Consider the following 72,089-nt stretch of genomic DNA (forward strand, 5'->3'; position numbering starts at 1 on the left):
AAGAAATTCTATTGTTGAAATATTTATACTACCCAAAGCAATCTATAGATTTAATGCAATCCCTATTAAAATACCAATGACATATCTCACTAATCTAGAACAAATACTCCAAAAATTTATATAGAACCAAAAAAAGCACCAAAGAGCCATGGCAATCTTGAGAAAGAGGAATAAAGTTGGAGGGATCACAATAGCTAATATAAAACTATACTACAAGGCTACCGTAATCAAAACAACCTGGTACTGGCATAAGAACAGACATATAGATTAATGGAACAAAATACAGAGCCCAGAAATACAAGCATGACTGTGTGGTCAGTTAATATTTGACAAAGGGGACATAAGCATACAATGGAATAAAAATAGTCTCTTGAACAAATGGTGTTGGGAGAAATAGACTGGTCCATGCAAAAACTAGATCACCAACTTACACCATACACCAGAATAAAATCAAAATGGTAAAAGACTTATATATAAATTGTGATACCATAAAAGTTCCAGTGAAAAACATAGGCAGTAAAATTTCAGATGTCCCATGTAACAGTATTTTTGCCAATATTATCTCCTAGGGCAAGGGAAATAAAGGAAAGAATAAACAAATGGGACTACATCAAATTAAAAGGCTGGATGGCTGAAGAAACCATCATCAAAGTTAAAAGGGAACCAACTGTATAGGAGAACATATTTGCCAATAATACATTGGACAAGGGTTTGCTCTCCAAAAAAGATAAAGAATTCACATGACACAACACCAGGAACACAAAAAATCCAATTTAAAAATGGGCAAAGGACCTGAACAGACACTTCTCCAAGGTGGACATACACAGGGCCCATAGACATATTAAAAGATGCTCAACATCACTAGCCATCAGAGAAATGCAAATTAAAACCACAATGAGATATGACCTCATCCCTGTCAGAATGACTTTCATTAATAAATTAACAAACAAGTGCTGGCAAGGATGTGGAGAAAGGGAAAGTCTAGTATACTGTTGGTAGAAATGCAGACTGGTATAGTCGCTGTGGGAGCTGCTTTAAAAATTAAAAATGGAATATCCTTTAAAAATTTAAAAATGGAACTGCCTTTTTACCCAGTGATTCCACTGCTGGGTATATACCCTAAGAATCCAAAAACACAAATTCTAAAAATCTTATACACCCCTACGTTCATAGCTGTGCTATATGCAATAGCCAGGAAACAGCCTAAGTGTTTATCAGTAGGTGAGTGGATCAAAACACTGTGGTACATTTACACAATGGAATATTATGCTGCAGAATGAAATACGGAAATCCTCCCTTTTGCAACAGCCTGGATGGAACTGTAGAATTTTATGCCAGTTGGTGAAAGACAAATACTATATGATGTGGGGGTCCGCCAAGCTTTAAGGGGACCAAGGACAGAGTTCTCCACTGTGAAAATGGTGGACGAACTTGGTTTCTGGTCCCTGGAGCCGGCGGGTACCTTGACACTTTCCTAACCTTTTAGTTCCCAGCCTTGAAGGACACAACAAGGCTCTGGCACAGGTGTCATGTTCCCAGATGGTTATGAGAACTTCTTGCCCTTGGTAGCTTAAGGGAGTGCACGAACTTTGAAAAACAATATTGTTTCTAGTTCCCTGCAGTCTTGCTTTAGGCATTAACAGTTTGTATTTAAGACAGCTGTTGCTTGAATAAAGTTGCCATATGCCAGCAGAGCTATGGTCCTCTCCATTATTTTTTAAGTCTCTCGCCTCACCTCGTGATCACGTCTGCTGCAGCGGGCTGCGGCAATATGATCTCACTCACAAGAGAAATCTAATGGACAGACTGAGAGGTTACAGAGGGGAGGAAGGAGGGAGAAAATGGTGGACAGAAATTGAAGGGACTAGTCAAAGAATGTATACAAATGACTGGTGGACATGTACAATGGTGGGAATTCACTGTGGTAGTGGGGGTTGGGCTGGGTGGAAGAGGGCAAAGGGGGGAAAATCTGGACAACCGTAATAGAATAACAATAAAAAAATAAAGTAATCATAAAATATTTTTTAAAAAACAAATTCTTCCTCAGAGTTCTGGAGGCTAAAAGTCCTAGATCAAGGTCTGGAGAAGTTTGTTATTGGGTGAGGGTCTTCTTCCTGGTTTACAGACTCTTCACATGCTTTGTCCTCACATAACATTTCCCCTGAGCACACAGGGAGAGAGCTCTCTGGTGTCTCTTTTTCTAAGAACCCTAATCCTACAGCATCAGGGCCCCACTGTTATGACCTCATTTAACCTCAATTACCTCTTTAATCCAAATACAGCCCCATTAGGGGGTTAGGGCTTCATATGTGTATTAGGAATTCAGTTCATAATATCCCTCCCTGATCCCCCCAAATTATGTCTTTTGGATATACAAAATATACTCCTTACATCTCATAGCCCTAAAAGACTTAATTCATCCAGCATCAAATATAAAGTCTAAAGTTCAAAGTCTTATCTAAATATCATATAAATCAGATAGGGGTGAGACTCCAGGTATGATTCATCCAGAGGCAAAATTTCTCTTTATCTGGGAACCTATGAAACTACCCAGGTTATCTGCTTCCAAAACACAATTATGAGACAGGTATAGGATAGACATGTGCATTCCAAAAGGAGAAACTGAGGGAAAAAATAAAGCCTAGCAATGCAGATTTCCATTAGATCTTCCAGTTGCAGAATAGCCCTCCTTGGTTTGATGCTCTGCCCTCCAAGGCTCTGTGAGGGCAGCAGTACCTCTAAGGCACTGGGCAATAGCATCCTGGACTCTGAAATGAAAAGGCCTAAATCTTTGAAACTGAGGAGGAAGTAGCCTGTGCCCTCAGAGGACATGGCAGCCCTGTTGATCTGTGAATCATCTTTGGGGCCATTCTTGCCTTTCCTTCAGGGATGTTGGATGTTCACAGTGGGATAACTCTGTTGTCTGGTCCTGCAGATTCTAAGTCTGACAACTTTCTTTCATTTTGTTCTATGTCTTCTGTCCTTTTTAGTGCCAGCTGGCAGTGTTCCTGCTAGTATAATCTTATCTATTTCTGGCTTCTTTTGAGGTGGCTTTTTAAATTCACAGTTCACACCCACAGTAGTCTCCTTATCAAAAGGTTGTTCTGCCACACCTATAATGGACTCACTGAAACAAACTTCCTCATTTTTTGCAATATAGATAAATGGAAAATTTTCCAAATTTTCAAGTCTTAACAATGTCTTTGATTTACCTTAATTCTCTCACATTTTACCATAATAGTCAGGAGGACTCAGTCTACACTTTCAACATTTTGCTTAGAAATCTCCTCAGCTACATATCCAAGCTTATCACTCACAAGTTCTCCTTTCCATACAACACTGGGACACAATTCAACCATGTTTTTTGCCACTTTATACAAACAATTCCCTTTTAGAAGGAAGAAAGAAACCTCTGATGTCTCAGAGGTTCAAAGGCCATCAGGCAGGAAAGAATTCTCTCTAATCTGTGGAAAGTCAGCTTTTTTGTTCTATTTAGTCTTCATCTGATTGGACAAGGCCCTCCCACTAGGGCAATCTGCTTTACTCAGTTTACGGATTCAAATGTTGATCTAATCCAAACAAAAAAAATGCTCTCACAGAAACACCCAAAATATCTGGGCACTTCAGCAGACCACTCAAGTTAACACATAAAGTATATAAAATTAGCTATCACACTAGTGCTTGAAGGCAAAGAATGCTAAAATTGAAAAAAAAAAGTTGAGAGTAAAGCAAGAAAATTCACCAAATCCCTGTGTGTAATCTCTCTACTTTGTCCCTACTGCACCCAGCTAAAAAGGCTTTTCAGTGAACAAAGGCAAAGTGGGGTGGGAGGGGGATTATCTAAAAAAGATCATTTCCAAGGAAGAAATAGAAAATATTATATGAAATTATCATCCTAAGAAGCACCAAATCCAAATGATTTCACAATGACACTACAAATCTACAAAACACTGGATAATCTCAATGCTGAATGAATTATTCAAAAGTACTGAAAAAGAAGGATTTATTCGTAGCTATTTTTATTCTTTGTGAATCAATTGTAAATGGAATTGTTTTTCTTAATTTCCCTTTCCGTTAGTTCATTAGTGGTATATAAAAATTCCACTGATTTCTGGATATTAGTTTTGTATCCTGCTACTTTGATGGATTCATTTATCAGTTCTAGTAGTTTTGATACAGGGTGCAGCCAAGGGGGAGCCCAGAAAAGATTTGGAATGGTGTCCAGAACGCAAAGTGTACAGGAATATTGGAGGAAATATTAAGATATCCTCACTCCCCCCCCCAGGTGTCAGTTGGGGGAAGGGACGAATGGAGCAGGGCCATTGAGAGCTGTTTTGCATAGCAACCTCAGAGGTTAGTTTTGCATCTGGAGTGGTCATTTAACATATCTATAACCTTTAACTGGTTTCATAGATATGTTAAATAGCTGTGGGCAAGTTTTGGGCCAGGGAGAAGTGAGTGGCTGCTACCCAGGCTAGAATTGGGAGCTGCTTCTCTGAGAGAGGGTCTGCTTGAGAGCCATGTGGCTTTAGCAGAGTGGGGGCTAACCAGGCTGGAATTGGGAGCTGCTTCTCGGAGAGAGGGCCTGCTTGAGAGCCATGTGGCTTTAGCAGAGTGGCGGCTACCCAGGCTAGAATTGGGAGCTGCTTCTCGGAGAGAGTGCCTGCGAGAGAGCCATGTGGCTTTAGCAGAGTGAGGAACCCCCTCTTGGCCAGATGAGGGGGAGAGCCACGCTATTTAGAAAGATGTAGACCCCTGTAGCCATTAGGAGGGAGAGCCATGCAGTTTCAGCAGAGTGCAGACCCCCTCTTGGCCAGGTGGAAGAGAAAACCACACAACTTGACGCGGCTTTGGGAGAAGAGGCCCACACGGCTTTGGCGTGCTCCCTTTGGCTGAGTAGCCTGGAAAGCAGGAGAGACTTTGACTAGAACTTGGTACAAAGAACTCTTGCCAGTGGAAGGTGCCGCATGACTTTGGATTAATTGGAGATCCTGCCTGGACAGGCAGGCGACACAGCTCACGTGCCAGCGGCCTGGGAGAAAAACGGATGTGTGCTCTTTTCCTGATTTACGGTACCCGGAGTTGGGACAGTGGGAGAAGGGAGCGCTGTGTGTGTGTGTGTAGGTGTATATCCTTAAAGACTTGAATATTTTAAGGAAGGCATTAGGCCTAAATAGCATTAAATAAACATTTTGTTTCCTTTTCACAAATCTCTGGCATTGAGAGATGTGTTTCCAATTGGCGGCGGACAGAAGAGCCCTATAGATATTAGTGTATTGTCCTTGGGAGGGGCCCCTGTTTTCTGCAGCAGTTTTTGGCATCCCTCGGTGGGCCAAGTATTGCCCCCCCTCGGACCCTTTGTTCGGTAACAGTTTCTTGGTGGAATCTTTAGGGTTGTCTATGTGCAGTATCATGTCCTTCCAGTTTGGATTCCTCTTACTTCTTCTTGTCTGATTGCTGTGGCTAGGACTCACAATACTATGGTGAATAAGAGAGGTGAAGGTGGACATCCCTGATGTCCCTGATCTTAATAGAACATGTAGTTTTGCCTGTTGAGTATGATGCTGGCAGTGGCTTTGTCATATGTGGCCTTCATTATGTTTGAGTATGTTCCTTCTATTCCTACTTTGCTGAGATTTTTTATCATAAATGGGTGCTGGATTTTATCAAATTCTTTTTCTGTATCTATTGATATGATCATGTGGTTTTGACCCAGCAATTTCACTTCTGGGGATATATCTGAAGGAACCCAAAACACTAATTTGAAGAACATAAGCACCTCTGTGTTCACTGCAGTACTATTTACAATCATTAAGATATAGAAGCAGCCAAAGTATCCATCAGTAGATGAGTGGATAAGACAATTATGGGACATTTACACAATTCAATACTACTCGGCTGTAAAAAAGAAGAAAATTTTAACCTTTGTGACAATATGGATGGACCTGGAGAACATTATGCTAAGTGAAATAAGCCAGTTAGAGAAAGACAAATACCATACAATTTCACTCATGTATGGAATCTAATACACAAACTGAACCCACAAGCAAAATAGACACAGACTCATAGATAGAGAGCAGGATCACAACTCACAACTAAGGGGTGGGGGAGGGTAGAGGAGGAGGGATTGAGCAACAAGAAAAAAGACTCATGGACATGGACAATAGTGTGGTGATTGTGGAGAGGAAGGAGATATAAGGGGACTAAATGGTAATGGGAAAATGCAATTAAAAGATAAATAATAAATAAATTTTAAAAATGAAAAGGAAGGACAAATCCTAAACTCCTATTCTGAAGTAAATATTGTTAAACCAAATAAAGACTGTGCACAGAATAAAAACAAATACCAATATCACTAATGGATATAAATTAACACAGAATCCAACATTATTTTAAGAAAGTAATAAGCAATGACCCAGTGGGTCATGTTCCTAGAATATGTTGATTCAATATTATAGAATATATTAATATCATCCATCATATTAACAAATATAAAGGGGAAAACATGATTATCACCATATATGCTGACAAAATCTTTGACTAAATTTAATGCCCATTCATTATTAAAATATTCAAGAAAATATGAACTGAGAGATAGTTTTATAACATGATAACATTCCTATCTGTGTAGAGAGAGAGAAAGAGATAGAGATAGGAATAGAAATACTTATGTCCTAAAGCCAGAATCTTATTTAATGGGAAAACAGTACATCAGAAACAAAGCAATTACTTTATCTTCACTGCTATTCAACATTATACTAATCTATTGCCAACATGATTAGACAAGAGAAAGCAATTAATGGCATATGAATGAATAAAGAAGAACTATATTTGCAGATAATATTACACCTATAAACTCCCAGAGAATCAGTGATAAAACTAACTTAAATTGTAAAAAAATTCAGTAACATGTCAGAGTATAAAATTAATAGCCTTCATGTACATACACAATAAATGTTTAGAAGACATATTGTAGAGAAAACCTCATTTACAATGGCAACCAAAAAATACTTAGAATTATATTTAACAAGAAATATGAAAAACCTATATGATGACAACTTTAAGTCTTTCCTGAAAGATATAACAGTTGGTTTGAAAAAATGGATAGACAGCCCCTTTTGGGGTATGATAACAACATTGCAGAGTTGTCAGTTCTCCCTAATTTGATTTATAAATTCAATGCAATCTCAATAAACACAGCAAAGAGAGATTTCAAGTATTTAAACAAATTGATACTAAAGCTCACATAGAATAACAAGAATGCAAGGTTAGCCAGGAAAACAATGGAAAAGAGAAAATCTAAAAGAAAAAAAATACTCCTACCAAATATTAAAATATACTATAAAACCTCCACAGTAATTAAAACAGTATGATGCTGGCACTTAAATAGCCAAATAAATCAGTGGAACAGAATAGAAATCCAGAAATGAACCCCTAAAACAAAACAACCATTAACTTGAGAATAGATTAATAAGTAGTGGTAAATAGATAAAGTAAAATATTATACAGAAGGAAAATGAATGACCTACAGGTTCATCCACAACATGGATAAATCCCAGAAACCTAACAATGAATGAAAGAAAGTCCCAAAAGTTTACATACACGAGTCTTAATAAACTACAAAAATAAGTAGAAAAAACATATATTTTAGGCATATATCTTGTGTATGGCCAAACTTTTTAAAAAGGTAAGTGAAAAATAAACACAAAACTTAGCACAGTCAGGTTAGAGAAACAGAGAGACAAGGTAAGAGAGGAACATATAAATATATGTAAATTACTGCATATGTTTCAGTTATTGACTTGGGTAGCATATTCACTGATATTAATTGCATTATAAAAATAAATACATACTAAATAAATTAAATAAGAAATTATACTGGCTAGAGCAATAGTCACTTGGGAGATTGGACTAAATAATTATTTTAAATGTAGCAAAAAAGAATATAAAACAATAAGCTAATAAAAAATTTAAATATTTGGAGTAGACACCCAAAATTTGATGTTTCTCTAATGATATTTCTAGACACAAATAACAGAAATAATGGAAGAGAGGCAGTACTAGAAAAAATGGTAAATTATTTTTCAAAAATAGGAGAGAAAAAACAAGAATATTTAGGTCCACGGTGCTCACTAAGTGCTAAGAAGGAAAAAAAATATTAAATCTCACTCAAAATACTAGAAACACAAACATAATAAAAAAAGGAAAATCATAATTTCTACCAGAGAGAAAAAAACAATGAGTTTCATAAATAATCAGAATTAACATCAGATTCCTTATCATAAAATGCAAGAAAGCAGCAGAAAATTTTTAAATCCAAAAAGGAAATAACTTTGAACCTGGAATTTAATATACAAAAAGACTTGAGGGACTTCTGGCCTAGATGGAGGCATAGGTACATACACTCCACCTCTTCACACAACCAAAAAAAAGACAACAACAAATTGAAAAATAAAAAATAACCAGAGCTGTGAGAAAATCAAACTGTATGGAAATCTGACAACAAAGGAGTTAAAGAAGAAACATTCAGTCAGACTGGTCACAAGGGTGGAAACAGGCAGCTGGGGCAGAGGGGATGCTCAGAAAGGCAGCTGCTGAAGGACTGGGCATTCCCATGTTTATGTGAAGATAAACCTGGAGGAACAACTGGGGATCTGGATAGACAATGAAACCCAGTGTCCCACCACAGGAAAACAAAACCTCAGAACTTTTGGCTGTGAAAATATGTGGGGGTAGTAGTGATGGGAGAAACTCCCAGCCTCACAGGAGAGTTCATTGCAGACACCCAGAGTTTCCTAGAATGTAAACAAACCTATCCACCCAGGAATGAGCACGAGAAGGGCCCAATTTGCTTATGTATAGTGGGGGAAGTGACTGAAAGCCAGCTGAGATAGCCAAGCAAGCGGCATTGTTCTCTCTCGTACCCCTCCTCCACATACATTGCCACAACACAGCGATGTCAGTTGCCCCACCCTGGCCAATAACTAAGGGTCCACCACTTACAACATAACAGGCACACTGAGACAAAAAAATATGGCTAAAATGAAAGAATAGATCAAAGTTCCAAAAATAGAATTAAGTGATGAAGAGATAGTCAATCTGTCAGATGCAGAGTTCAAAACATTGGTAATTAGGACACTCATAGAAATGGTTGAGTATGGTTGAAAAATGGAGGAAAATGTGAAGGCTATGCAAAGCGAAATAAAGAAAAATATACAGGGAACCAACAGTGAAAGGAAGGAAATCGGGACTTCAATTAATGATTCGGAGCAGAAGGAAGAAAGAAACATTCAGTCAGAACAGAATGAAGAACAAGAATTTAGAAAAACAAGAAGAGGCTTAGGAACCTCTAGCACACGTTTAAATGTTCCAAAACATGAATCATAGGTGTGCCAGAAGGAGAAGAGGAAGAGAAAGAAATGGAAAACTTAGTTTAAAAAATAATGAAGGAAAACATCCCCAATCTAGTAAAGGAAGTAGACTTCCAGGAAGTGCAGGAAGCTCAGAGAGTCCCAAAGAAGTTGGACCCAAGGAGGAACACACCAAGGCACACCATAATTATATTACCCAGGACTAAAGACAAAGAGAGAATCTTAAAAGCAGCAAGAGAAAAGGAGACAGTTACCTACAAGGTAGTTCCCATAAGACTATCAGCTGATTTCTCAAAAGAAATCTTGCAGGCAAGAAGGGGTGGGAAAGAAGTATTTGAAGTCATGAAAGGCAAGGACCTACATCCAAGATGACTCTCTCCAGCAAAGCTATTATTTAGAATGGAAGGACAGATAAAGTGCTTCCCAGATAAGGTCAAGTTAAAGGAGTTCATCATCACCAAGCTCTTATTATAAGAAATGTTAAAGGTACTTATTTAAGAAAAAGATCAAAACTATGAACAGTAAAATGAAAACAAACAACTATCAATGACTGAACCTTTAAAAAACAAAACAAACAAACAAAAAAAAACTAAGCAAACAACCAGAACAGGAACAGAATCACAGAAATGGAGATCACTTGGAGGGTTATCAGCAGGGAGGGGGAAGGGGGAGAATGGGGGAAAGGTGCAGAGAATAAGATGTATAAATGGTAGGTACAAAACAGACAGTGGGAAGTTAATTGTATAGGAAATTGAGAAGCCAAAGAACTTATCTGTATGACCCATGGACATGAACTGAGGCAGGAATGCTGATGGGAGGGGGGTTGCAGGGTGGAGGGGAATAAGGGGGAGAAAAAATGGGACAACTTTAATAGCATAATCAATAAAATATATATTTATTAAAAAAGCTTTTTTTGCTAGATGAAACCTAAAATAGTAATAATAATAATAATATAAACAATAAGATTGAAGAGTAAAAGTAAGCTATTCAAGAGCAAAAGTAAAATAAAAGTATTTTAATATGTTTAAGCACTCAGAAATTTAACTACCTAAGACTCTCATGGAAGTAAACTTCTAAACAATTTATATCTGATTTAGTTTTTAGAAACAAAAAGAGATTAAATAAATTAATGTTTCTACAAAATGTACAAGAAAAGGAATAACAAAATAAACCCAAATAAAACAATGGAAGGAAATAAAAATAAAACCCTAAAATGATGATCAGCAAACAACAAAAAACAGAACTGACTAAACAAAATGAATAGGTGCCCATTTAAAGAATAATAACATATTTCTTTGACTATATTAAAAACATGAAATAATAACAATGTTCAAAATAAAACACAAGCAAATAAATGTAGCTACAAATAAAGATGGTTTTTAATTTATTAATTATAACAGAACATTTCAAAATTGCCAGTAAACTTGGAAACTTGTATAAAATGGATAATTTTCTAGAAAAAGATAAATTACCAAAGAGAAGTAGAAAACCTGAATAGACTAATTAGCACAAAATTAGCTGGTTTCTCTACTCCCAGAGGTCCACACCCTCCTTATTCCCTGGAACACCAAATGCATTCTCTAAGTTGGCAAAAACAAACAAAAATAAGACAAACACACACAAAAAAACTTGCCGATGTCTTTATGTTTAAGAATCTTAAGATAGAGCCTGAATTATCCAGGGTTTCCAGTTTAATCAACTGGGTATTCAAAAGCAGAGAATTTTTCCTGGCTAGAGGCAGAAAGACACAGTAGAACAGAAGGCCAGAGATATTGCAAGTGTGAAAAGGATTTGACACCCCATTGCTGGTTCTGAGATTCAGGGGGCCACATGCAAGGTGGCAGAGAAGTTCCCAGGAGCTAAGGGCTGCCCCTAGCTGACCACCAGCAAGGAACCCCCAAGAACTAAGTACAAGGCAGTCCTACAATCAAAGGAGCTGAATTCTAACAACAACCTGAATGAGCCTGGAGTCCAGCCTGCCATCGCCTTGAGTTCAGTCTTGTGAGATCCCAAGTAGAGAAACCAGCTAAGTCGCATTGTATCCAGACTTCTGACAGAAAATGTGAGATAAGAAACAAACAACAAAAAATGGGTGTTGTTTTAAGTCACTGACTTTGTGGTAATTTTTACAGCAATAGAACTAAACAACTAAACAACTAAAACAACTCACACAAACAATTAAAACAACAAATGTAAAGATACAATGACCTTACCCTACACACACAAAAAGAGTAACGCAAGTCTTCCCAAGGCCACCTCCTTGACTTGGAGTCCACATTCCCCAGTATCGAACTCACCAATACAAAGAACTTTCCATGAATATGTCAGCCATGTCCTTACTTTTATGTTTCAGCAAATTATGACGAAATGAAACCTTGTTTTGCTCTACTGGCTTGTCACCATATGGTAATGAATCTATGTTTGCTGTTATGGGCCAGATGGCACTGGGACACCAACTGCTTACAGTGTCATCCAAAACATAGAGGCAAGCACAAATTGAGGAATCCCTGATGTTAAAATTGGAGACAAGAAGTTCCATGACCAAATGAAGGCCCATGATTTTTTTATTTGAACTGACCATGGGCCTGTTTTAGGATTTCTGTCCAAATGTGAATCTGTGCCCTAAATTATACCACCACTACAGAGTACTGAAATCATCTTTACTATCTATGATGCCTCGACCGGCCGGTAAAAACAATTTAAAAGACTGAGGCTCTCAGCCATTTGTCATTAGGAATGCCCAATTATATTATGCAACTTCATTGGAAAGTTACACAACTTCCATAGCCCACATCTACAAGTTGATAAAAAGGTACAGGTTTCACCACATGACATTTTATATCAGTTTGCATCATGCCAGGTGTACGATTGGAAAGGCAGAGAAACTTCCTAGGAAATTCAAGCTATTCACCTATCATCAACACGCATTATTTGCCAGGAATATAATTTTTAAAGGTATGTATTATTACAGACTTTAGTCATCACATTGTCTTGGTGACATCATATGCAAACCATCCAGGAACATTTTTGAACTGGATGCTCTTCAGTTTGTCTGGAATAGGCCTGGCTATAAGGATGATATAAACAAACTAGTTCCTGGGGTGACTTATTAGAGGCTGCCAAGAATCTCTATGTGGCTCAATGATCAAGAACAGGAGCCAATCTTTCTGAATTGACTTTCAAGCCTTGACAGGCTTAATCAATAGAGTGCTGGAGGTTTATGAAAAAATCCAACACCTACTTGGAGAACTTTGCAGGATCCCTTCACTATTAGGAAACTGGGGTTCTGCCTCAGTACTGGAGGGTCCCAAGTCTGTCAATCTTGTCCAGAACACAAAAGTTCTAGTCTGAGATTTCTGCTTATTATTTGCTAATTCTGAATTAAACTCTCAAGAAAATTAACTACAGAGCCATTCTTCCTGAACTAAAGAACTAGAAGAAAAATCTCTATTAAGTTAGCTGGCATTAATTTTTTTCAGCAACACCTGTTGAAGGCTAAGAACCCATGTGAAGGTGACACATACACTCAGTTTTCAAATTAGAACGTGGAGTCACTTGGGATTTCTACACTCACAAGCACAGCACCAAGACAACCTAATAACAAAGCACAGACTGACTGGTTAGGGCTTGCTGTTACTTTGGGGGCCAGGGTTGTGTGTATGTTAAGAAATGCCACTGGTCAAAGTATGTGCTTTTATTACTTTTGAGTTCCTGCAGTGAGCTGATTAGCCAAGGGCAATTTTGCAGCAAGAAAATGATGAGTTGTTAAAGAACTCTTCTTTTATCACCATTCCTTAGCAAATTTGGAGAAGTACCTCCTGGAGTGATAAAACCGGAAAAACTTTATTCATTCTTTAAAAATATTTTTGAATGCTTACCATGCACCAGATGTTGTAAGAAAAAACTACAAAAGTAAGTTTACATTTACAAATAGTAGAATCTTGCAGCTCATAAATTCTGCACATGCCTTTATAACGAACAGTATTTACAGAAATGTCTCTATTTTTTTTATTGTTGTTCAAGTACAGCTGCATCCATTTTCACCCCACCATGCCCCACCTCCCACCCTTGAACCTACACCCTTTAACTTTGTCCATGTGTCTTTTATACATGTCTCTTGATGGCCCTTCCTCTATTATCCCTCTTCCCCCTCCTCTCTGGTTACTGTCAGTTTGTTCTTTATTTCAATGTCTCTGGTTGTATTTTGCTTGCTTGTTTGTTTCATTGACTAGGTTCCACTTACAGGTGAGATCATATGGTATTTCCCTTTCACCACCTGGCTCAGACAAGGGTTTGGTCTCTAAAATATATAAAGAACTCACACAACTCCATTCCAGGAAGACAAACAAGCTAATTAAAAAATGAGCAAAGAACTTGAGCACACTCTTCTCCAAGAAATATCTCTATTTTTTCCCCTTTTTTAATTTTTTTAACTTTTATATTGCTGTTCAAGAGGAGTTGTCTCTATCCCCCACCACTCCTCCTCCACCCAGCCATCCCCACCTCCCTCCCCTGATTCCATACCCGCCCTTGGTTTTGTCCATGTGTCCTTTATAGTTGTTTCTGAAAACCCTTCTCCCGTTTTCCTCTCATTATCCCCTCCCACCTATTCTCTGGTTACTGTCAGTTTGTTCTTAATTTCAATGTCTCTATTTTTTAACAAGTTTATATAATTACTTTCTTATAGACCAGTCCACATTTTTTATATTTCATATTTTTAAAAATTATACCACCCATCATCATTTCCACACGCTTTCAAAGTATGCAATGGTTTTATATTTTAGAATTATTTTTATAGCATACATTTTAAACAGGTTTATAGCAAAGAATAAAACAGATAATTTACCATATTTTGCTGGGTATAATGTGTACTTTTTGCCCCAAAATATGGTACATTTTTGAGGGAAAAATAGGGATGCACATGGGTATAACGAGTATACACCATGGGTATAATAATCCCATGCATAATGCACAGAAAAATGTGGGTGTGCCTTATACACGGGAGTATATCATGCACAGAAAAATACAGTAATCAGTATACTCTCGATCATACTATAGGCTAGATACTTTCCATGGAAATATTCTGTAGAATTTCTCTGTTCAATACTATAGTCACTAGTAGAATGTGGCTACTTAAATTTGAATCTTTAAAATTAAAAATTCAGTTTCTCAAAAAATAGATTTAGTTTTTCAGTTGTGCTAACCATATTTCAGGTGTTCAAGAGCCACCTCTGGCTAGTGGCTACCATATTGGACATCACAAAGCATTTCTTCATCACAGGAGGTTCTAATGGATATCACATTTATAGTCATCACTATAATTATCTTTATTCACCAAGGATGATGTTTTCTGGACTTCATATCTTAGTCTTTTTTGTACATTTGTAGACTGTAAAGGATTTCTGAGAACATACATGCCAATGTGTATTATTACCTGAAAAAAAAGTAGCTCTTAGAAAGTTTTAGGTGACGGAAAACTTTTGCTTTAGGGCTAGTGTTGTCAGCATAGTCAACCAGCCTGTGCTCGGATCCAGGGTGATCAATGGACATCCACTCACTCAGTTCCTGGACCGGCTGCTGAGGGTATACTGCTTCCACGACCACGGACTTGCACTGGCTCTTGCGGTTCCCTGTGCAGGAACTGAGATATCTGGAGGCTCATCTGGCTGACTCGATCTTCGGCCCAGACCAAGTCATAATTCTGGAAATAAAATAGATGAGCCAGATCCTGCTAACAGTAAACAGTAAACTCCGGGAACTTGGCCCAAATCACCACCTTCGGACACCTTCGGACACCTTCGGACACCTTCGGACACCTTCGGACAGCCATGGGTATGCAATCAGGTGAGGAGCTTCTCCTTGATGCAGACACCGGCCCGCAGTGTCCGAGTCATTATGGATGAAATGAGACATTCACCTGGACTACGGAGTCCAGTGGAGGAAAAAGGGACAGCATGGCTTTTCTCTCAAGAGGAGCAAAAGCCTAGGCCCTTGCCACAACAGGAGTTTATTGAGTTTCTTGGCACATTACATGATGGTCCTCATTTACTATGCACTGGTTGCTTTATGTGGTTACCTTTTACAGAAAACAAAGGAGCCAATGCTGCTAATCACATCACAGAAGAGGGATATTTGCAAATGAAAAGGCAAAAGTGGTTGAACCGGTTACACTCATCCTTGGAAGGTTTAGCATGGATTTTAGAAAGTTACTTTGCAGTAAATGTTTGCCACAAATCTGGGTGAGGGAGTTTTTAGCAAAAAGCAAGACTCCAAGCAGCCTAGGCACATTGCAGGATTCCCCACGGGAGAACCCATCAGTGGGCGTGGGTCCTGTACCTCTCCAAGTGGAAACTGGGCCTGCGCCACGCAGAACGGTCTCCTACAGCTCCTGAGCCTGGCATCAAGGCATTGGGAACATCGTGCCCAAGATGACAAGATGAAACAACTTGAGGAGTTCCTGAAGGCCTGTGTCTGAGGTCCCTGGACTTCCCAGAGTATTGTTGCATAAGTATCATCAGGAGCATTATGAGAACAGACCTGCTTCTGCTACTAAAGTTAAAAAGAAGCCAGTGTCCTCAAATACCAGCATTCTTTCTCCCTTTGCCTTGATGGATAGTGGTTTGTTTATTTTGCTGTAAATATGAGTGCTGTTCTAGTCAAGAGATGAATTTCTTTTTTGTCCAATGGCAGAAAGATGTTTGCTCTCTTAAAATTAAGCAAATTTACAAAAAAACAAAAAACATCACACTTGAGGTTTTTCTCTGGCTTCTGAAGTTCATCTTGCATTGAAATCTTTGGCCTTCTGGTCTCTGACGAGACCGTGGTGGATTGACATCTAGGGCTTACATGATCAGAATTTCTCTACTATGGAAGTGCTCATTTATTTGTAATAGCTACTTGATTCAGGCTCCTGAACTCGGAGAACAAAAGTGGTGTGATGTATTCATGATGACTTGCAGGTCAGGAGTTGATATTGTGCTTGCCAGGCATTTTATTTTCTTTTTTCTTCTTTTCTTCCTCCCTTCTTTTCCTTTCCTTTCCTTTCTCTTTTCTTTCCTTCCTTCTTTCTTTCCTTTTATTGAAGTATCATTGGTTAAAAATATTATGTAAGTTTCAGGTATACAACATGGTAATACAATAAATGTATACACTATACCATACTCACTACCAAAAGTCTAGTTTCCATCCGTTACCATACAATTGACCCATTTCACCCTCCCTCACCCCCATCCACTCTGGTAATTATTACCAAGCTTTTTCTATCACAAGCCTTAGCTAGCAATAAATAAATACACACATAGTGACGAGATGCACATACACGAGTAAAACAATTTTGAAGTGGGCAATGGTGTATTTTATATCTCCTAGACTACTTAAAAATCATTCCTCAGCTTTGGCTCAGTAACTTTAGAAGGATATAGATAAAACTCTGATGATAAAAGGAAAAACTTTAAATTACTCTCTTACACATCCCCCAAACCCTGAATAAGCTAGTCTACCTGCTCTCCATCTTTTATAAGAGATATGAGTCTTGTCTGCACTAAAAAAAAACTCTTTGGAATGGGTCTAAGAGAGAAAATATATAATAACCTCCTAAGAGAGTCTTTTATGGAGAAAATAAAATGTCACCTCTTGCAGTAGCTTAGAAATATGTTTTCCTGGAAATCAGGAGACACATGGAAGGATTTCTTCAGGCAACGGGATTCTGCAGTAGTCTCTGGAGAGATTTAAGAAGTACAATTTCTCATTCTTAGCATCGTCCCTGTCCATTGCATAAATTCCTAGTGCACTCTGTCCCTAGAAAAATAATGCATTATTGTGCTCACAGGAAATGCAGTCTGAGATCCGATTTACCTCCAATTTCCTGTTTGAGAGGTTAAATTTTATAAAGCAGATTTCCCAGCTTATCTATCTAAATCTCATTGTTAAAAGCTCCGGCTCAGTCACTGTGAAGTTACACAGAGCTTGAGTCCAGTTCGAGAGTTGTCCCGAAGACATGCTTCATTTACACTTCTCTGTACAATTTCTGCCTCTTTACTATTGGCCATATTTTCACAGAAAAGAATAAGATATAAATACATTTTTGTCTTTTTAGCAATACTCATAGAATATATTGGTTAAAACAGAAGGCTCTTGGATGAACTGTGTTTTTTCAATAATCAATGTGAAGTTGTTTCCTATTTTCTGGAATACCACATCAGAGTTTGTGGTATGAAAAGAGAGTTGTTTGTGAAGCCAATATTTTTAAGAAAAAATTCTGCAGGAAACCTCAATACATAATGGAAGAGTTGCTTCCTTTATTATGAGCAGGAGGACCACATTTAAATAGAAGACTAAAAATTTAAATAATTAGAAGAAAGAATATCTAAGGAAAAGAATTCAATTAAACTCAGTTTTTATGTTTTTATGATATTTTTTGCTCTAATTTGTGATTTGGCAGGACAACTCAGTTCACATTAGCATCAACCTGGAAATCTTGTTTTGATTAATTTCTTCAGACAGTTTATCCATTCATTCACAAGAATATCTTAGATAACTTAAGACCAGCTAGCAAGTGTGAATCCATGGCAAAGTGGCTGCTGAATAAGTGGCCTCCCTGTACATTTGAAACATATACACAAGTTACAAAACAAGAGAGAGTACCATGTAATGATGCTCAGCCATTACACCACTGAGACATTTCCGTGTGCACAAAATGAATATCTGATGACTTAAAAGTATTCTCTCAAAAAATCAAAATATAAAAAATAGAAGAAAATATAAAAGTCTTTTAAAATAATTTTGAAGTGAAAAAGTAACAAAAATATCCACCAAAGCACAATGATAAATAAAAAGGAAGTTGTATACCCACTCTATGCAATTTTATGCATCTTCTAGAAAGAATGTCATAGTTATCTTATGTGAGAAAACATCAAATACATAGTAAACAGAAAATGGTCTCATATAGAAATTTATATTATATATAAAGTTTATATATAACTGGAAAATTCTTTTTTAATGTATGCAAAATTTAATGTTTCGTTTCTTTTTTGAGGAGCAGATCCAATTAGGTTTTTTATGTTAATTTTATTTTTCAATCACAATTTATAATTGATATTATTTTGTCATAGTTTCAGGTGAATAACATAGTGTTTAGACAATCATATACTTGACAAAGTGATCCCCTGATATTTCCAGTACCACCTGGCACTGTACATAGTTATTAGAATATTACTGACCATATTGTCTATGCTGTACATCTCCAGACTATTTTGTGACTATCAATTTGTACTTCTTCTTTTTAAAAATTTTTATTTATTTATTTTTAGAGAGGGGGAAAGGGAAGGAGAAAGAAAGGGAGAGAAACATTCTCACACACCCCCATCTGGGGACCTGGCGTGCAGCCCAGGGATGTGCCTTGGCTGAGAATCCAACTGGCGACCCTTTGGTTCTCAGGACAGCACTCAAACCACTGAGCTACACCAGTCATGGCCAAATTGTACATCTTAATCCCTTCAACTTTTTCATTCAGTCCTCTAATCCCCTCCCTTCTGGCAAACTTCAGTCTGATCTCTGTATCTATGAGTCTATATCTATTTTGTCTACTTGTTTGTTTCTTTATTTTACTCTTTAGATTTTACTATAAGGGAAATAATATGGTACTTGTCTTTCTCTGACTTATTTCACTTAGCATAATACTCTGTAGGTCCATTCGTGCTGTCACAAATGGTAAGATTTTATTTCTTATGGCTGAGTAATATTTTCTTTCTCCACTCCTCTATGGATGGGCACTTGGTTTGCTCCCATGGCTTGGCTATTGTAAATAACAGCAATGAACACAGGGGTATATATATGCTTTCAAATTAGTCTTTTGGGTTTTTTTGTGGGGGTTTTTTTGCATACAATTCCAGAAGTGGAATTCCTGGGTCATAATGCAATAAGGTTAGAATTAGTTCTTACACCTAACACATATATTTTTTCAAAATAAAACATATCTGCTAATGAAGTAGTAGCACTCAAAAGATGACAGCTTCTTAAGGAATTTTTAATTAAATATTTATTATCCTCTTCCTCCAAATGAAGTGCTGATCACTCCCAAGAATTAGTTTCACCTTAAGGAATTTTTAGTACATTTTTGTTATCTATTTATGACAGTCTTTATACAGTATTATATAAACCTTCTGCCATACTACCAAGAGACAAAAGGCAAGCTAATAAGTGATTCCTAGTTTGCAGTACTCCACTGGTCCCTTTATGATAGGCTAACTACTGTACCATCATCCCCGAATCTCTGTTCCTCCCCATATGTTCTGATTCAGTGTTCCCATAAGCTAGAGTCAAGCAACCTAGCTAGAGTCAAGCAACCTAGCTTGACTCTAGGGAGGAAAGGCGGGTACTGGCTGTGGAAATGAGTAGAGTATGTAAAAAAGGCCCCTGAAAATGAGAGAAACCTCTTGAACAATTCATCCTTGTATTGCATCTTGATCAATGTATCTTTTAACTCCACAAAATAAGGGGTTTCACAACCATTCTTTTACTGTAATTTATGTTTTGGATTTGAGTCAGAAATTATCAGAGAATTACTAGAGCTATAAGAATTAGAAATATACTCTTTGTTTTATCTATAATCTTAGTCATAATGCTAGAAAGTTAAACTTGATCATTTTTAAGCCCTAGTTCTTAAATTTGTGAGGTGTTGATGCTTTAGTAATTAGGTAAAATATTTGTCTCCCCATATGTGTTGAGCATGTTCCTCTTTTTTATACAGGAAACACCTATGTCTAGGCATTTTAATTTTAATTTTCATAAAATATTTTGATAACTGACCTATTAACCTAGAATATTTAGATGACTTTCTGAGGCCCTAATAAAATACTAGAAAATGAATTAAATAAAACTATAGAGGCATGATAAACAGCCTAGTGTTTGTGAGTTGGTGAAGTAAGCAGCAACCTAAGATTTATTGTGTAAGAGAAGCCAAGACAGTATCTCTTCTCACCTTTTCCTCTATAAAAGAGAAAAGCACAGATGCATAGATATATTTACATACCTCAAAAATGCATGTTGTGAAAAAGATAGGAAACAAATAGAACAAGCTGTTAAGAAAAGTTACCTTTGAATTGTTAAGCTGTGGACAATTGCTATTTTCTTCTCTCTTCTTTGTATACAGCCCTTAAATTTCCTATTATTATAATCAGAAAAAGTTATTTTGATACCACTTATTTGTGTCTATTAATAGACCATTGTATGTGGTCTGCTTGAGATTTTTAGCAAGAAATAATATTAAATACTTTTAGCAAGCAAGTATATCTATGACCTAAGTGCTTGTGAGCAAGAAACATGAGAAGTCAGAGCTAAATATAGAAAAACTGAATTCATATGCAACAGAGAAGGCACTTAGAACAAAAAAAATTGTATTCTAGTCAAAACTAAATGGTTGGTGGGCACAGTTTCCATTTTGTAGTTTATAGTAAGAGACTGTGCTTTGTCAACTTTGCAAGACCCTTTCATTACATGATGTGATGAACAAAGTGATAAAAACTATAAATTTCCCATTGAGAATTTATGGGATAATTAGAAGAAATCAAAGCAGATGTGGTTATTTATCGCACTTTAATATATTCAGACAACACTGTGGATATTTGTTGAAGACATTTACTAAAATGTCTTTGTCAAATGAAGACTTTTTTTTGGACTCAGGGTTCTCAAAAGCCCAATTTTTGGATCCTTATCAGCTTTCAAAATACTTCGTGATGTGACAAGGCATCTGAACAAAATGAAATTGAAACTATTGAAAACATAAAAACACACGATTGGGTTTCACAAAATGTGAACGTGTTCAAACTCAACATGGACACCTGGACTGAGCTGGTCTCCACTCCTTCCTCCTGTCATTGCTGCATTTGAGATAAATGAAACCACATTCTTAGAAAAATTGCAAAGCCATGTTATAAAAATTAATTAGCAATTTCAGAAGAGCATTTTAGAAGAAAAAAAATTAATTGCTTCTTCAACCTTCTACAAAGTGTGAGTGCCTGACTGAGGAAACTGAAGGCCAGAGAACTGAAAGATGGAGAGGGGGAGTCCAGGAAGCCAAATGACCCCCTCGTGTCTGAAGAATACCCTGGACCCCAAATCAACAGGCTGCAGGCACCTTCTCAGACAGTACGTATCTTCTTTTGAACCATTATGAATGACAAAGAAGAGCAAACTTTCCATTGTGATATGTGTCACAGGTTTTTGAAACTTTCTTTTTATTGAAGATCTTATCTGGAAGTCTCAGAAGGAGGAAATATCCACACCACAGGATTATTTAGAGGGAATTTTGAACATGTATTGACTATATTCACTTGTTTCTTGTTTTTTTCTCCTCTCTACTTTGGGGTGGGTATACCCCCAGAATAGGTGGGGTTTTTTTCCAAAGCAACCATTTATGAAAATCTGGTATGTTAGATGTTTTACATGTGTTTTGATTACATTAATCCTCTTGAGGTAGCAATTATAGCCTATTTTTTTCAGATGAAATGTCTGAAATCCAAGAAAGTAAAGTAACATGCCTTAAGTGTCACAGATCGCAGGTGGGAGAATTGAAATGCAAATCTATATTTTCAGTCGTAAAGTTCTTACTTTTCACATATACCATACTTCCTTCTCAGAGAAGTTCAAGTTCTACCTTTCTGTTAAGGCATGACAGCTTCTTATCACACTGGAATAGCACCAGGATTTCTATCTACCTATGTATCATGTTAATGGTATCCATCATTGCTAGTTTATGAAGAACTCTTCATGAGGAATGAATATAAAATGTTAAGTGTTTTTTTTCTATTGTGGGGAATGCTTATATGAGTTTTCTTCTCCAGTTTAAAATAGGAGAATTATTTTAAGATATTTACTAATATTGAGCTATTCTTAAATTGCTGGCATGAACACCACATGGTCAAGGTGTTTTTCTCTCTCACTATGTTGCTCAGTTTAGCATGTTTCTATTTTATTTAGCATGTTTACATTTATCCATAAGTGAAAATGGTTTGCATTTTATTATGTTATTATGCAAAGTTTTGTTTGCAATGTTCACTTTTTAAAGTCTCTGTCCATGCTTCTTAATACTTAAAATAATTGTGGAATTGTGGATTCTTTATACTGGGGAGAAGATTCACTGAAAGGGGGAAAAATGGAGGTTTCTACATCTAAAGAGCATGAATCTTACCTTTAGTTTCCACTGTTGTCTTTAATGAGCAAACTTCCAGATAGACCTAGATCGTGGAGCTCCTGTCTTAACTTCTCAGCCTAAACTAAGGAGTTAATTTATCTCAAAGAAAACAAGAACCACTAAGAAGGAACAGTATCCCTCAAATTTTAGAGACAGGTATATGCACCTCAGATTTATAAACTCCAGACTATTTGGCTAAACAGCTAACCCCCACCTGTCTCTGTAAAAACACATTGTTTTTCATAAACACAGTGTTCCAGGTATAGTGCAGCTGACTACCAAGGACCCAGGTGCTGTCACCTTTCTCCTCATGTTAACAAGATACTACAGCAGTGATGACTGTCACAGGCTGACAAGATCATATCATGAGAAGGGAGGTATTTCCCACCATATGCCTACCTTATTAGGTAAAACATTCTTCAGGAGATCCTAGTAGGCATCTCCTCTAGTCTCTTTTGCAAGGATTGGATGTCATGCCCATGTCATAGATGCAAGGGAGATAAGAATACAAGTACCAGGCATCTTTGGCGTTTATGGTGCCAGTGTGCTCTCACATCAAGCATTAAAGGGAAAAGAAAGAGCTGCTCCGGAGGCAACCCACCAGTTTTGGTCACAGAAGAATAAGGGAGAACGAGCATCCCCATAAGTCCTCTTGCGAAGGGAAGAACAAGGAACAAAGAAGAGAATATTTGGGTGCAAAAGACAAAACATTGTTCACTTCTCAGGGCTGACTTAGAATTGTATTGGAGGGTATGGTTGTCTTTTAGTATCTTGCTTATAGTAAGTAGGCTTTGAAAAAAATTTATCAGTCCACTAATACTCAATTTCATTATGGGGATGAGAATGACTGACATATGGGAACAGGTATTATTTATTGTGGAAGAAAAAAATGCCTCCAACATGGCAGTAAAGAGTACCAATTCTTTACAATTCTTTGTATTAAGTGTGTGTTATTTAAGCTTACTACATCTGTGTTTAATCAACTTCCTTCATACTCTCTCTATGAAGCCTAAGATGTACATATTAAACACAGGAGTTTTTGACAGCTCCTCCTTCCCTAGGGCAAGATTGTTCAACTAATAATAACTAAGGTATCTCTTGACAAGTGCAGCTAAGAGCTGATAAAGCTTAGTCAATCTACATCAGCCTGGTTGGCACTTTCTTTCCACTTCAGACCCGCATTGCCTTGAATGATGGAACCCGGAGAACGGCCTCAGAAGCTATAAAATCTAAGGGAGGTGGTGGATATAATCAAGCAGGGAGGACAAGTGTGGATGAATGCAAAACCAGACTCATATTGATCAGGGGAGGGAAAATACCTTTTCTAACTACAAACGCAGCTGAAACCCATAAATTAGGTGATTGAAGTAATAAGACATGTGAAATGGCTTTTAAGTCCACTACCCGATCTTTGTAATAAATTTCAAATGACGTAGAGGCTTTTAGTGGAGAGAATGATTTATTGCCAATGTGCAAGAGGAAAGCTTTCAGGGATTATCTCTAAAGTGGCAAAACACTAGTTTAAATTTTACAATTAGTAAAGCTTAGTGAAGCTTGGCGACCGAACTGAGAAGCAAGCTCAAAAATTTATAATGGAACAAAAAATACTGCAAATAAGCACTCTCACATACCAATACTTAGACTTGTATTATCTCCTAAAAATAATCCAGATTTAATATTAAATGAAAACTTTATTTAATTTATTAGAAAAAGTTTCCAGAGAAAATTTGATTTATTATCTTTAATATATATATATATTCCAAAAAGATACATAGAAAACTGTAAGTGTATTCTAACTCACTTCCAGCATGGAATGGACTAAATCCTAAACTGGCTTGACTTTTCTTGCCTCAAGCAACACCCTCCACGTATCGCTTCACTTGGAAATATCTGAGACAGTTCAACCATAAACTACCTGAGCAAGGGATGCAGGGAACTATCACAGAGCTAACGTCACTTCTGCTCTTTTAAAGAATATGTGTGATTAGATAACTCAGATAAAACCTGAGTTCTTAAAAAAATGCATTAGTTGACAAGCAGAGGTTTGAAAGAAAATGATAGTGGAATCTGAGGACAGAGCATGAAGCGACAAGGATGATTTGGTGAAGTCTGGGACCTGGAAAGATTTCCTGGATCTGGGGTCTATTCTAATTTGTGCTTTCCTCCTGTTTACAAAGAATCAGAAAGTGGGGAATCAAGAAATATACTTTCTCTGCAATGGCAAGATTTCACTGTCTGAATTTCAGATTCTAGCAATACGATGATCCCAAGAGATTTTTTCCCTTTTTCTCTTTGTGCTGGTCTAGGCCCAGCAGCACCTGGTAATCGAAGGGGACAAAGTAGACTTTTGTCCCCACTAGCTCCACTGCTCCCCTTCTTTAACCACCAGTCCTCTCACTTGCCTAGGACATTTATTCAATTCTGACTTCAATATAATTGGCATCCATTAATTAACCGTTTCCTGCATCTTCGTGTTTTCCTTCGATGTCACTTATTTTACCACCACACAGACTCAGATTTAATTATCTCATCTGTCAAGACTACTGTCTAAGAAAGGAAATGTTTTGGATATTAACACAGTCTCTTTTCCCCCCTCCATGTTTAATGGAATTGTATTCCAATTCTTAATGATGTCTCAATTACTGTAAAATAGAAAAATGGCAAAAAAAGAGTGCCTCTTTTAATTCATATAATTAAAATGAGTATCTTCCTTACACAATTTTCAAGTTGCCAATTTAAGAAATGTACATGGTTTAATTGTTAGTAAGTGGTAGGACTAATTAATGACTAATGTGGAAGGGAACTTCACAGTTTAATGTTGCATTTTTCTGCAATTCTTTTTCATATAGGCAAATTCTTCCTGCAAATGATAATTAATAATTAAAAGCCACAAAAACACATTATACTTGAGGTAGCCAGTGTCTCTGAATATGGCAAGCCATACTAATCACTGACTAAAATGTTATGTCTCACAGATTTATATGAATATCACATAAATCAGGTCTTTCAACATTTCCATTTCCACTGAACCTGAAGATGAAGAGATGTAGTTTCTATCAAAAGTAATGAACTATTCCTAAAGCAAGTAGACTCACTTTTATAAACATAGGAAAGTGTTTCAGTCAGAGACTGACTCCCAAATCCCTGTGACTGAAATTCAGATATTAATGACTGACTAAATATTTTCTCAGTTTCTGTGTTAACTAAAAAACTTGCATCCAGGAATACCAAATCTCACCATAGATGCTATTCAAAAATAATACAATTTATTGCAAGGTTTTTATTTCTTGAAACCCATCTGTTCTAATTATCTGTTGCTGTGTAACAAACCACTCCAAATTTAGTGATATAAAATAGCAAACTTTTTATTATGGTCATGGGTTCCTGAGGTCAGGATTCTAAACAGGGCACATTTGGGATGGTTTGCCTCTGCTCCAGGGCGACTGGAAGGCTCCAGTGGGTTGAAGGTGACTAGGCAGGGCAGGAGCTGCAATCAACCAGAGGCTCCTTCATTAACATGTCTAGTGGCCAAGTTAGGATCATCTCTACACTGGGCTCAGCAGGGGCTGTCCACCAGTGGGCCTATATATAGTCTCTCCATGTGACTTGGGATTATCACAGCATGGCAGCTGGGTTCCCAAAAAAGCCCTCCTAGATGGAGCAACTGATAAGTGAGTATTCCAGGAGATCAAGGCTGGCACTGCTTGGCCTTTTCTGGCCCAGCTTCAGAACTCATACAGCATCACTTTCACCAAATTCTGTTGGTTATAAGTGAGCCCTGAGGGCCAGTCTAGTGTCAAAGGGAATGCAATGAGGTTCTTCTTCTTGATGGGGATGTTTCAAGGTCACATGGCCGACAGGCATGTAGGATGGAAAATATTGTTCCGGCTGTATTTAGAGTATATAATCTGTCACACCATCAAGAAAGATAAAATATGAAATGCATCAAACATCTTTTATATCCCATTATCTATGCTGGGCTATATGCTCACAGTATCATTGAGTTATCAACTGCTTCATATTTCAGTCCTAGCACTTACCACATCATTTTGAAAACATCTGTTTTTATTCTGTCTCCCTCACTAGTTGGCAAATTCCTTCAAAGCAAGAACTTCATTTTCATCTATTTCCAATATCTTGTATACCTGGTATATGATAGTTGCTCAAGTATTTGTGAATGTTTTTAAAATCATTTCTGTATTACAACTATCACAAGGTAGTAATTATTCACTTATACATGTTTTCTGTGCTAAACACTCTGCCCATTGCTGACTCAGACTTCGTTTGATGTCCAGACTTTAATCTGCCTGGCCCAGAGTACATTCTCAATAAATATTTATGAAACTGAACTTTTTTTTAGAGAATAACTTTTTAGAGATTTTATTTATTCATTTTTAGAGAGAGGGGAAGAGGAAGGAGAGAGAGGGAGAGAACTATCAATGTGTGGTTGCCTCTCGTGCATCCCCTGCTGGGAACTGGCCTGCAGCTGGGAACTGGCCTGCAACCCAAGCATGTGCCCTGACTGGGAATCGAACCATGGTTGTTTGGTTCGCGGGCCATGCTCAATCCACTGAGCTACACCAGCCAAGGCTGAACTTTTCTTTTATAAAGATTATATAAAAACCAATAATAGACCTGGTATGAGGTTAAAGATAATTAACTACATTCATGGTCTTATAGTAATAGAGACCAAAATAATTCATTTTCCTTATCTCATTACTTTATAACAAACCACTTCAAAAACTATTGACTTACAATAACAGATTTGTTTTATCATTTGAGATTCTGTATATTGACCAGGAAGTTCTGATATTGACTGAGCTGTGGTTATTTGAGGACAGTTGATCAGAGAGCACTAAGATAGCTCCCATGGCTAGCAGTTGATCCTGGCTATTGGCTGGGAGCTCAGATGATCATCCAATGGAAGTGGCTGCACAACACCTCCCTCAGGAGCTTGAGCATCTGACAGGTTCTAAGCATGGGAGCAGGTTCTAAGCAACAGTATCCAAGAGCAAGCATCCCACAAAGGAAAAAAATGAAAGATTCTAGTCCTCAGAAAAACTAGACTCAGAATTGCCGCACTATAATGTAGGCCCCATTCTACTGGTTAAATGCTCACAGCACCAGTGAAATTCAAAAGAAGAGAAAACAAGTTTTACTCTCAGAGGGAACAGTCAAGAATGTACAGCATCTGTGGCCACCACAGAATGGGAAGAATAAAGGAAGAAAAGGAATAGACATTACTTTGTTTCCACTTCTGTTTGCGAATAATTAGGCTAATCAGACACTACACAGCTGGTTAAGTGAAGCTCAAGGCAAATGTTCCGAACTCTTCCTGCAGAGTTCAGAAACAGAAAACTTGATATTCCTTCAATTGTCTAGTAGGGCTGGGGGCTCTACAAAAAGTGTTTATAGTATTTTTTATGAAGCATTTGATATAACCTACATGAAGAGCACAAGTTTATTGGACATATGAGGTCTATTCAGAAGATATCCAGCCATGTAATATGGAAAAATAGAGACATTTATTGAAGAAGATACAAAAAACATTGTACATAAGACAACAACACCTCAGTCCCTTTCAAAGTAGGCAACTTGGGACCTCACACAGTTCTACCAAACACCATCAGCTACCTGAACCCATTTTCCTGAATCTCACTGATGGTCTGAAGTCTTTTCCTCTTCAAAGCTGATTTTGTTTGGGGAAAAGCCAGAAGTCACAGGGCACCAAATCTAGGCTGTAGAGGGACTGAGTCACCTGGGTGATTTGATGGTTCACCAAAAACCTCTGCATGAAATGTGATGCATGAGCAGGCACATTGTCACAATGAAGCTGCCAATCACCAGTTGCTCTTAGCTACAGCCTTCTAAATCACCCAAATAGTTTCCACAAAGAAATGTTCAAGCTTAACACAAAATCTGATATAGATTTATTGCTCTACTCGCTCAGTCGTTTTGAATGTGATGGCCCCACCGTACCCATGCTCACTCAACAGTATCTACCTTCCCCACAGACTAGTACAGTGAAGTCGTCATTGTTCACTCATGTACATTCCAGTCCACTCTCCTTGGCAGCCAAGTTACACTGATGTCGTGCAAACTGGTCTCAATATATTAACAGTGGCTGGGCTTTTTCTGGACAGATCTTGTATACCAACTAACACCCTGAACATCTGCCCATTTATTCTAATTAATGCACATTGAAAATAAAAAAGGTTGTATGAGAAAATAGTCATAAAGTTAGTTAAGAGAGGAGAGAGAGAAATAAAAGCTCTTAGTTATAATGCCATTCCAATAATGTTTTGATTCTATGCAAATGAGTTGATGTGTTGGCATTTAGTGCAATGGTGTATGAAAACTGAAATCTATTATCTTTTGCTATATGTAGAAGAAGCTTCCTATACATCCGTAGGGAGCATCTGTGGATACTCAGAGACTAAACGTCAAGGCTGGAGATTTCTTACTCCTGGAAACTTAAATGCTGTTTGTTGGGTCCTACGGCCTTGGACCTGGTTATATTAAACATGGAGTTGTTCAGATGAGCCTTTAAATATTGTGATACAAATGAGTGGGAAGGAAAGAAAAGCTGGGTATTTCTGAGGGTTAAAGGATAGTGTGGCCTGATTTGGGGATGGATAAGCAGCAGTTAGAAGACTAAAGCAATTCCTCAGGATCATAAGAACAGAATGTAAAGGTTGTAAATCCCTTCAGGGAGACAGTCTAGACAGCAACTCTAAGTTTGCTCAGAGAATAAGCTACAGGTGGCAGGACCTCCAAGCGGAGTGTGTGGAAGGGCCACTAATAACAGAGGATTAAGCTCCATGTCTCCAGAAGCCAAAGCAGGCCCCCATGGGGAACAAGACAAGGGGCTCTAGGGACCACCGTCTCTAAAGAAACTGGAGAGCAAGGGCTCTTCCTAGTTTCCTGGGTTGTAGAAATTCTGCCATTCTGTTCAAGCCTAAGAAAAGAAGATGCTGAAAATAACAATGACTGGACTTCAGCCTTAATGAGTAAGAATTCTGTCAAATGAAATTTGATTGTATCACGTATTAAGGAATGTGAGATTCCTGTTTTCTCAAGAGCAATTTAGACCTTTGCTCTCTATCACCCTCTCACTTTCTCATGCATATGTGCACACCCACGTACACATACAAAGAATACAAGAAAATTACTGTAGCATTAATAGTCATTATTTATATATCATCAAATTAGGGCTGAAATTGTTTGAATTTTCAGGTTTCTTTCTTTTTTTTTCTGCAGTGAATATATGTTAAGTTCAACATTGCAAAAACAGGGGAGAAAAAAATCTAGTTAAATGACTAGCAAAAATCCCAGAGCATCTCCTACTCCCCAACAGCACCTCTTGATCTGTAATCAAGCACATGGCTTCAAGCAAAATCCAAGAAAATGAGTTTGTATGTTCCAAAATGGAGCAGAAAGACTGTAGCCAAAATAGTTCTCCTATGTAGAGAAGAACTCGACGGCCAGCATTTACGAATGCTGGCATAAACAGTGGAACAGCTCTCATTTTAGCATGCTTACTATCTGTTTTCACTACTTTCAAAAGACAGAAGATTACTCTGAAGCAGACTCTTCAAACCTGTCTTTACTCTTATTTCAGTTAAATTGAGCTTTCTATTGAATAAAGAAAACAAAACATTTGGAAACAGGATCCATGTTGCTATTACATCTCTGGAAGCGGTGAGTTCTGGAGTGAGGTGAGAGGAAGAAGGCAACAAAGAAGAGTGGGAGTAGGTCAAAATATTTTTTCTGAAAAAATAACAAAAAGAAGAAAGAGAAGGAGGAGGTGACAGTAACTTGTTGAATAGTGGTTATATTTTGGTGTTTCCTATGCACTAAATTGCCTGGAATATCTTCCAGTGCTGCTGACGTGGGGTGAGCACCTTTCAAAACAGTGGTATTTCCAACCCATATTATGTTAACGATCCAATACAATTTCACTTTCAGAAATGAAAAAGAAACAGTATAGAGGAAATATACACTCTCTTCTATCATGCCGCTGAAGGCTAAGGGTGGGGATGGCAAGGGATTGGGATGAAGGCTGCAAACATGGCACAGAGATTTCTGAGCTATCACCTGGATTTGAAAAAGATCGCATCAGAGCTCAACTATGAAAACACAATTGAATTAGTCAGCTTCTCTAGAGAAACAGAATCAACAGGGTGTGTGCGTGTGTGAGTGTGTTGGTTAATCTATCCAGATTTATTTTAAGGAATTGGTTGACACAAGTATGGGGGCTGACAAGTTCAAGAGCTACAGAACAAGTCAGCAGTTTGGAGACGCAGGGAAGAGTTGATGTTGCAACTAGAGCCCAAAGGCAGTCTCCAGATTGAATTCCTTCTTCCTCAAAGACCTTAGTTTTTTCTGTTAAGGTCTTCAACTGATTGGATAAAGGTAATCTGCTTTATTCAAAGCCTACTATTTAAGTGTTGATAATATCTAAAAACCAGCTTCACAGGAACATACAGACTGGTGTTTTACCAAACATTTGAGTATCACAGCCTGGTCACATTGACACAAAATTAACCATCATAAAACTAAACACTTGAAAAAAACAGAGAAAGAACCCAGGAGCAAATAAAAGATGAATCATTCAGGTGATGAAGTAGTGGTCTAATAGATATATTTTTTTCTAAATATACTATTCATTAACAGAAGTTGGAGCAACAATGTGAATGTAGTTATTTCATGGTAGATGAACGTTGAGCTTCCTGTTAAAAAGAAAGGTATCAGATCCCATCTGTTTTTTCAGTCAGGTAAACATTTAAAAGTATGTTTTCTTCAAGCCAGTTTCACTGTGACATTGTTTTTCTAAAAGGACCATTAATTCCTGCGGCTACCTTGTTGTTACTGCAATAGGCCTAAACTATACCTGAGTCTCAACCAAGACCCTCATTCCCTGGCCATCACACTTAATCTGATTTCCTTCAATTCTTCAACTGCAAACTTGTTTGCAATCAACACATCACTTTGTTATTCTACAGACACTCTATACTATTTATTTGTTTATTTATTTTCTTTTCATCTACAATGATTTTATGTTTTTACTGTGCCTATTAACTGCTCATACTAATCCTTTGCAGATCAAGATAACCTCTACCCACCTACTAATCAAGTTCATGTATGAGTTCTCTGACTATTCTTGCCAATAGTAAGTGCTTAGTAAGACTTTTTTAATTTAATGCTTATAATATGATAAGGTAACAATATCAATGCTACTATTGCACTAAGTTCAATCCCATTAATTTTTTTCTAAATTTTGCTGATACAAAAAGAAAAATAGTAATATATCATCTAGGGAACTGCATTGTTGTTTAATGAGTACACAAATGATTTATAATTACAGAATCACAAAATTTTATTTTTAATAAACAAAATATCCATTGAATCCATATTATATGTACCAAAAACTGAGCTAGGCTCTTCAGATAACATTAGAGATGTGACCACAATCTAGTAGGGGGAAAAAATGAGACGAAAACCTAATACATTTTCAATATAACATGATACCTGTAGAATACACGAACAAAATGTTTAGATTGTTTAGCAAAATGACCATCTTATACAGCTCCCTTATTTTAAAGCTGAAGACACCAAGGTTCATAAAGAAAAAACAGCTTATCCACAGTTACATGTACATTTAAGTTGCAGAACCTGGGAATGGACCCCAAGCCATCTATTGGTTTCTTCAGCTAATTAGTCATTAGAGATAAAATTAGAAAACTATCTACAGAGAAAACTACCCAAATAACATAGCAAATCAGTCCCGCTCCACATTTCACATGGAAAACATCTCATCAAGCTCTCAGGATTTTTTTTTAAAGAGAACTGGCCCTGCCCGGGAGCAGTAGAACATTAATCTCACCATTAAGGCCCTGACATTGCTGAGATCTTTACCACCAGTGAGCAGCAATTATTTTTGTAGCAGAGGCCATGTACAGAGAATTGATTCTGCAGTGCATATGAAGATCCCCTATTAGCCCCACTTGATAAGTGGGAGCTGTGCTTACGCCGGCAGTGGAAGCTCCAATTGCCCAATCGAACAGCCTCACTTCATGCATAAACATCACTCCTGCTATCACTAATGGGAAAGGGTTCCTCACTGCTGCAGAAAAGAAAGCCCACAGTCTTGTGATAAATCTGTCAAGTGTGTCATGCTCTGTGTGAAGAGCAGCACCATGGCTGATTAAATGAGCAACCCAGTGTACAGTACAATAATGCATCAAAGCACTTCAGTGCAAACAGCTGGTTGGAAGCTCAGGGAGACAGACCAGGACTTAAAATGAGTCCCAGGTAAAAATGTCCCTACTTTAAAATGTCACAGTTTTTTTGTTTGCATGCCTTTCATCTCCCTTCCCTGTCCTGCCTTCTTTCGGTCACTCTCCTAGAAACAAACTTTAGTAAGTGCGGACAAGGTGTTCTATAGTACATATTTAAGTGACAAACTAGAGACAAAAACATAGCTTATCTGTGGCCTGGGTAGATGAAAGAGAGGCTTACAACCTATGCCTGGCTGTCCTTCAACATCATGACCACAAGATTGGCCATACCTGAGAGAATGCTCACAGGTCAAAGCTTTCCCTCCTTTCTCCCTGCATTCCTTTGCACATCTTTCCAACAACACATTGCCATGTTGTGACATAAGAAATACATATTTGGTCTTTGTCCCTGGTTTCTTGCACAGTGCTCCTTAAATCTTTGGAGTTTCTTGAGTGACAGAGGTAAGAAGAGCATCTTTTGGTATTCGAAATAAGCCTATTTCAACCACACCAGAGTTTGTGCTGAGATGACTGTTAAAGTATGTGGGTGTTACCAGAGGAACCAACCATGTGGTTGGAAGGTGGGAAGGTTGGAAGCTTTTGAGGGTTGGAACCTTCAGCCCCACCTCTCACTTCTGGGGAGGGAAAGGGCAAGAGATTGAGTTCAGTCACCAGTGGCCAATGATTTGATCAATAATGCTTACCTAATGAAATCTTCATATAAACACCTAATTGATGGGGTTGTGAGAGCTTCTGGATTACTGAACACAGTGAGGCACTGGGCTGCAGCTGACACCTCCCACCAAAGAGAGCATGGAAGCCTTACTCCCCTTTCCCATACCTTGTCCTGAGCATCTTTTCATTTGGCTATCCCTAAACTGTATCTTTTGTAATATACCAGTAGTAGCAGTAAGTAAAGACCTTTCCTGAGTTCTGTGAGCTGTTCTAACAAATAATCAAATATGAAAAGGTGGACATAAGAACTCTGAATACAGCTGATCAGTTAGAAATACAGAAGGTCTAGACTTGCAATTGGACCTGAAGTGGGGATCAGTCTTGTGGGACTAAGCTTTTTTAACTTATGGGAATTGTGGTAACTCTAGTAACTGTCAGAATTCAATTAAATTGTAGGATACTCAGTTGGTGTCCATAGAGAACTGAACTGCCTGGTGTGAAAAATCCAAACATTTGGTGTCAGAAACATTGTGACTAATAAAAAAATCATTTTTTGTTTACACATGTACCCTGGGTCCTCACGCCACTTTATAAGTTCCACCTAAAGTCTATAGGCTCCTCTCTGAGATCCTGCCTCAGGACCAAGGCCCCCCCAGGGCTTTGATTTGGGTCTTGCCTAATCTTTAACCTCCCTCTTTTTGCCCTCTCCTTGTCCTCCAGCAAGATAAAACAGAAAATCACATGGTCCTAGAAAATATACATGTACAGTTACCATGACCACCTATATAGAAGTATTTTCAGGTAAAAGAACAGAAAATATGTCCAGATGGTAGTAATATGAAAATAAGAATAAGTGGAGGGTGAAAGATTGATAAATGTGCAAAAGACATTTCAGTTCTGCTTCAGATAATACATCATTTACTTCAGCAACTTAAGGTGGGCAGATACAGTTAAAGATTTCTTGCAAACAATGCACAAAAATAAATCACAAAAAAAATTTGGAAAAAAACACTTCTTGAAAAAAACAGATTGTTCATTTACTTATTTGTTTACTCATTCATTAATTCATTTATCTACATAACCTGCATTTAGAGTTCACTGTGCAGATATTGTGCTAGACTCTGGGAATCTAATGTCTACTAGAATATGCAATAGCCCAAAGCCTATGGGACACAGGGAAGGCAGTCCTGAGAGAGAAGTTCATAGCAATACAGGCCTACCAAAGAAAACATAGAAAAATATCAAACAAAGAACCTAAACCTACATCTATAAGGACTAGAGGAACAACAACAAACAAAGCCCAGGAGAGTAAGAGGAAGAAAATAATCAAGATCAGACCAGAAGTAAATGATATAGAGACTAAAAGAACAATTTAAAAGATCAATAAATCCAGGAGCTTGTTCTATGAAAAGATAAACAAAATCAATAATCCTTTAACCAGACTCATCAAGAAAAAAACAGAGAGGACCCAAATAAACAAAACCAGAAATGCAAGAGGAGAAATTACAATGGATACCAAGAAATACAAAGGATTGTAAGAAGTTACTATGAAAAATTATATGCCAAGATTTGGACAACCTGGGCGATATGTTCTAGAAACATATACTCTTCCAAAAGTGAATCAAGAAGAAGCAGAACACCTGAATAGATCCATAACAACTAGTGAAATTGAAGCAGTAATTAAAAAAAGAAAGAAAGAAACTCCCTTCACACAAAAGCCCTGGACTGGGAAGCTTCACAGGCAAATTTTACCAAACATTTAGGGAAGAGCTAATTCCTACTCTTCTCAAACTATTCCAAAAAAAATTGAAGAAAAGGGAAGACTTCCAAACTCTATGAGGCCAGTATTATCCTAATTCCAAAACAGGTACAGAAACAAAAAAAAAAAAAAGAAGAAAGAAAATTACAAGCCAATATTGCTGATGAATATAGATGCTAAAATCCTCAACAAAATATGGGCAGTTCAGATCCAGCAATACATTCAAAAGATCATATACCATGATCAAGTGGGATTCATCCCAGGGATGCAAGGGTAGTATAATATTTGTAAATCAATAAACATAATATACCGCATAAATAAAATGAAAGAGAAAAACACATGTTCATATCAATAGATGCTGCAAAAGCATTGATAAAATCTTGCACTTATTTATAATAAAAACACTCAGCAAAGTGGAAATAGAGGAAGCCTATCTCAACACAATAAAGGCCATATACAAGAAATCTACTGCCAACATCATTCAATGGGCAAAAACTAAAAGCTTTCCCCCAAAAAGCAGGAACTAGACAAGGGTATCTCCTTTCTCCAGTCTTATTCAACATAATATTGGAAGATCTAGCCACAGTGATCAGACAAGAAAAAGAAATAAAAGGCATCCAAATTGGAAAGGAGGAAATAAAACTGTCATATGCAGGCAACACAATAGTATACATAGAAAACTCTGTAATCTTCACCAAAAAAACTACTCAGCCTAATAAGTGAATTTGGCAGAACAGCAGGATACAAAGTCAATATTCAGAAATCAAAGGCATTTTTGTACACCAACAATGAAATATCAGAAACAGAAACTAGGAAAAAATCCTATTTGCTATAGCAACAGGAAAAATAATAAATCTAGGAATAAACTTAACCAAGAGATAAAAGACCTGGTCTCAGAAAACTATAGAATACTAAAGAAATAAACTGAGTAAGATACAAATAAATGGAAGCACATACCCTGTTTATGAATTGGAAGAATTAACATACTACCCAAAGCAATCTATAGATTTAATGCAATCTCCATTAAAATAACAATGACATATTCCACATATTTAGAACAAATATTTTAAAAATTTATATGGAACCGAAAAAGACCCCAATTAGCCTCAGCAATCTTGAGAAGAGCAACAAAGTAAGAGGGATCACAATAACTGATACCAAACTGTAATAAAAGGTCACTGTAATCAAACAGTCTGGTATTGACATAAGAACAGACACTTAGATCAATGGAACAGAATAGAGAGCCCAGAAATAAACCCAAGTCTCTATGGTCAATTGATATTTGACAAAGGGAGCAAGAGCATAGAATGGAGTAAAAAAATAGCCTCTTCAACAATTGGTGTTGGGAGAACTGAAATGTTACATGCAAAAAAAAAAATGAAACTAGATCACCAACTTACACAATACACCAGAAGAAACTCAAAATGAATATGAGACTTACACATAAGCTATGATACCATAAAAATCCTACAGGAAAACATAAGCAGTGAAATTTCTGTTAGCCCATGAGCAACATTTTCACAGATAAATCCTCTAGGGCAAGGGAAATAAAGGAAAGAATAGTCAAATGAGATTACATCAAGTAAAAAAGCTTCTGCACAGCTAAAAATACTACCTACAAAATGGAAAGAGACCATTTGGAAAAACATATTTGCCAGTGATACCTCAGACAAGGGTTTGATCTCCAAAATATATGATGAACTCATACAACTCAAACCAAGAAGATAACCAATCCAATTAAAAAATTGACCAAAGACTTGAACAGACACTTCTTCAAGTAGGACATACAGAGGGCCCATAGGCACATCAAAAGGATGCTCAACATCCTAAACATCAGAGAGATGCAAATTAAAACCACAATGAGATAACTCTTCACACCGGACAGAATGGCCATCATTAACAAGTCAGCAAACAGCAAGTGCTGGTGAGGTTGTGGAGAAAAGGAAACCCTAGTGCATTGTTGGTGGGAATGCAGACTGGTACAGCCACTGTGGAAAACAGTATGGAATTTCCTCAAAAACTTAAAAATGGAACTGCCTTTTGATCCAGCAGTTCTACTGCTGGGATTATACCCTAAGAATCCTAAAACACTAATTCTAAATAACCTATGTACCCCTATGTTCATAGCAACATTATTTATAGTTGCTGAGTGCTGGATACAGTGTAAGTGTCCATCAGTATAGGAGTGGATCAAAACACTGTGGTACATTTACACAATAGAATACTATGCAGAAAAAAAAAGAAAGGGGGGGGGAAATTCATACCTTTTGCAACAGCATGGATAGAACTGAAGAATATTATGTTAAGTGAAATAAGCCAGTCAGCAAAAGACAAATACCATATGATCTCATCTATAAGAGGAATCCAATGAACAAAATGAACAAACAAGAAAAGTAGGGCCAGAGGCATGGAAACATGGAACAGATTGACAGTGACCAGTTGGGATGGGGGAAGGAGACAAGGTGGGAAATTAGGGTAAGGGTCTATTAGAGGAACAGGTATAAATGATCCATGGACATGGACAACAGGGTGGGAATTGACTGTGGGAGTGGGGGCAGGGGAGAGCAACAGGGGATAATTGGGACAACTGTAATAGAACAACAGTAGAAAAAGTAACAATGTCTACTAGAGATATCTTCCCTTTCCTCAAGAAATTTATGGTCTGCAATAAGATCTCAGTACACATTTTTTTAAAGTCTACTAGTAAATATGTTAGGCTTTGCAAGCCATTGGGTTTCCGTTGCAACTCCTTAACTACCATTGTAGCACCAAAGCATCTATAAATAATATGTAAATGAGTTAGAATGACTATGTTTCCATAACATCTTTTTAGGGAGCCTGCAATTTACATTTCATATACTTTTCACATATCACACAATATCATTCTTCTTTTGATTTTTTCCAGCTATTTAAAAATGTGAAAGTTCACAGGCCACACAGAAGAAGAGGTGGGCTGGATTTGGGCCCTGGGTTCTAGTTTGCCAATGCCTGGTGTACATGGTGAGGCCCAGGAGTGAGCAGACCTTTCTTTTTCCATTAGTATTGACAAGAAGAAAAGTAGCTGAAGTCAATTACTGTGTTTGGTGGTTCAAGGCAAACTCTGAGTGTGACTGTGTTACCTATCAAGAGAAGGTCACAGTGTCACTGGGGGTCTCAAAAATATTATTCACAGAAATGAACACTGTTCTTGGTGGCATTATTCTTCATCAATGAAATGAGATTAAATATCCTTCCCTCTTATTGTTCTTGCTTGGATTAGAAATAATGCTCATAAAGTACCTAGCATGCTGCTAGAAATAGAATTCATTCTATATTAGCTGCTGTGAAAAATTGACTTTGCTGTTAGGGGTGTACAGGGTACTTGAAAATTTGTTCTTCCATTTTATTGTGTATAAGGACACTCCTTTTTATCCTTCCAAAAGAGGTTTGTATTTGGTTCATTAACTGGTTGGTCAATATTTTCAAGTTAAAATTTCATCATCAGGACTGCTGGTCAAGATGGAGGCATAGGTGAAAACACTGTGCCTCCTCGCACAACCAAGTTTAAAGACAGCAAAGTATTAGTAACAAAAATGCAGCCAAAACACAGAAAATTGAACTGTATGGAAGTCCGACAATAACAAACCATTCAGCCAGACCAGTAAGAGGGGCAGAGTCAGCGGCGGAGCAGGTCAGGCAGGAAAGACCTGCTGGACTGGCCCAGGCATGTAGGAGTGCAGGCGCTGGTTGGTGAATCCCAGGCATGGGGTGGCAACGGGTGGACCCAATAAGGGCACAAGGTGGCTGGCTGACCACAGCCACACATTCGAGTGCAGATAAACCAAGTGAAGGAGCGAGCAGTGACATAGACTGCTCAGGCTAGGGCCCCAGCAACAGGAATTAGAGCCTGAAAGCACCAATTGAAAAGACTTTCAGGGTTGAGGTGCCAGGAGAGGCTCCCAGGTTCACAGAGAGTTTGTTGGAGAGACCCACAGGATCCTGGAGGGTGCATAGGCCTGCACACCTGGGAGCCTGCACCAGGGAGGCGAGGTTTGCTTTTGGGAAGCAGCAGAGGGGATTGAAAACCGAGAGAGAGCAGAACAAATGCCACTGCCCCTCTCTGACCCCACCCCCACATACAGCATCACAACCCAGTGACTAGGTCGCCCCGCCCTGGTGAACACCTAGGGTTCTGATCTTCATATGTAACAGATGTGAACACACCAAAACATTATGGCTCAAGAACAGCTCAAAGCCCCAGAGCCAATACTTCTAAGTGACCCAGAGATAGCCAACCTTTTAGATGCACAGTTCAAAACACTGGTGATCAGGATGCTCACAGAACTGGTTGATTTTAATCACAAATTAGAGGAACAAATGAAGGCTAAACTAATTGAAATGAAGGAACATGCACAGGAAACCATTAGTGATGGAAAGGAAACTGGGACTCGAATCAAGGGAGTGGACCAGAAGGAAGAAAAAATGACCAAATAGAAAAGAATTAAGAAACAAAAAATTCAAAAAATGAGGAAAGGCTTAGGAACCTCCAGGACATCTTTAAACATTCCAACATCCGAATTATAGGGGTACCAGAAGGGGAAAAGGAACAGCCATGAGTGGAAAAGTTGTTTGAACAAATAATAAAGGAGAACTTCCCCAATCTGGCAAAGGAAATAGACTTTCAGGAAGTCCAGGAAGCTCAGAGAGTCCCAAAGAAGCTGGACCCAAGAAGGAACACACCAAGGCACATCATAATTACATTAGCCAAGATTAAAATGAAGGAGAGAATCCTAGAAGAGCAAGAGAAAAGGGGACAGTCACCTACAAAGGACTTCCCATCAGACTGTCAGCTGATTTCTCAAAAGAGACCTCACAGGCAAGAAGGGGCTGGAAAGAAGTATTCCAAGTCATGAAATCCAAAGACCTACAGCCAAGATTGCTGTATCCAGCAAAGCTTTCATTTAGAATGGAAGGGCAGATAAAGTGTTTCTCAGATAAGGTCAAATTCAAGGAGTTCATCATCACCAAGCCTTATTATATGAAATGTTAAAGGGACTTATCTAAGAAAAAGAAGATAAAAAATAGGAACAGTGAAAAGACAGCAAAGTCACAGTTATTAACAACCACACCTAAAACAAAAGCAAACTAAGAGGACAGCTAGATCAGAAGCGGAAACATAAAAATGGAGATCACATGGAGGGCTAGCAACAGGGGAGTGGGAAGAGGAGAAGGAGGGAGAAGGTACAGAAAATAAGTAGCATAGACGGTAGGTAGAAAATAGATAGGAAGCAGGGCAAGAATAGTAGGGGAAATATAGAATTTAAAGAACTTGTGACACATGGACATAAACAAAAGGGGGCAGAATGGTTGGGGAGGGGTGTGCAGACTGGAGGGGAATGAAGAGGGGGAAATAGGACAACCGTAATGGCATAACCAATAAAATATATTTTTAAAAATTTCATCATCACTATCATTATTACTTTGACATTTACTACCCTTATTTAATTTTGACTGTGTGTTATGCTCATTAACTCTCTTTTTTCATTATTATTAGTATTTCAAATAGAAACAGAAGAACCATGTAGATGGGGGTTAGTCTTGCACATAGCTTATGCCCCAAAGGAGAGATTATATAAATATAAATAGTATTTCTCTTAATTCCTTAGAGTGCCACTACCCTAAAAAGATCTATTTTGGCTCGTAGTAGGATTCTGGGCCTAAGAACAACACTTTTCCTATATGAATTGAGTATTTGTGCCCTACCCCACCCCCCAAAAATCCTATGTTAAAACCTAATCCTCAATGTGATAGTATTTGGAGGTGGAGCCTTCATGCATGTGATTAGTGCAATTATCAAAAAGACCCCAGAGAGTCCTCTTTCCACCATGTAAGGACATAGCCAGAAGACAGCCATCTATGAACCAGAAAAAGGGCTCTCAACAGATACTAAACCTGCCAGCATCTTGATCTTGGACTGCCCAGTCTTCAGAACTATGAGAAACAAATTTCTGTAGCTTATAAACTACCCAATCTAGGGTAATTTGTTATAGCAGTCCAAATGAACAAAGAAATCTTGCCCTGTGACCCAAGATGGCGGTGGAGTAACTGGAAGCTACACAAATCTCCTCCCAAGACTGATCTGGAATTACAACTAAATTGCAGAGAAATCATTCTGAATAACCAACTGAACATGAGATGGAGGGTAGCCTTATAACCAAGGTCAGACAGAAGAAACTCGTCACCACAATGAGACTGGTAGGTAGTGAAGAGGAGGTGTGAGAGGGCTGGCTTGGCTCCCAAAAGCATGAGCTGAGGTTCCAGAGGGATATTTCAGTGGCTGGAGGGGTCCCCATGAGAAGTACAGGTCTAAACACAAAGCTGGGCTCCCCAGCCTACAACACCAGCCAGGAAAGGAATCCAGATAACATCCAGGTATGGAAAACACTGGGTTTTCTGTCTGCCAGGGAGAGAGAGCTGGAGACTCAGGGAGCATCTTAAAGGGCCAATGCACAAAATTTCATTTGCAGCCATCTACCTGTGGCTCCAGCAGATTGGGGGCACAATGAGGGCAGAGTAGACTAGAGACATGTGAGGAGAGTCTTGGGCCAGTGGCTCTGTGGAGACAACTAAAGGAACAGCTGCCAGGATCCCTGTGTTGAGTCATCCCCATACCTCAGAGGCCATCTTTCTCAGGCAGAGCAGTCCTCTTGAAGCGGCATCAGCCTGAGTGAAAGCAATAGCCCCACCTGCAGGAATTACTCTGCCCCACCATGTGGTGTTTAAATCCAGCTGCTGAGTACCACTTGAGGCTATATTCCTGATTAAGTTTAACAATTAAGGGATTGCTTGGAGACTTGGGCCTATCATACCTGTGGGCCCAGCGCTGGCAGCAGTTGGCACCCAGTGCAGGGTGTGGTTATTTCTGCACATGAACAGGCCCAGCAGAGGGAGGCACATGATGTGGATCACTGATAACTCCAATCAGGTTGCCCAGGGCTAATCACAGGCTGAATTTGATATAGGCCTGCCCTAGAGTTTCTGCAGATCTACCTAATACATAGAAACAAATACAAAGAAGCAGCCAAAATGAGAAGACAAAGAAACAGACCCTAAATGAAAGAACAAAAAAATCCTCCACAAGAACTAGACGAAATGGAGGCAAGCAATTTATTAAATAGAGAGTTTAGAGTAATGATTATAAGGATACTCAGCAGCATAAAAAAAGACATGAGAACCATTAAAAAAGACGAGTCAAAAATAAAGAATGCAGTATCTGAAATAAACATTACATGGGAAGAAATAAACAGTAGGTTAGATGAAGCAGAGGATCAAGCCAGTGATTTGAAGACAAGGTAGAATAAAACACCCAGGCAGCACAGCAAAAAGAAAAAAGAATTCTAAAAAGTAAGTAGAGGCCCTGGCTGGTGTAGCTCAGTGGATTGAGCACAGGCCTGTGAACCACACGATCATGGTTCGATTCCCAGTCAGGGCACATGCCTGGGTTGCAGGCAGGTTCCCTGCAGGCCAACTCCCAGCAAGGGACGCACTAAAGGCAACCATACATTGATGTTTCTCTCCCACTCTCCTTCCCCTCTAAAGATAAATAAATAAATTTTAAAAAAAATTAAAAAAAAAAGTAAGTAGAGCTTAAGAAACATTTTGAACAACATGAAACAAAGTAACATCGCATCACAGGAATACCAGAGAAGAGAGTAAGCAAGGGATCAAGAACCTATTTGAAGAAATAATGGCCAAAAACTTCCCTAATCTGGTGAAGGAAAGAGACACACAAGTCCAGGAAGCTCATAGAGTCCCAGACAAGTTGGACTCAAAGAGGCCTACACCAAGACACATCACATTTAAAATGAAAAGGCTTAAAGACAGGGAATCTTAAAAGCCACAGGATACAAGAGAGCACCAATTAGACTGTCATCTGACTTGTCAACAGAATCACTTCAGATGAGAAGGGAGTGGAGTGAAATATTCAAGGTGATGAAAAGCAAGGAACTACGACCAAAGCTTCTTTACCCAGCAAGGCTATCATTTAAAATTCAAGGAGAAATACGGACCTTGCCAGACAAGAAAAAGTTAAAGGAGTTTGTTAACATCAAGTAAGTATGCAACAAATGTTTAAGTGCTTCCTTTTAAAAAAAGAAAAAGAGAAAGGAAAAAAAAAACAAACAGGAAAATAATCTAAGAATAAAATGGCACTAAATACGTACCTATCAATACTCACTTGGATTAAACACCCCAACCAAAAGATGAATGGATAAAAAAACAAGACCCATATATATGCTGCCTCAAGATACCCACCTCAGATTGAAAGATACACACAGACTAAAAGAGGGGTGGAAAAAGATATTTTATGCAAGTGGAAAGGATAAAAAGCTGGGGTAGCAGTACTCATATAACAAAATAGACTTTTAAATGAAGGCTATAGAAAGAGACAAAGAAGGGCACTGCATAATGATAAAGGGAACAATCCAACAAGAGGATATAACCTTAGTGAACATTTATGCACCCAACGTAGGAACACCTAACTATGTAAAGCAAATTTTGATGGACATAAAAGGAAAAATTGACAGAAATACAGTCATAGTTGGAAATTTTAACATATCATTGACCTCAGTGGATATATTTTCAAGGCACAATATCAACAATGAGACAGTGGCCTTACAGGATACACTAGATCAAATGGATTTAATCAATATCTTCAGAGCATTTCACCCTAAAGCAGCAGAATATACATACTTTTCAAGTGCACATGGAACATTTTCTAGGACAGATTACATGCTGGGACACAAACTAAGTCTCAATAAATTTAAGAAGATTGAAATCACATCAAGCATCTTCTCTGACAACAATGCTATGAAACTAGAAATGAATCATAAGAACATTGAAAAACATGCAAAAACATAGAAGCTAAATAACATGTTATTAAACAACAAATGAGTCAACAATGATATCAAGGAAGAAATCAAAAGATACCTTGAAACAAATGAAAATGAAGACACAATAATCCTAATCTGTGGGACTCTGGGAAAGTAATCCTAAGAGGGAAATCTGTATCATTACAGGCCTAGCTCAAAAAGGAAAAAGCTCAAATAAATACTCTAACTCTACACTTAAAGGAACTTGAAAAAGAACAATAAACAAGGCCCAAAGAGAGTAGAGGGAAGGAAATAATAAAGATCAGAGCAGAAATAAACAAAATAGAGTCTAAAAAAAGATACAAAAGGTCACTGAATCCAAGACTTGTTTCCTAGAAAAGATAAACAAGATTGACAAACCTTTAACAAAACTCATCAAGAGAAATTAGAGAGAACATAAATAAATAAAATTCCAATGAAAGAGGCAAAATAACAACTGACATGAAAGAAATACAAGCAATTACAGGAAAATATTATGAACAACTGTCTGGCAACAACCTGGATGAAATGGATAAATTCCTAGAAACACACAATCTTTCCAAAATAAATCAGGCAGAATCAGAGAATCTAAATAGACAAATTACACCTAGTGAAAATGAAGTAGTAATTAGAAAACTCCCAACAAACAAAAGTCCTGGACTGGATGGCTTCGCAGGTGAATTTTCCCAAGTGTTCTGGGAAAAACTAACACTTCTTCTTGAACTATTTCAAAATATTAGAGAGGAGGGAAGGCTCCCAAGCTCATGTTATGAGACCAGCATTATGCTAATTCTAAAACCAGATAAAGACACTACAAAGAAAGGAAAGTATAGGCCAGTATCTCTGATGAACAAAAATATTAAAATCCTCAATAAAATATTAGCAAACAGAATACAGCAATGCATCAAAAAGATCATACGCCATGATCAAGTGGGATTTATTCTGGGAATGTAAGGTTAGTACAACATTCGAAACTTGATAAACGAGATTCACCATATAAACAAAATGGAAGATAAAAACCACACGATCATATCAATAGATGCAGAAAGCATTTGATAAAATCCAGCACCCATTTATAGTAAAAATTCTCAGCAAAGTGGAAATAGAGGGAACATACCTAAACATAATAAAGGCTATTTATGACAAACCCACTGACAGTATCATGCTCAACAGGCAAAAACTACAATTGTTCCCTTTAAGATCAGGAACAAGACAGGGATGTCCTCTTTCACCTCTCTTATTTAGCATAGTACTGGAAGTCCTAGCAACAGCAGACAAGAAGAATAAAAGGCATCCAAATTGGAAGGAACAAGTAAAATTGTCCTATTTGCAGATGACATGATGTGACACTGTACATAGCCCCAAAGACTCTACCAAGAAGCTACTGGAACTGATAAATGAATTCATCAAAGTAGCAGGATACAAAATTAGCACCCAGAAATCAATTGCATTTTAATATGCCAATAACAAAAAGAGAAATTAAAAATACAATCTCATTTACAATTCTTCAAAAAGAATAAAATAGTTAGTAGTAAACCTAACCAAGGGTGTAAAAGACCTATACACAAAAAATCATAGGACACTGAAGAAAGAAATTAAAGAAGATACAAATAAATAGAAGCATATACTGTGTTCATGGATAGGAAGAATTAACATCATTAAAATGTCCATACACTCCAAAACAACCTATAGATTCAATGCAATTTCTATCAAGATTCCAATGATATATTTCACAGAACTAGAAGAAATATTTCAAAATTTATTTGGAACCACAGAAGGCCCTGCATAGCAACAGTGATCCTGAGAAAGAAGAAAAAAGTTGGAGGAATCATACACCTGATATCAAACTATACTTTAAGGCCATAGTAATCAAAACAGTCTGGTACTGGCATAAAAACAGACACATAAATCAATGGAACAGAATAGACAGCCCAGAAATAAACCCATATCTTTAGAGTCAATTAATATTTGACAGAGGAAGCAAGCACATATAATGGGCTAAAGTACTTTACTCAATAAATGGTGTTGGGAAAATTAGCCAGATACATGCAGAAACAAGAAACTAGACCATCTCCTTACACAAGAATAAATTCAAAATGGATGAAAGACTTAAATGTTAAAACTGAAACTATAAAAATTGTAGAAGAAAGTGCAGGCAGTAAAATCTCAGACATTGCTCATAGCAATATTTTATTGGCAAGGGAAACAAAAGAAAAAATAAACAAGTGGGACTACATCACACTAAAAAGTTTTTGCATAGCAAAGGAAATCATCGACAAAATAAAAAAGACAACCCACAGAATGGGAGAACATATTCAGCAATACATCTGGAAAGGGGTTAAAACCCAAAATTTATAAAGAACTTACAAAACTCAACACCAAAAAAAAAACCCACAATTAAAAAATGGGCAAAGGGCCTGAATAGACATTTCTCCAAAGAGGACATACAGAATACAACTAGTCAATAGACATAAGCAAAGATGCTCAAAATATCTCATTATCAGAGAAATGCAAATTAAAACCACAATGAGATATCATCTCATACCTGTTGGAATGGCTATCATTAATAAATCGATAAACAACAAGTGATGGTGAGGATGTGGAGAAAGAGGGACCTTCTGCACTGTTGGTGGGAAAGCAGATTGGTGTATCCACTGTGGAAAGCAGTATGGAAATACCTTAAAAAATTAAAAATGGATCTGTGTTTTAACCCTGCAATCCTACTTCTGGGAATATAGCCAAAAGAACACAAAAATGCTAATTTGAAAGAATATAAGCATCCCTATGTTCATTGCAGCATTACTTATAATTGTCAAGATAAGGAAGCAGCCAAAGTGTCCATCAATAGATGAGGGGATAAAACTATGGGATATTTGCACAATGGAATATTTCTCAGCTGTGGAAAATAAGAAAATTTTACCCTTTGTGGAAGTATGGGTAGACCTAAAGAACATTATGTTGAGTGAAATAAGCCAGTCAGAAAAAGACAAATATACCGTATGATTTCACTCATATGTGGAATCTAATGAACAAACTGAGCTAACAAGCAAAATAGAGACAGACTCATAGATAGAGAACAGGATGACAACTAAGAGGGGCAGAAGGTTTGGAGGTGGAGGGACTGAGCAAAAAGGTAAAATGACACATGAATGTGGACAACAGTGTGGTGATTGTAAGGGAAATTGTCGTGGACCCCGGCTCATGGGGTCTATGGCACTGTAGCTGAGGCAAAACAAATTTACATGGACTACTGAATCCTGTGGAGGAAAAGGAACAGCATGGCTTCACTGTCAAGAGGAGAAAAAGCCTCAGCCCTTGACTTGATGGACTTTTATTGCTTTTCTGGGCACATTACATGATGCTCCTTATTTACTATGCACAGATTTGCTTTGGGTGGTTACCCTTTACAGAAAACAAAGGAGAGGATACCACTAATCACATCACAGAAGAAGGACATTTGCAAATGAAAAAGGGAAAGTTGTTGAACCAGTTACACTTGTCCTTGGAAGGTTTAGCATGGATTTTAGGAAGTTACTTTAGAGATATGCAGTAAATGTTTTCTGCATCAATTCAGGGTGAGGGAGTTTTAGCAAAAGCAAGTCTCGTAGCAGTCTAGGTATAGTGTAGGCCTGATTCCCCATGGGAGAACCTATCCGTGGGTAGGAGTCCTGTGCATCTCCAAGTGGGAGCTGGGCCCATGCCATGCAGAAACATCTCCTATAGGGAGTACTGAGGGGACTAAATGGTAATGGAAAAAATACAATTAAAAATTAAAAAGAAACCTTGCTCCTTCACCTACACACATATACACACTTACCATCCCCCAACAGAACATTAAATTCAGCCCTAATTACATCAGAATATTCCTGAACCTGTAAATATTTCTCATATCATATACATGAAACCTAAACTTTATGAGGGAAAGTTTCCACCAGAACCAGCTGTCCATTGTCCAAACTTTTAAAACCTCAGCTAACACCCAAAGAGTTTTTTTAATGGATGCATAGTTTTTCATTGTATTTTTTCATTACCATTTAGTCCCCTTTTACCTTCTCTCTCTGCCCACAAATACCACACGATTGTCCATGTCTATGAGACCTTTTTCCTTTTTGCTCAATCCCTCCATCCCCCACCATCCCCAAATTAAATAGGATAAAGGCTACAGCTTTATAATTCTTCTTTTGTATTTTAAATAATTTGATATGACTCTTACATGAACTGGCTGAAAGCACATTAATCCTTAGAATTACACAATTATCAGTTCCCTTCTTAGGTTGATACAATGCCCTTATTAAGACCAGCTTAGGATAATGTTAACAAATAGCTAGCCCTAGCAAGTAATTATTAGAAATAACACTTTGGCATTAGCCCTGTTGAAATAAAACTAGTGTATTTCACAAACATTTTCCAATTGAGTAGGATTTTTAAAAATAGAATACCTCATTCGGTTAACTTGGAAAATATGTTTACATTTAATCATTATTTTTAAAAGAGATATTGACTTGGCAGTGTGGCTCACTTGGTTGCGTGTCACCCCATAAAGCGACATGTTTGATTCCCAATCAGAGCACATGCCTAGGTTGCAGGTTCAGTATCCAGCCCCAGCACACACACAGGGCAACTGGTCAATGTTTCTCCCTCACAACAGGGTTTCTCTCCCTCACTTTCTACCTTCCTTCCCTCTCCCTAAAAATAATTTTTTTTACATTTTTAAGGAGGTATTGAGTATCTAATTTCATACTTGGCATTATGATAAGTATGTGATATACCTAATTCTCACCTAGTACCTTAGAACTGAATTAGCACTCTTGTTTTTACTATGCAGATAAGGAAATTTTTTGGAATAAAAGAGTAACTAGCCCACATTTTCACAGGTAATAAATGGTAAATCTGGGATTGGAACTTTGGTCTGACTCACTCAACTACAAATGGGGCTTATGGCTAAACATTCTTTCTCATGAACCGATTGGTACCAATGAGCCCAAAAGAAAGATGCAAAACAAAGTTTTTCTGAAGTCAGGTGCCCCAGGGCTCATAGGTGGTGTGAGTGTACAACTGGTAATGACAGTGCTTGTGGGTTTGGGGTTTTTTAGGTTAAAACTTTCATACTCTACATCCAGAATGCTCAGATCTTCTCTGAGTACTTGTTCAAACACATTGAGAGATTAATTATTTTATGAAATAATAATAGCCATGTTTATAACCATTCTCCCAGCTGACCTCCATAGGTAAGAATAAAAATTATATCTAAACATTTCACAACAATCTGTATGTCTGGTGTCCAAAGCATGTGAACTTCTTTCTAATACAATGCAAGAGGCTCTCCTTTTCATCTAGTTAGACAATTTAATGATTAATTCACTTTGATACTGAAGTTGATTAGAAATCTAACAACTGAACTAGAGGAGCAAGAGAAAACTTTTTCACTAAGTTTAGTCATTAAAAACAAATGCATCAACTCTATTAAGCTGGATTTTATAAAAATGCCTTCTCTGAACTGCAATTTCATGTTATAACTTCAGCTTTTATAGTCAATATATATTAGCTCCCATTTTTGGAAGCACTTTGCATCTGTTCTAAAATAACTGAATGCTTTATTTATCATGTTATCTAATACCCCTTACACAGAGATCCAAATGATAGATTCCTTCAAGAATTTGTTTTGTAGTTTTCTTTCCAGTATAACTGGTAGCCTTTCTAATTACTGTTCAATAAATAACATCTAACCCTCTGGCTTTTCTATATTGTTTTTGTGCCAAGCCTATACTGTGCATTGTCCTTTGTGAAATACAGAGCCAAATTTAGTCACAGCTACAGTAACCAACGAATCACAAGTGTCTGTGTAAGTTCTCCTGCATTTCTAAATGATCTTAGATATAATCTGCTTGTTTTATTTTTACTGTCAACCTTAATTGTCCAATCACATTTATATTCTAATATCATAAAATATTGCTTACACTACAGGGTAAGATCAATAGATAAATAGAAGACAGATGGGTGAATAGTTGCCCATACATCATAAATATACACAGTCATGAGTAGTGTGGTGAAAATGGGGTTGAAATGGGAACTTGATTGATTTGTAAGCAATTATCTTCACAGAAAACAAAACAAAACCAAAAAATAACCCTCTTTTTCATTGTTTTATGCTGCCTGCTGAAACACTGGCCAGTCATTTGCCACAAATAAAACAAAATTGTTTGGGCAAGTATGTCCAAGCCATCACTTCATTGAGAAGGCAACTTAAAATGCATATCACATTGATTAGTCTACAAAGGAAGCAAACTGAAGGCAGTAAATGAAGAACCAGCACTGTCCCGTCCAACTGAGAACACTAACAGGTGTCCCATAAATATGGGGAGGTGCCACTACTGATATCTCTGTGTCACTCTTTGAGTATGAGACTAAATTGTTTTCACATGTACAAAGTCTGTATAGATCACTGAGTCAGTGCTCAGGCCATACCTGCCCGTCTGTATTCCCTTACATTATCTCAAAATAAAGGTCACATCTGAAAATAAAGAAACAAGTTCCAAATCAATGTGATACATTTGTCCCTGTTACAGAATTGAGTTTTAAAATATGCCCTATGTACAATTCCAGTCACTTCTACCAAGTGGATGGTGGTATCTATTTAAACTAGAAAAATTTCAACAGGTGGAATGCCTCCAGTTGCAGATAATTATGGGAAGAGTAACAGGTGAATGAAGAGTAGCTGGCAGGATATTCTTAGTTACAACACAAAATACAACATCTTGGGTAATAGTAAAATAGAATAGTCGACTCTAAAAACATGAACAAATAAAGATATACACTGAGCAGCAAGATCCAAGAGCTATAATACATTTAACTACAATGGGACACTGCCTCCCCCAACTATTTCTTTCCATTTATTTAATCAAACAAATTTAACAAACTGCTGCTGTACATGAAGAATTTTCTGGACAGAAAGAACACAAAAATAAGTTAAACAGTCTCATCTGTCTTCAAGGATTTGGTGAGTTGTATAGATTTCTTAACCACACTAGGTAAAAATGTCTGTAATTTTAAGGTAAGAAGCCCTGGCCTTTGAGTCTGTACCTGGCTCCATCCTCTCCTAGTTCTAGGCTGCTGCCTTATCTAAGTTTGACTTTGTCTTATCCATCCTACTTTTTTAGTGTTTCACAAGATTCTGTTCTTGTTCAGAGCAAGAAGCTTTATGCTTATTTCTCCCTTTCCATACTTTGTCTCTTCGTGGCCAATTGACAGGAGACTTTCAGGAAATCTTCCTCACTGTGGTCTGCTCTGCTGAGGTCAAACGGCAGCACCCTACTCACTCCTGAGTGGCCTTTCTATAGACCTTGAAATCCATGAAACCGCACTACCTACACAATGCTAAATATTTAATATTAACAATTGGATGCTTCTGACTTTATGACACTTTTTTCTTCTTTTTTAGTCATTTAGAGAACTGTTTTAAAATAAACTTGCATGATAATTATTCTGTATGATGCAATGAGCAGTTTTTGACTTTTTTGTCATTTCAGACAATTAAACACACACTTGAGACTCCATTCCTGTTTCACAGGTGTGCAAGTTAACACTAAAAATAGAAAATACAGGATTTCAGAGTTTATGAAAATTATACATTTTTTCTGCCAACCAGATTAAGTCCTATTTAAATCATTGTCAGCCACATGTCACCTTATCTCAGAAAGGGTATACATATGGGAAAAAAAGAAAAGGAAAGATAAGAATTCTCCAAACCCTGGGTCAGCCAAAAGGGTAGCTTAAAATGTAGTGACTTTATTCTGTTCGTTATACATCTAGATTATTCATTATTGGGACATAGGGGAAAGTGCACAAATATTCAGTTCTTATGTCCCTATGAGCTGTGATTCGAACCTCTGTAAGCTTGGGCATGAAATAATATACAACTACTTACTAATAAGATTATCTAGTCTGCAGACTGTAAAGGTGCTCTGGAATCTACTTCAGAAGAACTACTATTGGATCTCCAGTTCTAGCAACATGGCCAACTAAGTCTGAAAGCCCTCCCAATGCGATCTCTTAAAAATAGTTTATAAAAGATAATCAAAAAAGTCTTTTGAATGAGTTAGCTGAGCTTTCAAGAATTAGAAGATAATCTCAAGGAGCCAAAGATAAAAAAGACTGCAAATTGAAATGATACATGGGCTTACTCTGTACAGAGCAGTCTATCTTGCTCACCTAGGGACTGTATTTTAGTGTCCATGCGATGACTGAATGTAAGGTCATCCCTTATGCAGAAAGAGAAAAGGAAGTTAGGAAAGAAATTAGCTCATAAAACCAAAACTCTTTAAAGGGTATACAAGGGAAAGAATATGAGGGGGAAATGTATGCCAGTAGACACAGGGAAGGAAAAAGAAAGACCATGGAAGACTGGGCAAAACAAACAAAAGGCCCTCTTGAAAATACAAACCCACCATGCGATATCCATTTCTGTGATTCTGTTCATGTTCTAGTTGTTTGCTTAGTTTGGTTCTTTTTATTGTTGCTTTTTAAGTTCAGTTGTTGATAGTTGTGAGTTTGTTGTCATTTTAATGTTCATAGTTTTGAATATCTTTTTCTTGCATAAGTCCCTTTAACATTTCATATAATAAGGGCTTGGTGATGATGAAGTCCTCTAACTTTACCTTATCTGGGAAGCGCTTTATCTGCCCTTCCATTCTAAATGACAACTTTGCTGGAAAGAGTTATCTCAGTTGCAGGTCTTTGCTTTTCATGACTTTGAATATTGCTTACCAGCCCCTTCTTGCCTGTAAGGTTTCTTTTGAGAAATCAGCTGATAGTATTGATATAAGGTACAACCAAGAGGGGGGAACCCCAAAAAGGGATTTGGAATGATGTCCACAACTCAAAATGTATAAGAATTATTGGAGAGACATATAAGATGCCCTCACCCCTTCTCCCCACAGCTGTGAGTTGGGGGGAGGAACACATGGAGCAGGAACATACAGGGCTGTTTTGTATAGCCACAGCCTTGCAGGTAATCCACAGCATGGTCAGTTAACATATCTATGACCTTTGGTGGGTCACTTGGATATGTTAAATGGCTGTGGCCAGGCTTAGAGCCAGGGGGATGAAGTCACTTCCTCCCTCGATGTAACTGGGGGTCAGGTCCCCTGAGTTACAGTGCCTGTGTGGGAGCTTGGGGAGGATTGGCTCCAGGACATGGGGCCATACCTACCCAGACTCATGATGGCAGCCAAGTAAACTTGTAATAATACAGAAATACTGGTAGGTATAACTGATTGTGGGAGGAGTCAGAAATAGGGATACAGAGGAAGATTGGCTTGGGGATTTAAACCCAGACACGCAACCATTGAGGGAAGAGCCATTTAGGCCAGAATGGGGACTCCTGCAGCCATGTGAGAGAGAATCACCATGTAGCTTTAGCAGGGAGAGCCACGCGGTTTTGGCAGAGTGAGGACCCCCTCTTGGTGAGGTGAAAAGGAGAGCCACATGGCTTTGCCAGAGTGGGGACCCCTGCAGCTCTGGTAGAAGAGGCCCATGCAGCTTTGGGGTGCTCCCTTTGGCTGCGTGGCCTGGAAAACAGGAAAGACTTTGCCTGAAAAATGGGTTCAAAGAACTCTTGCCAGTGGACCATGAGAGGGTGCCACATGACTTTGAATTAATTGGAGATCCTGCCTGGATGGTGACACAGCTGAGGGACTGTGCTATTGGCCTGGAAAAAACAGATGTGTGCTCTTTTCCTGATTTACGGTACCCCAAATCAGGACAGTGGGAGAAGGGAGCACTGTGTGCATAGGTGGATATCCTAAAGGACTTTGATACTTTAATGAAGACATTAGGTCTGTATAGCATTAAATAAATATTTCCTTTCCTTTTCAAAAATCTCTGGCATTGAGAGATGTCTTTCCAATTGGTGATGGATGATTGGGCCCAGTAGGGGGTCTGGATGGTATTAGTATACCATCCTCTGGAGTCCGGGCCCTCGTGTATCTGTTCAGTAACAGTTTGGGGGACCCCTGGGTGGGCCAAATATTGCCCCCCTTGAACCTCTGTTCTGTAACAGTATTATGGGAACTCTTTGGTAGGTAACTCTACTTTTCTCTTGTTGCTTTTAAGTTCTCTTCTTATCTTTAACCTTGGGTAATTAATTATGATATGCCTTGGTGTGCTCCTTTTTGGGCCCAGTTTCTTTGGGACTTTCTGAGCTTCAGCAGGGAGGGGATGGGGAAGAATGGGGGAAAATGGTACAGGGAATAAGAAGCATTATTGGTAGGTACAAAGTAGATAGGGGGAGGTTAAAAATAGTACAGGAATTGGAGAAGCCAAAGAACTTAAATGTATGACTCATGGACATGAACTAAGGGGGGAAATGCTTGTGGGAGGGAGGTACAAGGTGGCGGAGATTTAAGGGGAGGAAAAAATAGGACAACTGTAAGAGTATAATCAATAAAATATACTTAAAAATAAAATAAAAATAAAAAACAAAGAAAATATAGAACCTCAGACAGACAGAAGAATCAGCTTCAGCACAACCTATCTGGTAAGGCGTGTGTTAGAAATTCAAGAGAGCTGGCTAGGTGACCACAGGCAGCAGCACTGGAGGGATGATTAGCAGCCAGTTGGATTCCTCTGAGAAGAATGGGATCTAAACCCTGGGCTAGTATTCCCAGCCTAGAGCACCAGAGCCCAAAAAGTACACAGATAACAACCAGTGACAAAAAGCAGCAGGGTTGCAGAGACAGACATCTGGAGATGCAAGATGTCTTTAAAGAACCAACGCACAAATTTCCATTTGCAGCCTCTTACCCTGGGCTCTGACAAAGGGAGGGGAGCAGAGTGGGCTAGTGACACTCGAGGAGAGAACTGAGAGGAAAGATGCTGGGATCCTGCTGTGGAGCCAACCCCCATACTGCGGCAGCTACCCTGCTCAGGCAGCCCACTCCCTTCCAAGCAGCAGCAATTTAAGGGGAAACAATAGCCTCCACCCAAGAAGGAATTTAGCCCTGCCATGTGGTGCTTAAACCTGACTTCTGAGTCAAGTGATTAGATTAACAACTGAAAAAGACAGCCATGGACAGTAGATCTCTGGAAATCTCGAACTGGCTGCCTAAAGTCAGACAGGGTCAGTATCCGACATCACTGGAGGCAGATTCAGAAAGAAAGAAAGAAAAAAAAAACAGTGGTAAATACGAGAGGCTACTGAGACAAAATTCACTGTGGTCTTCTCCATGATTTGCAATATTTTCTTTCACACATAGTTTTTAACATTCATTTCTTGTCCAGCAAGTTTGCACATATTAAGTCACTAGATTTTATACTATAATGTATTTCAATTCACATTTTTTGCCCCTCCCTTCTCTTACCTATTTTACCTTCCTCTTTCCTCATGTTAGTTTCATTCCAAATTTTGCTTTCTCTCTTGCTACAACTCGTTTCCATTCTGCACTCTTAATATTTCTCCCCTGTCTAGATATGCAAAACCAATTGTTTTGTCAATGTTCATCTCACATTCTTTTCCCTCACTTTTATACCTCCATTCTCTCTCCACCTTTAGAAATCTTTACTTGTGGGTAGGTAGTTATTGTTGCATTTTTTTCAATTTTATCTTTAGAGCTTCACTAATTTTATATTTCAAATATCAAATTTTACTGGTTCACTTCCCTACTCTTTTTTTCATCTCAAATTTTTAATTTTCCTCTCTTAGCCTATTGTTTTTCTTTTTTGTCTTTCTTCTATTTCTCTTCCATCCTGACATTTTACTTTTTTCTTTCTCCTTTTCTTTTTTCTTTTTCCTTACATCCCAAATTTTAATTTTTCTTTGTCTTAGCCTGGTTTTTGTTCTACACACTTAGTATTCCCTCTCCCTCTATTATTTCAAAATCACTTCCCATTTTTCTAGATGTCTCTTAAACTTTTCTTTCTTTTTTCCCTCTTATTCCCACATCACTTATATCAATTTTAGCTCATCTGTTGTTGATAGTACTATGTTGGGTCTTTCCAATTTGGCTCCAACACTTTTATTAATTATTTACTACTTTTTCCTTCCTTTTTCTTTCTCTCTCTCACTTTATTTTTTTATATTATTTTAATGTCTGTTTAAACCCAATACTATATGCTTCCTTTCTCATACTCCATTCCACATTTTTCATTCCCCCTTTATATCCATAGTATAAATTTTACTTTCTCTCTTCACATTGCTCCAACTCCCAACTCTTAATAGAGCCCCCCCACCCTTTCAAAATAATTTTTGTTAGAGTACATCATCTCATATCTACTCTACTTTCTTATAATAGTGTTCATCTCTTTACACCCTTAATAATACTGGTTCATTGCTGTTAATAGGGGGATTATGGGTAGGAGTTATTTTTGCAGGTGTGCATTTTTTCCCTGGGTTTTATAGTTTTGTTTTGGCAGCACCTGCACAACAGCACACAAGATGTGGTGGGCAGAGTGACCCTCAGTCAACCAGCTGTAGGGAAGGACTCACCAAGAAAGACCCAACAACGATCAAAACCAAATTACACTGAGAGAGCCAACATAATGGCATAAAGGGCATCCCAAGAGCATCTAGTTCAGGCGATGAAGCAAACTGCACAACTGACTCTCACAGGTCTCCTACAATAACAGTTCACACTACCAAGTTAGGAAGTCAAAACAGATCAATTTGACAAGCAAACAAGAAGAGTCTCACAAATAATAGGAAGTCAAAGAAACAACCCCTGATTGAAAGGAAAGGAGGAATCTTCAGAAAGAGTGCTAAATGAAACAGAGGCAAGTCAACTATCAGATATTGGGTTCAAAACAATGGTTAAAAGGAAGTTCAATGAGCTCACTGAGAATTACCAAAAACTACAGGGAAACTATGAGAAACTTACTGCAAACTATATCAGCATAAAAAAGGACATAGAAACAATCAACAAGGACCAAGAGGAAATGAATAATACAATTTCTGCATTGAAGAACATAGTAGAAGGAATCAAAAGCAGGCTAGATGAAGCAGAGGATCAAATCAGCAACCTGGAGGACAAGGTATGAACAAACTCCCCAGAAAAAGCATGAAAAGAAAAAAAGACTCAAAAAGAATGAAGAGGGGTTAACAGAACTGTGGAAAACATTAAACATAATAATATACATATAATAGGGGTACCAGAAGGAGAAGAAGAGGAGCAAGGAATAGAAAACCTGAATGAAAAAGTAATGATTGAAAACTTCCCTAACTTGATGAGAGAAAAAGCCACACAAGTTCAGGAAGCACAGAGGGTCCCAGTCAACAAGAACACAAAGAGGCCCACTCTCAGGTACATCACAATTACAATGGCAAAATTCCAAGACAAAGAGAGAACCTTAAAGGCAGAAAGAGAGAAACAGGAAGTAACATACAATGAAGCCCTGATAAAGCTAGCAGCTGATTTCTCAACATAAACATTACAAGTCAGAAGGGAATGAAAAGAAATATACCAAGTAATGAAAAGCAAAGGCCTGCAACCAAGATTACTCTATTCAGCAAGGCACTCTGTTAAAACAGAAGGTGAAATAAGGAGCTTTCCAGACAAAAGAAGGTTAAAAGAATACATGCACACAAAACCATCGTTGCAAGATACACTAAAGGGACTGCTTAAAGAAGAAGAAGGAAAATAGTGAGAGACATAGAGGAACACAGGTACAAAAGGAGTAAAATGGCAATGAATAAGTATCTACCAATAATAACCTTAAATGTAAATGAATTAAATGTTCCAATCAAAACACATAGGGTAGCTGAATGAAAAAAAACATGACCCACACATATGCTGCCTACAAGAGAACCACCTCAGAATAAGAGGCCTACACAAATTGAAAGCAAATGGTTAGAAAAAAATATTTCAAGCAAATGTACAGGGGAAAAAAAACAGGGTTGCAATACTTACATCAGACAAAATAGACTTCAAAACAAAGTCCATTAAAGAGACCCAAAAGGACACTTCATAAAACTCCAGGGAAGAATCAATCAAGAAGACACAAATTTATAAACATATATGCACCCAACATAGGAGCACCCAAATACATAACGAAAATCTTGAAGGACTTCAAGAAAGATATAGATAGCAATACAATTACAGTAGGGAATTTTAATATCCCATTGTCAACAATGAATAGATCTTCCAAACAAAAGATCAACAAGGATATTGTGGAACTGAATGATGCATTAGATGAAATGGACTTAACTGTGTGTGTGTGTGTGTGTGTGTGTGTGTGTGTCTGTGTATATATATTTATATATATATATATACACCCTTTCATCACAAAGAAGAAAAGTACATATTATTTTCAAATGTACATGGAACATTTCCAAAGATAAACCACATGATAGGACACAAAACAAGCCTCAATGAATTCAAGAAAATTGAAATCATATCAAGCATTTTTTTGGACCACAAGAGCTTGAAACTAGAAACCAATTGCAAGGAAAAAATTCAAAAATATTGAAACTCATGGAGACTGAATAGCACACTATGAAATAATAAATAGGTTAATAATGAGATCAAGGAAGAAATAAAAAATTTGGCAACAAATGAAAATGAACACACAAAAGTCCAAAACCTATGGGACACAGTGAAAGCAATCTTGAGAGGGGAGTCCACAGCAATACAGGCTTACCTAGGAAAGATAAAAGCGTTTCAAAAAAACAACCTAACCCTACATCTACAGCAACTGAAGGAGCAACAACAAATAAAGCCAAGAGTGAGTAGAAGGCAGGAAATAATCAAAATCAGAACAGAATTAAATTGCATAGAGACTAAAAGAATATTTCAAAGGATCAATAAATCCAGGAGCCGGTTATTTGGGAAAAAAAATTGACAAGCCTTTAACCAGATTTAGCCAGAAAAAAAAGAGAACCCAAATAAATAAAATCAGAAATGAAAGTGGAAAAATTTCAACTGATACCAAAGAAATACAAAGGATAGTAAAAAATTACTACTAACAACTATATGCCAAGAAATTTGAAAACCTGCATGAAATGGACAAATTTCCAGAAAAATTAAATCTTTCGAAACTGAATCAAGAAAAAGCAGAAAGTTTAAACAGACTGGTAACAACTGATGAAATTGAAGCAGTACTCCAAAAAGTCCTGTCACACAAAAGCCCTGGACCAGATGGTTTCACAGGAGAGCTTTACAAAACATATAAGTAAGAGCTAGCCTCCATCCTTCTCAGACTATTCAAAAAAATCCAAGAAGAGGGCAGATTACCAAACTCTTTTTATGAGGCCAGAATCATCCTAATCCCCAAGCCGGACGAAGACACAAAACAGAAAAAAAACTACAGGCCAATATCACTGATGAACACAGATGCTACTATGATACTGGCAAATACTGGCAAACTACACCCAGAAATACATCAAAAAGATCATATACCATAATCAAGTGGGATTCATCCCAGGGATACAAGGATGGTACAATATTCCCAAATCAATACACATAATACATCACATAAACAAAAGAGAAGATAAAAATCACATAATCGTATCAATAGATGTAGATTCTTCTCCAAGATGCACATACACAGGGGCCATAGACATGTGGAAGGATGCTCAACATCAGTAGCCATCAGAGAACTGCAAATTAAAATCATAATGAGGTATCACCTCACTTTTAACAGAATGGCCATCATTAATAAATCAGCAAACAAGTACTCGTAAGGATGTGAGGAAAAGGCAACCCTAGTGCACTCGGTGGGAATGCAGACTGGTACAGCTACTGTGGAAAATAGTGTGGAATCTCCTCAAAAAAATTGAAAATGGATCTGTCTTTTGACCCAGCCATTCCACTGCTGAGAATATACACTAAGAATCCCAAAACACCAATTCTAAAGAACTTGTGCACCCCAATGTTCATAGCAGCACTATTTACAATAGCCAAGTGTTGGAAACAGCCCTAGTGCCTTTCAGTGGGTGAGTGGATCAAAAGGCTGTGGTATAGTGACACAGTAGAATACTACCCAGCAGAAAGAAAGGAGGAACTACTTTTGCAACAGCATGGACGAAACTGGAGACTATTATGCTAGGTGAAATAAGCCAGTAGACAAAAGACAAATGCCATATGATCTCCTTTATAAGGGGAATCTCATGAACAAAATAAACTTATGAGCAAAATCGAACCAGAAATGTGGAAACGTGGAATAGACCAACAGCAGCAATTAGGAACAGGAAGAAGAATAACAGCAAAAAAAGGAGAAATGACTAGATAGACAAAGGACATGTGTGAATGACCCATGGACATGGACAATGGTGTGGGGATTGACTATAGCAGCAGGTGTCGGGCTGGGCAAAGGAAGGCAAAGGGGAGAAAATTGGGGCAATTGTAATAGAATAACAATAAAAAATCCTAAACACATAAAAACAAAACATAAAAAAAAGAAAAAATGCATGGCAACTGTTCATACAAGTTTATTAAGAGTAGCTTCCTCTGAGAAGGGAGAGATAATAAACAAGGGTGAGAATGTGGGTATCAGTAGAGTTCTACTTGTATGAGGAGTGAAGGGGAAGAGAGAGAAAGAGAGAGGGAGAGTGGGAGGGAGAAGGGGGAAGATCTGAACTAAATATGGCAAATATTAACAACTATTTTATCTTGGTATTGTGTATATTTTGTGCTTGAATTTTTTCATAATTTTTAAACAATTCTTTATAGAAACAAAGCATTTTATAAATGTTTAAACAATGTCAAAATTATTACAACACACATTTATCTTCCCAAATGTATCCATGAAAGGGCAACACTCATTTACTCAACATGCTTCTGAAAAATAAACTATTGCTACTTCATATATTCCCCTTGTTTAAAGACTGGAGTAAAACACTGAGCTTTAAGCATATAGTTTAGAATTTCCCATGAAGGGAGTAGGTTAGAAATTGAGATTAAAACTATATTATTTGAGATCCTTCTCTTTGATATTCTTGTATATGTGTGTGTGTGTGTGTATATATATATATATTATATTGATTATTGATTATATATATATATTGATTATTGGGTATTATGCAATTTTTTCAGTAAATATCAGGTGAATATTCTAAGAACACATCTTTATTTTGCCTGAAAAGGCAGAGTCTGAGATAAAGAAATAGGTTAGAAATGGAAACTTGAAGAGAAGTCAGGTTCTAATTGTGTGGCTCCCGTTCTGATGCCCACAATTTGGCAATGCTGCACCCAGGAAATGATATTCAGAATGGTCCTCACACTTCCTCCACTCCCAGCAAGATACCATGAATTATTTAATTTTCTTCAATTCCTTAAGCTTATTTTTACAGAAAAAGAAAGTTTTTCCTTTACTGTGACAGTTATATCACTTTTTTTGCTTGCAGTGCTTTCACGAAGCTCTTGATGTGAAAGCATAGCTTTCCTAGACAACTGTTATTCAAAATGAAAAGCTGCATGGGTCTTGTCAGCCTCCATCTTACACTATTTAATTTTCACTCCAGAGTTCACAAAATGGCCATTTCTATAATGCATTCCATGTTTCCAGATAGAAAAGATTGCCGGCACAGTAAATATACAGCTAAGCCATCTTTCTCATCAGCGAGACACGTCGTTTGTAGTACCCACACATCAACAGAACTTCCTCAAGCCTACCACTATTGCTTTTTCATAATTATATTTTATAATCCTCCTTTACACACGAGAGCTCGATTCACTTCCCCCTACAATGCATTAACATCCTCTTCAAATCCATTAGTGATATCACAAGCTCCACAGCATCGTTCCCTCTTCAAAATATTTTGTTATTAAGTTATTGTACTGCGAGCTGGGAGTCTATGAATATTTAAGCAAGGCATTGCATGTTTATGTATATCCTGATGAGACAAAAAAAGTCTATTTGCCCTAATATTTTGGCAGCAGTTTAAAAGTGCTATGTGTTTTAAAAGACACGCTTGCTTCAGTTTAAAATGATTGATATAAATAATAAATAATACATTTTTTTTAAAAATCCTTGCCCTGGCTGGTGTAGCTCAGTGGATTGAGCGTGGGCCTGCGAACCACACGATCGCAGTTCAATTCCCAGTCAGGGCACATGCCTGGGTTGCTGGGTTGTGTCCCAGCAGGGGACACACCAGAGGCAACCATGCATTGATCTTTCCCTCTCTCTTTCCTTCCCCCTCTAAGGATAAATAAATAAAATCTTTAAAAAAAAATCCTTGATGATTGAAAACTTACTTGTTCTTCCATCTGCAAATAAAATGTCAATTTTAGTTAACAATGGGGTAGGAACAGGCAAACTGATTCCAGGGTTCCAAGAACCCTGGACATTTCCTTAGCGCAGCTGTCTCATGCCAGGGGTGCTGGCTCTACACTCACGTGTTAACAACTGAAACTGATTATCCCTAGAACTCAGTGATGGTTATGGTGATGTTTCCATTATTGTTCATAATTTCTAAGGTACACCACTCTCTTGAGTTATTTGAGTGTATGTACAGATCTTAATAATCCATTCATTTCATACAAAATAAAATTAATTACATGATTTGGCACATTGCATATTTGAAATGCAATGACAAAAAATATCTGAAATGTCTATCAACAGATGAATGGATAAATATATGTAGTATATTCATATGATATATTTTTCAGCAATAAAGAGAACAAAGTGCTGATATATTGTACAACATTGATAAAACTTGAAACTGTTATGCTAAGTGAAAGAAGCTAGTCATAAAAGGCAATACATAATGCAATTCCATTTATATAAAATATCTGGAGTAGGCAAATCTATGAGACAGAAAGTAGATTAGTTGTTCAGGGCTGGTGGGGAACAGAGGTATAGGCAATAGGCGGGCGATAACTACAGAGTGCAGGGTTTCTCTCTGGGTGATGAGGAAGTTCTAAAATCGACTGTGGGAATGGTTGCACGCATCTGTGACCACACTGAAAACCACTGTGCAATTTAAATGAGTAACTTGTATCCTGCATGAATTATATCTCAGTTAAAATGTTATTAAAATGAATAGTAGTAATCTTATTTCTCTTAATAAAAATGACATATTAATTCACTATGTCATGTCAGACACTCATCATCAGCCTCCCAAGTTGTACATGGAGACAGAGGTGGGATTAGAGGGACATTGTTTAACATATGCGGGAAGTGCAAGGAAGAGGATGACCCATTACAAAATCACCTTGGAGTTTTTCAAAGTACATATTCCTTTTCTCCCAACAATCGTGCAGTCCCCATCCCTATACCAGGAGCCACAACTCCATGGGGAAGTATTGAATGGCAATGGCAGTGAGTTGTCCACCTTAAAAGCCACTGGAAACAACCACTCAAGAGGGTGCGCATAAAGATAAACAGGTGTGGTGGTGAATATTGGATCTGTTTAAGGAAGCGCACTACCATGTTTATCATTTAACAAAGATAATCAGCACCCTTCCTCTTTGGCAATGTTATGCTTCATTCTGTGTAGGTTAATATTGGTAGTAAAGAGAGGCAATTAACATTTTTAGGCAAAATAATTAAATAAGTTTGGAAATATTTGTTTTGTGTCAAGACAAATCTACTGTTAAAGTTTCAGAGGAAAAACAATGTGGAGAGTTGCAATCATGTATGTATTGAATACATAATTATGAACTTTCTAAAAAACTGTTATCATGTTTCCTTCCCTGTTTGGATTACTTCTAACTGTTTTACCTTTGACCTCAGACACCTGGCCTGTGTCCAGATTACAGTACCAAATAGAAGCAATTTGGGACAAGCTCATTACTGTTTTTTACCTGTTAACCCTCCTCATTTTTCTTTATATTTGACACTGTCCTTGAAACCATCCTCCCTTCCTTTCTTTGACCATATCTGGGTATTGCTGCTTCTTTCTAAAATGATATCTGATGCTTGCACAGTACTTAGTATGCGTCAGTCATTGTTTTAAGCACCTTCTATATTTACCCCATTTAATCTCAACAACTCTCCAATATAGTGCTATTACTCCATCTTTAAGACAAACAAATTCAAAGACAGAAGTTTAAGAACTGTTCACTTTTATTTTTTTCTGTCCTATCTGTGGTTTCTGACTCCTTCACAGAACACAGGAAAAGAGTTAAGTTTTCGCTCTACTGATACTATTGTGAATTGCACTCTGAGTCACGCAAATGGTCAGAAACATGTGTTTAATGGATCCTTTCCTGAGTTCCTAGGAGATTCCCATCACTGAGAGAATTTTCATCTACAGTTTCTCTTGAAGCCAGTAATGTACTGGTTCACCAACTCCCACTGTCTCTGCTTCTGAAATCAAGGAATTAGATTCTGTTTGTTGAAGTCCATTTGCCTCTTTAGGAATGATCTGATTTTAGATAGAATTTCAGATGAACCCAGCCTGATATTCTCTCACCTGGCCCAAATTAGTCCAAAGGAAATACTCACATACATTTGTTTCAGCAGTACTAGATAATGCAGGCTGTATAACATTACAGTCACTTCTTGCTAACTTGTCCCAAGGGAGCCAGCAGCGTATTTCATGCCTATTACATTTCTTAGGCAGGAGTTAGACCAACCACTGGTCTCCCCACTGTGGAGAACATATGTCAGCTCCCAGGATTGTCTCAATGAAAGCCTCTTTAAGTTGAAGACTTTAACTCAATTCATCTCTTTTATTGTGCTGAGGTGGGAAAGAACTCACAGAACACACAAAGATCTCTCCAAAAATTCTTTCTGCCTATTCTCTTCTTTCTATACACTTTTATATCCCTTATTTGGTACAGGAAGTTAAAAGTTTTCTGAATGATTTTTGCCATGTTCTTTTAAATCTTGGTCTAGCATCAACTCATTTTGGAACTCAGTATCTGAAATGTGCGTGCATGTTTGTGTATAAAGATCTCTTCATGTTTATTTCTGATTCCTCTACAGAACTATTAGTCTTCCAATGGCATTGACCAGGTCTGTTATATTCACCACAGTATATACAGGGTTTATTCCAGTATGTGGCATTTGATAGGCATTCATACAATATTTGTATAGTGAATAAATGCATGAACACATGTTTTTTTACTTATTAATGAAAATATATTGAGACAGTTCAGAAAGATCCCATACTCAGCTATAACCATTAAGTCATACAGGTCCCAAAAGCAATTACCATTTTTCCAGGAGAACCTTTTTTTTCATTTTTGAATCTTGCCTAAAAATGGATCAGTTAAGTAATAAACATAATTTCTAGAGTTCTACACAGTCCTGCCAAAGTGTCAATCATGGCATGATACAAACAGGCATTTTTTTTAAATAAAGCAATTTACAATACAACTGTCTGCTAAGTGCTATAAATTCTCAGTTCACTAGACAAAAAGATCAGATCTCACTGCTAATGAAATGAATGAATATAATTGACAATTATGAGATCTCATCATAATGTACATGATATGATAAACCTGGTTACTAGACATTCTGTGGTACACTGTTTTAAATACATTAATTGATTACCTTGGAGTCAGATTATTTTCAAAGTCCTGATTGGGACTTTTGATACAAATGTAGCCCACACACACAGTATATTATAATAGGTCCTTTCCAAACCCAGTGCCTATGACCAGAAGAGCAGAAACTTTAACAAAAGCCTCTGTCACTGTCTATTGCCAGCTTGTAACAGATGTTGTGATAATAAAAATTCCTGCTTGAAACAAACAAAAAGACTCCCCGTAATAGTCTTTCCCTGGTGCCTATTCCAGATTAGTAATTCCAGATCAAGTAAAGGAAAACTAACTCTCAACAAACAGAACCACACAAGAATCAATAACAAAAAATTAATCTTCTGTGTGAAATGAATTTGCTAACTATGTCATGAATGAGAATTCATTTGACTTTGAAAACATGAGGGTTTAATTTTGTTCCATTTTAAGAAGACAAAAATGAGGGCATTTTTTCCTGCTGTAGATATTTTATCAGCAACACCCTCACAAGCTTTATTAACAAGAAATCTTGGTCAGGGTCTTCAGGAAGCTTGAGATAGAACCTTTCAAATTTTTGACCAATGGAGGAAAGTACATTTCTGAACACTTGTATTCAAATATCTATCATGAATCACTTAAAATAAAAATATCATTCGAAATACAAATGTAAGGATTACAAAGGGAAATATTCATATGTTTTGATGAACCTATTTTGAATTGGGTTTTTTGTCTTTTCAGTATTGAGTTGTAAGAGTTCTTCATTCTGCAAACAAGTCCTTTATCAGATACATAATCAGCATATTTCTCTCAAGAGGGTTGCCTTTTCACTTTCTTACTACTGTCCTGTGAAGAACAATATTTTTAAATTTTGTTGAAATCCAGTTCCTCTATTGTTTTCTTTTGTTGCTTATGCTTTTGGTGGCATCATATCTAAAATAAAATCACCTAATCCAAGGTCAAGAAGATTTGCAGCTATGTTTCCTTCTAAAATTTTTATAGTTTAACTTTTTGAATTAGAAATTTGAATAATTTTTACATGTAATGTGAAGCAAGGGTCCAACTTTATTTTTCTGCATGTGGATATCCAGTCATCCCACCATGTGCTCAATACATTTGTTGAAAGGACTGGCCTTTCTCCTGTGGGTGGCCTTGGCACATTTGCAGAAAATCAACTGCCCCTAGATATATGGCTTTATTCCTGGATTCTCAATTATATTATAATAATATATGTGTCTGTTTTTATGCTGATACCACACTCTCTTGATTGCTGTAGCTTTCTATTAAGGTTTGAAATTAGGAATGTGAGCCCTGCAACTTCGTTCTGTTTTTCAAGATTGCTTTGGCGATTCTGGGACCTTTGTATTTTCATATAAATTTTAGGATCAGTTAATTAACTACTGCCAAAAATGAAGTTGAGATTGTTATAGAGATTGTATTGTATCTACAGATTCATTTGGGGAGTACCGTCATCTTAATAATATTAAGTTTCCCTATCCATAAACACAGAATGTCTTTTCATTTATTTAGATCTTCAGTTTCTTGCAATGGTTATTTTATAGTTTTGCTGTATAAGCATCCTGGTACATTCAGGTTGCTATTACAAAATACCACAGACTGAGTATCTTATCAACAAAAACATTTTTCCCTCATGTTCTGGAGGCTGGAAGTACAGGACCATGATGCCAACAAGCATTATATTCTGGTAATATGCTGTTAGTGATTTATAAAAGAGGCCATCTCCTAATTGGTGCCTTCTAGCTGTGGGCTCACAGTAGGAAGGGGCTATGGATTTCTCTCTACTGGAGCCTCTTTTATAAATCACTAACCCTATTCATAAGGATTCTACCCTCACGACTTCAGCACATCTCAAATGTTCCACCTTCTAATATCATCACACTGGGCATTTGAATTTCAATGTAAAAATTGGGGGGAGGGGGGCAGGGGGGATGCAAACATTCAGACTGTAGTCACAAGTCTTGAAATTCCTCAATTAAATTTATTCCTAAGTACTTTATTTTTTGATGCTATTATACATAGAATTGTTTTCTTACATTTATTTCCAGGATGTTCACTGTTAGCATACAGAAATACAATTGACTTTTGTCTACTGATCCTGTACCCTGCAACATCAGTGAACACATTTATTAGTCTTCACAGCACCCAGTTTTGTTGTGGTAAAACTAGTAATTAAAATGTCTATATTTAAGGTAAAAAACCAGAGGATTGGCTATAGAGTGTGAAACAATCATTACAATCAGGTTAACTAACGTATTCATCACCTCAGATAGCTATCATCTTCATGCTTATGTGTGTCTTGATGAAGTTTAGAATGAACTTATTTTTAATTTTTCAGTCATGTCTTTAGTAGTATGTAGAAATATTTTGAGTTCAGAAACCAGGCAGTGGAAGGAACAGAGAGCAAAGATTAAAGAGAAAAAAGAGAAGACCAACAAAATGTTATACCACTGGGATAAATATTATAATACACACACACACACACACACACATAAAATATAGCCTTAAAAAAGGAGTGAGTACCTGTTGTTTGCAACAATATAGATGAACCTAGAGGGCATTATGCTAAGTGAAATAAGCAAAAGGTGGCAAATACTGCATGACATTACTTATATGTGGAATCAGAAAAGAAAAGGATAGAATTCATAGGGTAGATCTCCCAATTTGTAATCCACAACAACCCTCTTTAGTGCATGGTCTCAATGCCACATAATGCTAACAGGACAGAATTCATAAAAACAGAAAGTAAAAGGTGGCTGCCAGGGGCTAGGTGGTTGGGAAAATAGGGAGAGGGTGGTAAAGGCTATAAACTCACAGTTATAAGACAAAGTCTGGGGGTCTAATGTATAACATTGTGTCTATAGTTGGTAACACTGTTATCAATTAACAGTGTTATCCATTGAAATTTGTTACTATAACTGAAATTTATTAAAACAGTATAATTTAAATATTTTCACTAAAAATGGGAGGGTAAATTTGTGGGTGATAGATCTTTTAACTGACTCCATAGGAGGAATCCTTTTGATGTATACATGTATCAAATCATTACCTTGTACACTTTAAATGTCTTACTTTATTTGTCAATTATACCATAGTAAAGCTTAATAATAAAATGAAAAACAAATTTCTGGTCCCAGATGAGGTTTACTGAATCAGACTTCTAAAAAGTAGAAGAGCCCTGGCTGGTGTAGCCCAGTGAATTGAGCGCGGGCCTGCAAACCACACAATTGTGGTTCGATTCCCAGTCAGGGCACATGCCTGGGTTGCAGGCCAGTTCCCGGCAGGGGACCCACGAGAGGTAACCACACATTGATATTTCTCTCTCTATTTCCTTCCCTTCCCTTCCCCTCTAGAGATAAATAAATGAAATCTTTAAAAAAATAAAAATAAAAAGTAGAAGAGCATTGATTCAAAGTACATGCAAAACTTCTGAGAATTTTAAACATGCATTACTATTTTGACTCTAATCCAAAACTACAAAGATATTATATCTCCAAAATTCTCCAAATATATCAATATAATATCTTGAAACATAAAGTAATCTGTTTTCATAGTTATTATTTAAATATTATATTCTGTTGACTAGAATCCATATTATTTTTAAATGTGTGTAAAGTGTTTTGTTCTTAGTTTATTTGAAACTTGTTTCATCATGTAAACATCAGAGAATTTGAAGGAGTATATATATCATATAGGGTGTGGAATGATAAATGCTGCATCTTAAAAGTGTGACTCCTTTTAGCCTATATTAGTTTAATTACATTCTGTTTGCTTTAAAAAAATTACCATTTCATGGGCCAAGTGAGATGAGTGTTAGAACTAGAGCACAGAACTCCCAATTCGTAATCACAGGCTTTCCTACATGATTTCAATGCCACATAACACTGACATGACAAGGACTTGAGTATTATGCAAGTTAGAAGGATTGTGTCAGATGACTAGTGTTCAGTGGCAGAGAATATCCTTTGAATGGGTCCCTTATTCTCCCTAAACTCAGTTCCTTCATCTTTAAATATTTCATACCCTATATTCTATTTTTATAAAATCCAATAAATTAATGCATAAAGCACTTAGCCCAGTGCCTGGGAGTATCATAATTCATCGAGTGATTTCTTCTTGACATGACCAATAGAATTTCAATAACAAAAATAATACTTGGTGTAATGATATAGTTTAAAAATATAAATTGTTATATTTCTGAAATCTTCATTCTAAATTAATTTAAATCTGTCTATTTACATATCAAATAAAATTTTATTACATGGTGTTAATGCTTTGCATTTTGAACTAGTCCAAAATAGGATGCTTAGGAACTTAACTCAAATTAACACTAGTGTTGCCACTTCCACAGGGATGATATAAAAAGTTACGATGTTACTAAAGACTCAGCTGGGTTCCTGTCAGTGCTAATAAGCTTCAACTTCATCATTTATTAGTTCAATTAAAAACTCCTTTCAACATTTCCTGACAAACAACACCTTCTCCAAAATAATTTGTCTTGATCATTCCAAGCTATGTCTTTAGCCTGCTGACTTTATCATCTCATCAGATTTAATAGGACAAACAAGGAGAGCAGCCTTGGCTGCTCCCCAAATCACATACCAGTATTGCATCAGTATGCCGAGGTCCTGTGTTCTCCAAAAAGAAATCAGAAAGTTTATTTCAAAGGAAGAATTCCCAAGACCCTAGATATGAGACCCCCTCAGTGGGTCTCCAATAACTACAGAGAAGATTAAACTTTATTTCCTTTCTTTTTTTCTAAATTCATCATCAACTTTTTAAAGAAAAATAGAGTATGTGCTATATAAAATTATTGTATTGAGGAGAGAGTCAATGAAGAGATTACCACATAAATAATGATGAAGTTATCATTTCAAAAAATTAAGTGAACAAACTCAAGTAACAAACAAAATAGATAGATGCATAGATGAGAGCAGATGACAGCTAGTCTGGGTGGGGAATGAGCTAGAACAAGGAGGGATCCAGCAAAAAGGAAAAAGGACTCATGAACATGGACAATAGGATGATGAATACTAGGGGGAGGAGGGTAAAAGAAGACTAAGTGGCAATGGAGAAAAATACAATAAAGACTGAACTTAAAAAAGAAATCAAGCCCTGACACTAGGCAGTTCTGAATTTTAAGTAAATGTGATGAAAGTATAAAAATCAGACACCTCTATGCAGTAAATTTTGTTGTCTTAAAAATTCCCCATCTAATTCATTGTGACAGATCAGAATTCAAGTTTGAAGATGCATAGAACACATTAAATATAACAGTAGTCTGACTTTAAATAAAAAAAATTTGACTCAAAAGTATTCAACAATAACAATTTAAATGTGATTGATCATTAATGCCATCAAAGTCACAGTTCAAGACTAAAATCTTTATCACTCTGCAGTAAAACCAGTCTTAAGAAACTAAAGTTATGAGAATAGACAATTAAAATATTTTGGTTCTCTTTGGGGATATATAAATGTAGGTTAATATATGCCAGTGGTCAAAAAGAAGCTAATGCCAGGCCTATACTTACTCAAAAAGATGCATGAGAGGTTATAATGATTTAGAGAGCATGAAAATAATTTCTGGACATCCCCCAACCTCACCATTTTCTCAAATCTTGAGAAAGCTTTCAGATTCTTCCCATAAATGCCACTTTTACAAAGAAGCAGAGCCTTTGAAAGTAAAATATTTTTGGCTGTTAATGCTAGTGTATTCTTCCAGCCCAGTATTCAGAGTGCAAGACTGGACAGGCAATTACATGCAAATTTGTTGGGAGCTAGGAGGTTCATTTACTACATTCAACCCCATAGAGGAAGATCAATAGAAGTGCAAAACCTAATCCTAGATGAAAGCACCATGATCAGGTAATGGTTATAGAGCTAAGGCCCTCAGAAAAATGTTGGGAATCAAAGGGCATGCTAGAGAAAAGCATTATGCATAGTGCTTTTTTGAACCATATGGGAAAGACAACAGACGAAGTGAACCAAAGAGTTGGAACACAGTAAGGTAGACATGCAGTTCAACACAAATTGTTAGGGTGTTTGAAAAGATATGAATGAGGATTGAACCAATTAAAAATGGTTGCCTCGAAAACCTTTTGTTGGCTATTTCAAGAATAGTGGTTTGCAAACTACTGCGCAAACTTAAACCATGCAAGACATGCTTGCATTTAACTCTTAAGAGGAACTATTTACTGCCAGTTTTCTTGTCTTTAATTTTTTTTGGGGGGGAGCAGTTTCTGATGTTTTCCCCTACCCAAGGCCACATACCCTGTTGACATTTAGTAAAACTTAATAAATATTTCTTGATAAAAATTTAGAAAAATATATAAGTTAAGAGTTATTGCTGATTTCACGGAAGGAAGATAATGACGAACAGAGTGGGAACTGGTTCAAATTGTAGAAGCTTGTGGTTGTTTTGATTGACTGTTAACTAATTTGAATACCACCACTGGGTATGAACAGATACGCAGCCAGCATTATAAAGATAGAACAAAAGTCCTTAAAGCATAATTGG

The sequence above is a fragment of the Sturnira hondurensis genome, unplaced genomic scaffold (genome assembly GCF_014824575.4).
Source record: "Sturnira hondurensis isolate 20B ecotype Veracruz unplaced genomic scaffold, ASM1482457v3 Scaffold0023817, whole genome shotgun sequence".
Taxonomy (NCBI): domain Eukaryota; kingdom Metazoa; phylum Chordata; class Mammalia; order Chiroptera; family Phyllostomidae; genus Sturnira; species Sturnira hondurensis.